Genomic DNA, 60,948 nt, shown 5'->3' on the forward strand with positions numbered 1-60,948 from the left:
TGAGATATGAAATTTCCTTCACCCGAGTTTTGTCTTCACAACAATTTGCTTGAACTACAAGACCCGCATATGTTTTATCTATTTTAAAGAGGATTATAGGTGTCAGTAAAAACCTAATAAAACTCTTCAATTTTAGAACCACATTTCAATGTGCAAATCCTTTTACCTTATAATGTGAACGTGTTTATTATAAAAGGATCAGGTCGTTTGACATCCACTTTTCCCTCATTTACTTTGATCATCAATACGTGGTATTATTTCTGACACTTTCAAATATTGTTCCTCGACATGAAACACTCGATTCATTCTATAATTCTGCTGGAAATCAAATTAACTCATACAAATCGGATATTGTGATAAAAAGATTTTTGGACAGAAATGTTTCTTTATGACCGTAATGATGGCAAGAAAATCCATATTAACAAAATAAAATCTCGCATATTGGCGTTGAATGCTCTAAAAGATATTTAACTACATTAAGGACTGGAATAAACGCTAGCAATGTGTCATAAACAGCTAGGTTCATCATGTCATATAAGCAGGGTTATATGGAATTCCATTACGATATATGTCAGGTTTATTAGAAAAAGCAATTTTAGAAGGTGTGGATATAGAAAATATAGTTTTTCCTGTGTTATCATATCTTAGCCTTGCTCTTTTTTAGCTTCCCTTGAATATTTATTCATTCATAAAAGCAAATTTGACACAGACAGTTCTGCAAGCAAAGCTCATTTGTTTGTTAGTCAACGTTTAAAGCATTTAAGAGTCCGAGTCCATTCTAATGAACTTGAAAAAACTGCTTGTGAAGAACATCTTTCTTACATGTAATAGGCGATTGAAGAAATTTTTATTGAAGTTAGATATGACATAGAGATAAAAAGACATTATTTTGAAAACATCCAGTGACACTCGTTTGGTAAGTGATAGAGTCCGCTTGCTAGCTTACTTATGGATAGCGTCAGATTTGTAATTTGGGGTCACTGGTTCGATCCTACGGCGACCCAGAATTGGTCCATGCTAATTGATCTCGCGCATTATGTCTAATAATTATTTGTCTATTATACAGCAGAATCATAAAATCAAGATGAAGTAATGTAATATCCTGAAAATACATTCTGACGTCATATATAACATCTGGTGAAAATACTTTATTTTCCTTTTTTGGAAATAGAATGGACACGATTGTATAAAACTATAAAATAAAGTGTGACGTGTGTAACTTAATGATTAAAAAATGTATCCTAACTTGTTATAAATACATTTCAACCTCAATAGATCACAAAGACCAATTACAAATCAAAGGGCTGCAAGCTCTGTGGTATTTTCTGATCTTTGCAATCTAAATCGTATGGCTATCTGTATGTATTTTCCTGTATAAGTTTATTTTTATATACTATAATTCATCTTACGCAGCGACTGCGTTTAGATTTTTTTCTATAACAGTTTGAGATTGATATATATGGATTTTTGCATGACTAGAGTTGCATCAAAAAATCATTTTTCATTTTTTATGACAGCCACACTTTATCCTTGCATATCGTGGCTATTTCCTTTAAAAAGACACTTAAAAAAAGTTGCCTCGACTAGGATTTTGAACATTAGGCCTCTCACACCCTAAACGAGCGCGCTACCGCCGCACCACGGTGAAGTAATACGTATGTAGCTTGAATAAAAACAAATACATAGTAATTCTAAATTGAGAATTTCCATTTCGTGTTTGTAATCCTTATTAATTTCGAGGTATTTTGTCCACGATAAACCTGTTGTTTAACACTGATGAAAATAGTTTATAATTTAGCGAAAATCTTCTCGCCAAAACAGTCCGACATGTATATATTCCACTACTCGACAGGTACTACGCTCTGGAGTATTCGGTAATCGACATAGCTAAAATAGCATTTTCATTGATTAAGCTTTACGGAACTAGCCGAACATTTTTCATTGGGTAAAAAAGATATTCATCCGCAAAATTTGTGATAGTAACCTCATATTTCTATTGACTAATCTAAACTTTTAATGCACTGTAATTCGTTTAATGCCTACATTAAAAATTATTCTTTCTTTTAAATTGCTGGTTTTTAAGCAGTTTTGAGTGAGAACTACTTTGCGTTGTTAGGTCTGTTAGGAAATTTTGTGTTAGACCGTGGATGTTAGCTTTGTATTTACTGATCTTGCGATCAGAAAATTCAAAAACAGCTTCAATTCTTCAACCCTGGCTTAACAATAGATGAACCCTATGTACAGCAACACCTCGCTTGAACAACCAACATCTGTGTATCCAAAGAGTGCTGCATTTCAGAATTTTTACTGTAAGTGTACTCTTATCTACATGATTGCTAATCGTTACACCGTTTAGCATAACTTTCGTATTGGACTTGCCTTTTATTTGAAATTTCCAGTGGTACATTATTGTGTTAAATATATTTTAAATATTGTAATGTTAAACATGGGCAACCAGTTCAGACTGTTATGACATGACATTTATACTGTTGACAAGGAAAAAACATAACAGTTTCATTCATTTGAAGTGTTATTACCTTCTTCTTTTTTTGGAATTTGTCACTTTATAACGCTGCACGTTAGTAAGTATTTTGTAAGGTCGAATTTCAACGGATAATCGTGACGTAATCTGCTATAAAAATAATAAATTGATTATTTTCATTTTTTTCTCCTCAAATAAATGATTTTCGATGTATTTTATACATGTTAAAAAAGATTTCTGAAAGTGTAGATGGTCGTTATTTAAACGTTTATTTGGAACCGATTATACTTGACACACTAGTCAAAATCTTTATAACCAATAATATAAACAAGAAGTTTGAAATTCAAATACAGATACTATTTCTTTTAAAGGCACTTTGTAGTTACAATGACTAATAAGATAAGAGTGGCAAAATTAATCCAAAATTAAACAGATTGTTTATAAATCTCAAGTTTTACAACCAAAAAGTCTATAGATAAACTATGCAGTCTTATTTCTACAATATTTGATGAAAGAAACCTAAAAGATTGACGTTTCGAGAATAATTCTTAGAATATAGTAAAGTACATCGACAACCTTGACCTTTACTGTTGCCCCAATCAATAACGAACAATTTTAACCGAATTACTCATCACCACTTTTCTCAGAACGGGCTACTTTTATACAAATCTGCGTATGAATCCGTTTCCTTACATAATTCCATAGTTTTTATATAGTATTCTATTATACATGAAGTGACAGATGGGTTATCGTATATAGATATCAATACACACCAACTGATCTGACGGTCTCGTTTCTAATTGACTGATGACGTTACATAAATAGCAACATGTAGATGTATCGAAACTGTCATTTCTAGACAAACATACTGTAATACTGTAAAAAACAACTTATAAAAAATAGGTTTTGACAACTTTATTTTTTGACTTGCTCTATAACAAGATTAAATTTTACTTTGAAAATAAATGGCCTTGCGTAGAAAATGTTGCTGGTTATGTAAAAACTGCAATTTACATGACAAGAACACAGGTTTTCTAGGCCATCAAATTGATTTAAGTTACCTTAAAGTACTTTTTCCTGACACAGCCTATGTACAACAGGTTATATACCCAAACGTTACAGATCTCTATGGTAATATTGTGAATAATAACTTTAATTGTAGGAAATGAATAAGCCAGAATGGGAAAGATTTAAACAAATCTATTTTATGTCAAAAGTCAAAGGTTTATACATAAAAATTTTTTTAAAAAAGCAAAAAAAATGGTCGTATAACGCTCATACATTTTCAACTTGTTGATGATTTATGAAAGAAAGAAATTAAAACAATTTAAAGCTCAAAAACAAACCTTTTCTTGAAAGCTGTGCATAACATTTACTATGCTAACAGTTTAAAAAGACTTGCCCATCTTTCTGCACAAAAACATTTACCATTTTTAAGGAACATTTCAAAATATATACTGAATGAATATCGAACATTTCAAACCATGATCTTGCTCTTCAATGGCTGATTTTGGCAAAATATATTTTAAATGGCAACAAAAATCAAAACATCTCTTACTAATTTGAGTGAAAATAGTAGAAGTAGTCTGAGTTGGTAGAGCTGCGGACTGGTATATCATGTTTGAGCCTCGGCCAGGCTACACATGTTTCTTTTCTATTACGACAAATTGATGAATATTTTTGTTTATCATGTGATATTTGTACTCAGTAAAATGCATCATTTTCAATAAAAAAGATTGGAAAAAGGCTTCTAAATTTAAAGTAAAACATAAAAGTTCCAAAAAAACTTCTTGTGTTTGTATATATTTTGTACGTATTTGTTTTGGAACAGCAGTGTACATGTATCAAATAGCATGTAGTGAAAAGAAAGAAACAAAATCAAAAACTAAAAAAAACAAAACAACAACAACAAAAAAAACAGATCAATTTGTAATTTAGAGATTTTTAACAACGGAATATTTGCATTTTTATATTTCACAAAGCGAAAATTATCTTATTTCTACCAGAAATATTTTTTCTTATTTAAAGAATATCGTCTGCATTTTTCGCACGTGAAATGAAAAAATACAATATTTATCTAATTAATAGATCATTCATAATATTATTCTCCAGAAAATCTGTTCAGGAAATTGCAAACATGTGTGCATGAATAATTTGTAAATTGTACAAAATTGCTAAAAATTAATTTTTTAAAGATTTTTAATATGGTTTTTGAATTCAAAGCCGTCTCGTTATGGAAGAAATAATTTTATGGGATTTAAAATTTAAATTATTTCCTGATTTATCTGATTCGAATTTTAAAAATTAACAAACATGAAAGGCTTTTGATTATTCCAAGGGGCCCCTTTTTAAAATCACAATATTTTTACATTTCAAAAAACATGTATGAATATTATTATAAAAAAAATTGCAAAACATTTTTACTTTGTTGTTTTTTAAGAAGTAATACTATTTTAAAAAAGGTTTTATTGGTTGGTTTATTGGCTAAAAAATCGCCGGGGTTCGGGTTTTTATTTATATTTTAATTTTAAAACAGACTACTATATAACATGTGGTGTTCATGGGGAATTAAAAAATTTACATAAAAAAATTGTTATACATTTCTTATTTCGTCAAAATTTTGTGTTCAATTTGCGCGAAAGCTACATTGAATTTTTTTTAAAGTAAAAGAAAACCAACAACTACATTTCATTAAATAGAAAAAAAAGACTAAAATTGTTTAACCAGTTAAGGATTGTTTTTGTTTATGAACTTTCACTTATCCGGATTATTAAATAGTAAAAAAGCTGAAATTATTTAATGAATTTAGCATTGTTTTTTTTTAATAAAATTTCACTTATTCGGCTTCTCTATGCCAATAATTTTAAAATTTATGAATTCTTAAGAACCAACTTTTAGACAGATTTGAATGTGACATTATCAAGTTTCTCCTAATAATAAATGAAAATTTTGCGTCACATTAAAACTGCAGGATATAAAATCTTAATTTCATAAAATTGACAGATATTTTCCGGAGAATATAAAATGCACATTTGCTACAAAATATGCTTGAAATAAATGCAAAATTATTCGTACTGTCGGAATGTAATAATAAAATATGTTATGACATTTTGTTTATATGTCAAACATCACGTGCAATATTTTATACATATAATTATTTTTGTGACAATTTTCTCTTTTTTTACATATACATTATGAAACAATATAACAAAGATGAAGCTATCATTCTTACAAATCAACACATAAACTTGTAAAAATGCCGTTTTGTAAAATTGATTGAGCATTTATTCAGAACGATTACATTTAACATGATGATGATTCTTTAATGTTTATAACAATTTAAATATTTTTTTTTGTACTCTTGATAGGAACAATTTGACTATATCTAGGTAAACATGATAACTAAAAGTACAAAACAAAAATTGAACAAAAAATAAAAAGAAAAAAAGAAGCAAACACAATACTAGTAACAAAGTATTTAGAAACGCGAAAAGTACAAAAGCAAGATTTAACTGATTTTCAAATGATGCTTTTAACACGAATGTATGTTTTAGAACCTACCTTTCATTTTAAATTGTTAGCATTTTACAAGGTTTTAAAGCACTACATTAAAAATTTAAACTCCTTTACAATAAACGAGCCCCTTTGAAAGGAGTAGAAAAAAATAATAGCCTTCAATTAAATCCACGCAAAATCCAACTCAACTTTAAAAAAATGAAAATGGAACGTTACACAAAAAAAACTAAAATAATTTCATCGGGCCCGGGGGAAAAATAAAATAAAAGAATGGGTCCTTTTTAAATAGTAAAATCTATAGTACGAAAAAAATACCGATGTACTCAAAAATTTTTTAAAAACAATTTTTTTTAAAACTTTTATTTAATTTAGCGCTATTTTTAAAATCAGTCAGTTAAGATACGCTCTAGTCGCGTGGCCTTTTTCATTGATAATATAAATAACCAATCAGGGATCGTGTAACAAAAAATCAATACCATCACTAGACTCCATCCTAAAAACGGTTTTTGAAGTTCCGATAGGTCAGTTCTTGGTGTATTGATATATTGGCAAATGTAGAAGTAATTGAATCACACGAAAGAATTAATTTCGTAAAATTATCTCGGCCTTTTAACGAAATGATTTTCCTTGCACTTGAAACTTAGAATTGTGAACACTATAACGCTTTATTCTCAGAACGAATGCTCTGAAAATAGTCTTAATGATAACTCTCCGGCAATCGCACCACTTTAAGATACTTAGCACTTTATTAATTGACATTAAGGGTTATATTTCCATGTGATTACCAAGTATTTGTTGAGTTAACTAATCTAAACCTCTGCTACTAAAAGATATTAAGTTAATGAATTTGTCGGAAGTTTTGTGCCGATTCTTCATTCCTGTCGATGGCAGAACTATTTGAGGAAATCAGATGCTATACAGTAGATCAAAATATTTGTATACTTTGTGGATCAAAATATTTGGCACTTGTATGAACTAGAGAACAAAAAATAAACACATGCGCATTGAACACACAGAGATTCGACACATTGTTGGGATAGTGTAAAACGTAATTTAAAACAAAAACTGTATATATATAATATATATGAAGTATGTATACATGTATATACACTGTATCGAGTCGCTGTGATTGAACATGTATCATATCAAATTCATCTTAATCAATTTCCTTTTCCATGCCTTTTTATGGCAATCATTGCAACAAAGCTATAAAGGAATCTTTTCTATCTTTGTTTAAAGCTATTTTATATAATTTTCTACCTTTTACTTTAAATTTACTTGGAATTGTCTAAGAACTTCTTCTCTATGTCTATGTAAGACTATTCATTTTTTTGCCCTATGCAGTTTGCGCATGTGCGGGGAAATACTACTTCCGGTCGATTTTTCATAGCAACGGACCGCGTCGTAAAAAGGTCTATATCGAAGCATTTAGAATTTTTTTTTAACGTTACAATGAAACATATACTGTGATTTTTCCTTATTATTTTTCCTCATGACTTCCTTCGTTTTCTTTGTGACATCCCCATAACGTATTTCTTTATGTACACGTGTTATATAAAGTGTTATATACCGACACATTTGCTCTTTGCTGAGTGTCTTATAATAAATGAAAAATTAAAAAAAGTTGTAAACGGATTGTTTGGAATAAATAAGTCATGTAATAAAACGAATCTGATATGATGATGTTTGCAATTAACATACTACTTATTTTGACGAAGACGTATCTAAATATATCATGAAGAAAAACTTCATCTGAATACACCTAATTCTTAAAATTTACTTCATTTTTGGATCTTTAGATTTCAGTCAATAACAATACCATCCACACTGAAATCGATGGTAAAAGAGGCGACTTTGACTTCGAAATAGTAAATAACCCAGATTTTAATTAGATGTACCAAGTATTAAATCTCTTATGGGGTATATGTATCTCAATTCATAAGAACCGCTAGAACGTGAAGCCATGCAAACGATTTTAACGAACGTACTATATTTTTTACTGGCAAGCTTCTCAAACAGGACAATCGCTATCATAAATTACGGAAATATTTCATTAAATTTTATAACCATAATTTCGATTAAATTTCCAAATTTTATACCGATTAGACATCTCCTTTGAGACTAGGGAATAGCAAACCTAATTTCTATAGAGATGTGATCTACAAACTTCGTAGGATCTTGGGCCATGTTTTTTTTTTCTGTTGCCTTTTCTAAAATTATTAAAACGTTTTTCGAAAAGGAAATTTTAATCTATTCTCAATTTGGATTCCCCATGTTATTTTTAACCCCTTACAATTGACACTACGCTTTTCCCCTTTTTTGATTTCATATGACGGGCCGTGGGAGACTCTATATGGGGCATTTATTAAAACATTGGACGCAATCCTTTAAATTTGTCTTCGCCTTTTGTCGGGGCCATTTTTTTGAATTTTTTGTGCTCTGTAAAGCATTGAGTATTTTTGTAATTGTGCTGTCACTACTCCTGTGCTCTGGGTAGCGTTTGCCGTTGGCTCTTTTCGCTAATTAAATTTCCTTTGGTGGAATTTCTTTATTTACATGTAAATGTCAGTTTATTCAAAGTCAAATTGTATTATTTCTTTACCTATTGTAAAACATTAGTTTATCAACAATCTAATTGTATTTGTAGGTCTTTACCACATCAGCTTGTGTCAATAAAGAAGTTTATTAAATCGACTCAGGCGTTGGTTATACTAGCTGTATCATGACAACATAGTAATGTTTTTTTTATCCACATAATCATTTCTGTGTTTTACTTATTTCACCTTTTGTAGCCATAACAACTTCATGTATTAGAATTTCGTTTTTCGAGATTCATTTTTATTACACTGTCATGTATGATATGAACATGTTGGGGCTAAAAGTGAGGTTTGGTGCACGCACCAATAACAGTTGGCGTTTTTCTGTTGACAGTTCATAAGATGAATATCTTATTTATTGTAATTTGGTAATTGGGATGACACTTGTTGTGTACTTCATGTTTTGTCGTAAACGGTAAGTGTCACATTCTCCCTAGTCTTTCAAATTTTGGCCCTCATTCTCGGCCAAATTACCCCTTTCCTCTGCACCACTATCCCTGTTCGTTCTTGTTGCTGCGCTCCGACTGGTGCTCCATCCCATCCTTGTGTCTTCTCCTGTTTTTGTTAATCGCCATGCGCTGGACTCCTTGCCTTATGGTCCTGTGTCGCTGGTTTTTGTTGGGAAGCGTTCATTGAATGTTTCTTTCCTTGTTAATCTTTGTTCTTATCTATTTGTTATTATTGAATTAAACTTGTTCTAAAATACGTCGCTTAATAACATCATCCTGACATAATGCACGGAGGAGTTCTTGAGGTCTTCCTCCACAAATAAAGCTGAAATGCCATTGTATTGCCTTTACATGGTATGTGTGTGACTAAACGTCCAACAAAACAAACAAACAATCAAACAAACAAGATTACAAATCAGCTTAATAAATTGATAAGCAAATAAAAGTATAAAGCAAATTAACAATAATCAATATAGGAGGTCAACGGAACGAAATTTGTACAAATCAGGTAAGTTATAGCGATTCAAAATTCAGATCCAATCATCTGTTTATGTCGAGAATTGTGATTTATTTAGATTTAATATCCACATTAAATTTTATGACTGATGTTTACGAATATATCAGGATTGTATTTCAATCTGACCAAATTACTAAACTTTACATTTAGAATGGGGGCGTCCGTGGCCGAGAGGTTAGGGTCGTTGACTTCAAACCACTTGCCCCTCACCGCTGTGGGTTCGAATCCCGAGAGGTACTTTGGATTCTTTTATGTGAGGAAGCTATCCAGCTAGTTTACTTCTAGTCAGGTGCCCGTTCGTGCCTGAAATAATGCACGGAGGGGCACCTGAGGTCTTCCTCGGAACTTCGCCAAATGACCTATATTGTGTCGGTGTGACGTATAACCCATTCAATCAAACAAACAAACAAACAAAAAAAACAAACATTTATAATGTGTCTACTGTTTATATTTTACTTTAAAGATCATACGTAATTATGACCAAAACGTGTTGATAATTTACATACACTGTATTCCAAAACTTAATTAGACAACTTTACTATCAACATGACTATTAAACTTTACCATTTTAATGAGTTTAATGATACATAGCTTTAATATTTTAAAAGCGATAAAATAAAAGCAAATAATAAAAATTTAAACGGTACCGCAAACTAAGATAATCACTGATCTCTCAATCATGACCTTGTTGTTTTTATATTTTAAAGCAGAATGCTTGTATTACAAACTACACCTGCTGAAATTTTGATCACAATTTTGAACAAAAAAAGCAAGTTAAAACCGATAAACCTCTTCTACAGCTGCATGCAAGTTACAGTGCATCTTCTGCAGAGCGGCCTTTGCAGAGCAATTTCTCCTTTTTAACAACAGTATCAAGGCTTCCAAAATTAAAACATAAGAATTAATCCAATCACTCTGGAGCAACACCTGTTCAAAATAAGTAAAGTCCCTAATCTCTCAAAAGAGTGTTTCTCTGCAAAGGCTGTACTGTAGATGCGTTCTTAATATCACATAATTTCACTGATATCAAAGAATACTTTGATACAACTCTCTGGTCCATTGGATCATATAATACAATTTTACCATAACTTGCGGGTAAAGCGTTAGATGCTCGAAATATTTTTTTATGTCTGAGCATTGACTTTTAATAATAAAAACAACAACAAAAACAAACAACAACAAAAACAAAATAATAATAACAATAAAAGCAATTAATATAAAGGTCGCTCTAAGAATACAAATACATATGAAATAGTTGTTTGAAACAAATCAGCGCAGGATCCTAGATTACAAGGGAACTGTTCTATCACTTGGCAACTGGAAAAAATAGCTCATTAATATTAGTATGGGTAATAGTTTGTATAATGACATCGTAATAAAGTGACAGACATAATTCATAAATATATATAACAATGTAATTGAATATGTCGAAATAACTATTCAACATTTGGAAATGTAACTGAAGATACTTAATACAGACACCAAAACCTGGATATAATTGAAGACAATGACAGTATTGAGAGAAAGATAAAAACAAAGTTGATTGCACTGAAACAGTTTATCACTGCATAGAAGATATAATTGAAGACAATGAAATAATTCACAGAAAACATGAAAACCCTGTTGAAAATACTGAATTTGTTCATTATACATGTAAACGTGATGGGATAATTTACTGATTCATGAAAACGTTGTTGAAAATACTTAAATAGTTCATCAATATATGAAATTATAATTGGAGGCAATGAAGTAATTCATTGATTCATGAGAACGTTGTTGAAAATACTGAATCATGAAAATATAATTTATGGCAATGAAAACACTGAAATAGTTATCAATTCATGAAATATGATTTAAGACAATAAATAGTCACTGATTCATGACAACGTTGTTGGAAATACTGAATTACTTGAAGATATAATTTAGGACAATAAAATAAATCACTGATTTAAAAAAAACTGAACTAATTTATCAATACAATTATATCTTCAATATAATTGAAGACAATTAAATAGTTCACTGATTCATAGAAACGTTGTTGAAAATACTGAAATAGTTATCACTACATGAAAATATACTAGTTATATAAGACTAGACGACACGATCAATCACTGGCTCTGTTCTTTCTTCTTGCATCATTACAATCCTGATTGATCACATAACGTTTTTTATAAACTTTCACTGGAGTGTATAGTTTATCACATTGTCCTATACATTGTCTCTTAAATATCAAAATATTGCACATATGGCAAAAAGGCGCATGCTTCTTCTGTAATCCGACTATACTCTGTCCTAAAACTAATTCTGTTTCTGGGCTTATGTGTCACTCAAACCAAATCAACATTTAAAAAGAACAATGGGACCAAACGTGATGCAAATAGATATATTAATATTGGGCCGAGATGACCCGTGCCGAGGTTAGTATAGGGGTCGTGTTGAACTTCTGTATGTCCTTCCCACACCGATGTATTATTATAGATAGATAAATATATTTTATTGACGTCTACATTTAGTACATAGTCGTTTCAACCATACAATTGTATAGCATGTTAAATATACAATGTACTTTCATAATATCAGATGATTTTTTGTGAGCGGTCTTTCCTCTTTTTTCTGTCATAAAGTAGAATTGTGTTCACAACTATGCACGGTATATGTTTTACTTTCCTTTTTAGTGAACACAAGAGACGTTACTCCGACGACTCCAACATTCATTCTCACATCATACTGAATTGTTCATGTCAACTTCTGAATCAGGGTGATGCGTGTGAGAGTAAGTCTAGAATGTGAGTCTACATGTTCTAAAATCATATCACAAAATATCACTACTATACGCATCAACCTCATCATCTCTTTTCGTTACCAAAGTTTTAGAGTAAAAAACAACATTTGCATTGCATTGTACTTGAAATGTGACTAATAATAATCCTTGAATAATATATTAAATTTAGTAAAAAAACTTCATATAAAAATTAGCATAAATATTTATAGTTATGAAACTCTGTTTAAGAAAGAATAGCAAATGTTAACAAACATTGATAGTACTAGTTCAAATCTCAGATTCGACAGAAGTATTCACCACCGTTATGCTATAATTGCTTGTCAAGCATACATAGCTTGTTATGCGCTGGATATCCTTTAACGTCACAGGTGTTATGTAGATGTCTTAAAAGGAATTTCTATTGCTTTCAAATATCCATAGATTGTACAACATTTTGTTTATAAATGTTCCATTCACACATTTTCATTTTTTATCTGAGAATTGAACTCTTCATCTGGTCTTGACCTTGGTCACAGGGACATGAATTTCGCACGATACATCCAGCGTCACAATAGAGACAAAATACTAGTAATGTGGATTTGAAAGCCTTTTTAGGAATGCCTAAGGCAAACTACATTTCTCTATTTTTCAAAGTAACGATATTTAATCAGTTTAATCATAGCCTACATATATGGTGTCAATCATTGTGTGAATATATAAACTCTTAAATGCTTGATTTATATTGAAACACTGTACTAAATCATTAAACTCAATATGATGGTAATTTATAATGTGGTATTGGTAATTGAAGTGTCCATGTATATCTTCCAAAATAACTTTAGGCTAGTTCATTCTTCATTGTGTACTGTTGGCCTAGCATTTGTATTACATGTAATTGAGTGATATTCATCTTATTTTTGTATTCATAATATTTTTGTAGGCACACCTGATGTAATATTAAAATCAAAATTAAACTTATTTTATTAATTCGTTGATACTGTTAATATCTTAATACTTCTGTATTAGATTTATGTTTAGGTGGAATTTGTCAGAAAAGTTGATTTTATATCTAAATAAATACTTTCTATAAATGTACATATCGTGCAAGTAAGATTAACTTGAACATTTATAAGATGTAGGATGACGCATGACATCATAAATCTTTCATGTAAGGTGTTATGTACGGTTGTCTTGAGTTACAATAACCCAATTAAATTTATATGAACAATGTTATAAAAGTGCATTTATTAATCGATAAGCTTATATTTTAACTGGGTCCAATTAATTGTTGAACATTGAAGAAATAGATAAACTCACATATTTTGAATTTTATAGATTGACAAGTTTCAGTTTGTCAAGAATCATGTACACAACTGTTTCAATGCTATCTGGAATTGTTCATCCTCAGTTTACTAAAACTATACGGCAACGGAGCATTTTATCAGATGATGAATTGATGTAATAAATAACGTAAAATATGGGGAAATAACATGCTGATGTGTTGTTTGGTTAGACATTGAGTCGTATAAGATGTAATGATTATAAACAAAGTAAATTATTACAATGATTCATCATAGAAAATATTTGCTGCAATGCGATGAAATGTTCTCATCTCTTGGGCCAATTAAGTCTCACCGAACGAGGATGGTTTTATATTCCAGTTCTTGACAGGGGTCATCTCAATAACCTGACCCGACATATTCTTTATTAATAACTAAAGTAGTCATATTCTATCAATATTTTTGGGCTGAAGATAGTGTCATTGCATTCCTGTGCTTGGCTATCCCAATATAAAATTATCGGCACATCACTGCTGGAAGTATTCATGTCTTGTCGTAAATCTTCAATAACTACAATTACCAATTTAATTGTTACGAAGTAAAGTAACTTCGTTCCGACACAAAAAATAACCCTCATGTATTTCCATCTCATGGATGGGCGTATTAAACATTGCTCTGCAAAATATACGCTCAACCAATATTGCATGTTTGTTATTTTATCGATTGTTTTTACCTTGAATAATGATATAAATCAAAATTTCATAGGGATAGTTTTGAATATGACAACCTTTTTTAAAATTCTTAATATAGAAAGAATATGGGCGTGAGAGAACAAGAATGAAATTAAGTTGACTACGATTGATTTAAATTCATTCTGCAAACGCTTACCGTTAATCGATCCAGTGTTTATCTGACTTTAACTTGTAGTTAATTAATAACCCTAAACAACAGACATGATGATAATTCATTTTTCCTGATAGAAAAGAAATAAGGAAAATTTTGAAAAAAAAAGAAAGACTTTTTGTGTAACTAAGCACGCGAGCGTTCGATGCGAAAATGAAAGAATGCTTTTAAATTGGATCTTAGGGAATCATAATGCAATATAATTTTAGCTTCTCTCAAAATTGGAAAGCTAGATAGAGTTACTGGAATTTTCATCCTAGCCGAAGAAAGTTAATTGAGGTACGGATCAATAGAAACAATTATTCATTAGCCATTATCGGTTCATATTTTAGCCGCAATGATAGACGGGGGTAACTGCATGTTTCACAATGTGGAGGAACATGTTAATACAAGCTGTCAAACACGCTTTTATAATGTAATTGCTCATCTTAAATCTTTATCACTAAAACCTCAAACAATTTTCTATCCTGAAATCACTTGCCCATACGTAAAGTAACTTTATGATGTGATATTGAGATGACGACACTTGTCTTGAAAATGTAAGAAAATCGTATAGTATGTTATATAAATTGTTCTTTTTTATCTCTACTGATACTGTTTAATGATGCTCATTTTGCACGGCAACTATAACCTACAAGTAATTTTTAAGAATAAAGATTTATGTAAAAGTTACAAGTTAATTTCGAATAGAAATGCTTCAATTGTTTTAACATAACATATTTAAATGCCATAAACAAAAATAAGAACATTCTGACAAAATTACTAAACACGTAATTGCAAAATGTTTACTGCATATTCAATACAAGTATTTAACTGAAAATAATTACAAGTTTGTAATAAAAAACAACGAATAGAAAATTTATAAAAGGAAATAAAAACTAAACGTTCATAATTATATTTTAGATACTCGTTGGAGAAGTATCTCAACAATTCAAGTATTTAATTTTGAACACACTTTTGGCCAAAATAAAGATAAAGTTTTCCGAACGGCTTGCCATCCTGTAACAAATTACTTTTTTTCGGATCTGATTTTCTGTCAAAATAACTTTAAAAAAAATCTGCCAACGATCATGAAGAAATATCAGTTTGCTTTTAATATTCAATATTCATTTTTCATAACGGAGCGTATTTGATCAACCAGCGTTTACCGGAATTACGTTGATTTGTAGTACGATGTAGTGGAACCGTCTTGGCGATGTAATTTTGGTGTTTGTTTGTTCAAGGACTTCATTACAGGCCTCATTCGATGATTTATAGGAAGTAGTTTGATTTGTCATATATTCAAATAAATATGACAAGCGTGCGTTCGCTAGTTTCCTTGTGCCGTCTACTAGAGGGGAAATCCCTGACAAATTGAACATAAATACAGTAATTATCTTCTGTAGTTACATCAAGATAATACGTTGTTGTCAGGATTTGGAATTGCTCACATTCATAATAAAACAATATTTGTGCATGAGAGGAACTCAAAATTACTTTATTGCCAGACAAATAAAATATATTCTTACTGTCATAACTGAACTAGGATCATTGGGCCGATATTTGACGTGATGCCTAGAATAGATAAAACCTCCAGTACATGTACATAAATGTATCTTTTATACATTCACAGTGCGCGAGAAATTCATACAGAGATCACAAACGTTTTCTGCGGTTTTGACAACATCACCATAACCATCATTATTGTCAACGTTTATTGTATTAACTGACTCTTAATTCCAAATTATATATTATAAAATAATTGATTTATTATGTAGTTAATGTTGGCACAGATATAGGAAAATAACATAAATGTGACATGGATATATTAATGGTTAGCTTATTTTATAGTCCTCTAACTTGGAATATTCAAATAATTATATGTTTGCTAGTGGAAAGCAAAATATACAAACTATTGAAAATAAGGTGGAGAAAAAAAAAGAAATAATACTGTTAAAATTGTCGGGACTTATTACTAGTACATTATCTTAGTTATCAAATATAATGATAAATCTACTTTGATGTCGTGGTAATGAAAACTAAAGTTTGATACTAAATGTTCGTCTTGTAGAAAACCTTTAAATGGAAAAAGCCGAGCTCGATACACCATATGATTTAAAAATTTATAGATAAAGATATACAAAAGTATCGTATATGCATATTATAAACTAATATATTTTAGGTTAATATAGTTTTCCATCACATGCAGACTGTAAAAAGCACTTTTCAAATTAAATTTAACAAATCTAGATGGGAAAGGCAAAAAATGTTACTCACAATGGCAAATGATCGATATAAAACGCTCAAATGCTGTTAAGATTTTTTTATCCAATTTAAAATTCCGATGAAAACTTAAACAATTTGTAGTTGCTATTAAAATTAAATGTAATGAAATCTGAACAATAGTAATTTGCATTGTTTTGTAACATTAAATAAATCAATGTTACAAATTAGAGATATGATGAAATATGCAAAACGAATCTGCAAAAAGCTCAAAAAGAGGGATTATCGGTTACCTTTTACTTTCTGGAACCGATATTGATAAGACTTTGCCACCAAGATAGAGCCTAGCCTTCCTGAACATCCGTGTGACGTCTGACCAGGCTCTATATGGTCGCTAGCTTAATGCTTTTGTTGTTTTTGTTTTGATAATGAAAAACTTTCAGTTCAGGATAAGACCATTGCAGAAATCGGCATGATTGGGGAGAGATCCAAAGAGCATCAAAAATAGTGTATTGTAACATGTTTCAAAGGAGCCGTATGCACAATGCATAATGTAATAGTATAATTAATGTCAGTCATGGCTTTTCAATGAATGGCCCTTTTTCATTCAACACAAGTGTTTTGTTAATTTTTCCCTAATGCCAAACGAGTTCGATCTAGACTGATTATCATTGATCTGGACAATACATTAATATGTAAGTCAATCGAAATTGCTATGAAAAAGCATGAACAAAGGGAACAAAAGTGAAGCTTTCAATAAAATATAAATATCAAGGAATTAAGCCCATTCTAGTACCTTTTAGACTACTTGTATTTTTTGTAAATATGATAAATGTTCATTGATATGTACGTACGTGTTTGATGCATGACAACAATTCAAGTAGAATTTAGATAGATGTCAGATATAACACATTAAGAAGTTTAATATGTATATTTCTCATGCAATTTTATATTTCAGTAAGTAATTATTTATTCAAACAATGAAAAACACAAATGCATATATGCCATGTTTTAGACCATTAAGTTGGTTCTAAAGTAATAAGCTTAAGGTAATTCAATTACTTTAGTTTTACTGAAAAAAAAACTGAATTGACTTGTTAATTACTGATTATAAATTATCTACCCTTTAGAATTCAAAACCGATCGATATGGCCATTTGTCTGAAGAGATGTCCAGTGTCGTCAAATAGACTAGAGTTTTGAGCAGAATCACTGAAGAAATTCTAAAGCTATACCAGAGGAAAGCTAGACCTGCTGGCATTCACATCTAATAAATTTAACACCACCATGAGTTTTATGACTCTATCCAAATGAGTTTCACAGTTTGCAGAACAATTCCATGAATACTGAATACAACCGCATGTCTCCAGATATAAATTATTACCCTTAAATAAAACAAAACTCAAGCCGAAAAAGAAGGAACGGTAATAGTACATCATAAAAATTATGTCTGGCTTGCCAAAAATAATGGGGTATTTATTGTTCCTCCATCGTGTAAGGAATCAACGTATATTTGTTTCATTCGTGCTGTTGTATTCGTCGAATATTATGTAATGTGCATCCAGACAAAAGAAGGAATGTCTTTGAAAAGGTGAACTAAAATAAAATTGTTAAAGCTGGCCAAAAATGTTGAAAACTTGTTAAAAATGATTACAATATCACAGTCAAAGTAATAGCATCTTACCACACAAAAATATTACACCAGAAATAAGAAATGCTTTTCTTGTCGCTGATTGTGCAATAGAGATGTCCCGTTTTGAATTTTGGAACTGTATGATTGTACCTTTCTAATTAAGCAAGCAAAATAGAGTTTTGTCTGAATGCAAGAAGTATGTTTAATGGCCAGAATGTAACTTCGCTTTGATTTTATTAATTAGTCTAGTTGAAGAATTGGGCGACTGAATCCGCTTTTAACAGATAAATAGATAGACAGGTACCTTCCTAATTGAGCATACAAAGTAAAGAGTTTGGTTCGAACGCAAGATGTAAACTTCATAATCGCTAATGGTAAGTGCGTTTTTAATTTTTTATTTTATTCTTATACTTCAATCTATAGTAAAGAGATTTCCTCGTTTTGAAAATAACCAGCTATTCTTTATATACAAGGTGTTAATCATCAATATGTGGGACCTCCGTTAAAATTCTTTTCCAAAAGACTAATTGTGAGTTTTGTTGAAGAATTTTTTGAATTAGTAAAACGAAACATTTTAAAGTATGTGAGTACTTGTGACATTTATATATACCTTTTCAAGAACGCTTCTGCAGCTTTTGTCTCGAACATCATTTAACTTGGAACATTGACTGTCAATATCATGCTTTTGATCATTTTAGCAAATATTTAGAAATTAGAAATACCTATTTACTAAATTGGTATAATTCCGGAACTGAATTACATAACTTTTATGAATTACTTTCATCAAATGGTAATTTTGTAATTAAGAAAATTTCTACTTATATTTACCAACTCATGATCTCTTATAGCACAGTAGTAATTAAATGTAATACTAGTAAGAATTTGTCAAAACTTGTAAACGACACAATCTAATAATGTCAAACATCCCATTTTGTATTGTATGTACATTGTATATTTTGGGTCGGTGGCCTTTATTTACTGCATCTTTTGACTTGAATTGAATTGACATTGTTTTTTGGTTTACGAGATAGATGCAAGGATTTGACTCATAGTTGTAGTTGTCTTTCTTCCTTCTGAATGGATGGTGCTGGTTATAATAAATGGATACATAGAAAATAATATTTTTAATTTTTATACGTGCTCAATTTTCCCAATTGTCTTTGTAACATTCATTAGTTAATTTTTTGTGTAATTATAATCTGTGTTTTTGATGTTATCTTATCGGATTTTCAAAATAGTTGTTCTGTTTGAATTTGAGATAAACTTATTTTAACATGTACACATAACTTTGAAAGATATTTCAGATGTTGATACAAATTATGATATTGTTTGGTGAATGTATAAAAGAAAGATTTACAAAGAGGTATTGTTTTGCCTAAAAAAAGATTGAGAATGTTCTTTTTACATCCTTCTTTTGGTTGTAATCATTGTACTGATATTGAAAAATTTTTTTTTTTAGATCTTTAAATACTGAACTGCTGGAAACATGGAAGACACTTCAAAAGTTGTTTTATATTAAGTAGAAAATATTTTTTGTCAGATAAATAAAACATTAGAAGAAATAGAACAGCTCCTAGTTTTCAATTTGTAGAAGACAACTTTTGATTGAATATATTTAGAAAGGCTAAATCCTGTGCTAAAGTAATTGTTGAGGTAAATAATAACTTTAACATCTTTTCTTCTGATATTCGCATAACAAAGATGAGAAGACAGAATATAGCCACAAGTACGTGCCGGCCAGTAAGATCAAGACAGCATATGATTAGATATAAGAATGGAACCAAATTGGACAACAGCATGCAACGGCATAGAGGAACAATTAGTTGGAGGGAAGGGAAAATAACTTCAAGCAATGAAAGAAACAATACCAGTAGCATACAAAAGAAGTTTAAAGATAAAAAATTAATACGTACACCGTTTCTTTGCAACGGCAGTGTTTACACATTGGTAAGATCTATTTTGTTTAAGCGATGAAGTTTAGGATTTTCAATAGATACATTTATTGGAATATTTTCAGATTTTTTGTTGTAAATTATTTTGTTAATTTTTTGATCAATAATGAATGAAACATAACAACTTTAGGTTTGTAGTCGTAGCTTTCAATGAATATTGTAAAGAAAGATACTTTTACTGAACTTGGACTGACATGAGGATATGTTCAACAATGCTCATCATTTAACTTTACCTAAATTTTGTTGTTAACTTGTTCAAATTATGTTGGGTCCTTGCTTTAAATGTTGGAGGCGGTGTTATAGATTGTGTGTCTTTTTTCATTATCTCTGAGAAACTAACAGACAAAGTCTTCAATTTTCATGTTCTTTTTATTATTATTTATTGGTTGTCATTGTTAGTTTAATTATAATGACGTTGGTGGTGATATTGATGATGATGATGTGCTTATTATTATGATTATCATTATAATCATAGTTTGTTCTTTTCGTGCATCTCTTTTCTGATTTTGTTTTTAAATACTATTCTCGCATGATAATTTTTGATACAGACCTAAAGAGTACTGTTAACCACATTGTTCAAGAAAATATCTTATATTATTTCATACATTTTTTGTAATTGTCTGAGTGATTTTTCAACTGTGAATATCTTAATTTTGAGCGCAAACAAAGACTTTTCATGTCCAAAGATGAATTTATGATCGGTAGAATATGATTTCAATTTGTTTCCCCATGACAGAAAAGGTAAACTAGATAAGTTAATGAACAATAATTTTAAAGCTACATAGCTCATATTTTGCGTATTTTATTAAAAGAGAATATTAGCAACATATGGCAGTTACCCGCTCTTTAAGTATTATATAAGAAGCGGAAGTTTACTTTTTACTTATATAAATAATGTTACAAAACATTAGGTAAGCCTACTTGTTATTTCCAATTGCCAACATTATTTAAATGTTATTTGATCTTATTATGTTAAAACCAGATGCATTCGTCTATTTTATGTCTTGTTTTAATAAAAACTTGTAACAGTTTCTATGATTTTATTATTTTATTTTCATTTATGAAACAGTTGTTTCGTATATTGTCTTTCGTTTCAGTACATATGTGTACTTTGTTTATTGTCCTTATTTGCAAAAAAAAATCAATACAAAATATGTAAGCGCTTTGGGTTTGTTATTTTTTAAATATCAAGCGGGGCTCTTTTTGTGATTAAATGTCATTTCAAGTTGACTTGTTAGAGTTTAATTTTAGAAATAAATGAACGAATGAATGAATGAATGAATGAACGAACGAACGAACGAACGAACGAACGAACGAACGAACGAACGAATGAATGAAAATAGTATACAAAAATGTAAAAGAAGACAGAAAATCTCAACATTTTCATGGAATCACTGGTAAGAAGACTTGGAAGGTCTGAATGATTAATGATCGAAAATAAATCGACGGATTTCCGTCTTTTTGTTTCCAATTTAAACAGAATGCTTAAGACATCAATCGGGAGATGGGTACAATGCTTACGGACTAGACAATGAAAGATGCAATATTTGTACTTATATAAATTGTTTTATCCATGGCCAGAAGTAAACTTTTTAATATATGCTATTTGTAGCAATCAAGAATAGTCATTTCAGTTGAAAATAAATGTTAAACTTTATATTAACAGATTTTAACATAAAGAAATATTATATAAGAAATATTTGTGATACAAAGATTAAAACGTCCGAAATTGCGTTTTCCTAATGTCGTTAAGCACAGTATTCAGTACAATATTTATTTATAAGTCACAAAACATTCACTTCAATGGTAATGTCAAGCTCGGGTAGTTAGCTAGCAAAACGCTCATCTTATCTTTCACAAAATGAACGTTGGTTTGGAACATTTCCAAGAGACAAAATAATAGTAAAAATGAGCATTTACAAAATGATGGAATATACCAGACCTTCTTTTTGAATGTTGATATGGAACATTTATCAGGTACAAAATGGTATGTTTTTTCTCTGTAGATTGAATGTTTATTCGGAGCATTTATGAGCGGAATAACGATATGGAACATTTATCAGGTACAAAATGATATGGTTTACTCTCTGTAGATTGAATGTTTATTCGGAGAATTTATCAGCGGCATAACGATATGGGGCATTCCCTTTATTGAATGTTGATAATTATAGAGCATTTATCATGGAAAAATGATATGGGACATTCCGTTTTATCACATTCATTTGAATGTTGATATGGAACATTTATCAGGAAAAAAATAATATGGGACTTTCTCTTTATATTGAATGTCGGTCAAGAATATAAATCAGGGTCAATATGAGGCACGACTCTTGAAATTGAATATCGTCTGGAATATTAATCAGTGAAAATATAATACGCGACATTTACTGTTAATATAATGTCTGAAATATTCAAATCGAAAGCCAATGTGAGACATTAAAGCTCCGCATTCTTTTTTTAAAATTGAATTTCGATTTTGGCGTATTAACAATACAATATAAAGCGCAATACCAGGTAATTTTAAGATGTTTTGGTCAGCTTTGAACGTGTAGGGTGGCATGATTGTTATTGACATCAAATTAAAGTATCTTTTGTTCGAAAAGTAAACTACCTGTTATACACTTTTTTATGTATGGAGCTTATTTTAATGGAAATCAAAATGAATAAAATGGCTGAAATTTTGTAGTTTTGGTCCATTTTTACCCAAATAATTTGTTAAATATTTTCAAAGAAAATGCCCGAAATAAGACCAAAAATGTCTGGAAAATGATTTTTTTTAATTCTTAAAGACATTATGAATTATGAGTGTATATGAAACATGATAATTACGTGAGGTTATATAAAAAATGACAACAATCACGCAATACTATAAAAATGATGAAAAACATGATGAATTATGAAAAATGATAATAAACACGATGTAGCATGAAATATGATAATAAAAACATGAGGTTGTATGAAAAAATGATAATAAACAAGAGCTAGTATGAAAAATGAAAAAAATATGTGGTATCATGAAATATGACGATGAAACTCTCTATTACAAAGAAGAAAGGTTTTCTTTAAACAAGATCGGTGTAGATGTGGGCTATTTGTGCGCAGTTTTCATTAAAAGAAAATTGAATCCTTGAAATCAGAACATTCAATCTTCCGTTTTGAAAGAGTGTCGTGATTTAGTTGGCACGGTATACCGTGTCACACAGGAAATCTGTAATTGAAGATCGTATCGAGAGAGAGCGGCGAAATATAACGCGAGATCACGTTTAATGAGATTTGTATTTGAATACTTGAATGCTGTGTCCGAGTGATTTGAGGAATGCAAGATCGATTCGGTTTCTGATTGAAGTGAAACAAAAGAAAGCCCGTTAGATGGAACGATATCTAAGATGTCTTGTAACTATTTAAATAGAATATATTCTCGGTACATCTAACTAGAAAGTTTCTATTATTTTCAGCTAATGACAAGAAAACGTTGAGAATTGTTAGACAATACATGTATATAGACAATTACAGCTTAAGACAGTAGCTAGGACAATCATAGAGGGCTTTTTTTAACTCGGATAAAAAATCATTTACTCATAACGTTTCTGAAATCTGAAGTGAAAATGAAAAAAATCAATCAATTTTTAAGAAAACAAATCTATTAAAAGTATAATTGTCTTTTAGACAAACTATATCAGTCAGATTTTTCTAGATTATTTGATTTCTACAAATGATGTCGCCACAATCTTTATATAGATATTATTTTCACAAAAAGCGAATTGTCTGATCTTATATATTCTATAATTCATGCAATACATAGCAATGACACCTGGTCTGTTTGAATACCAGTTCCCGTGCATTTTACATGCGCCTGACTGTATGTTATAATAGTCAATACTATGTGATGAATTTTCAAAGTTTTGTATATTTTTCTTTTGAGATGATTTAAATAGTGCTGTGCGGACACAGTTATGGCTTCAAAAACTTTTATAACCGCCTTTAACATAGTAAAGAGAGGTCACACGTGTGCCTTTTTATTTTGATTAAATTTGGTAATGGTCCTGATACCTTTAATGTCTTACATACTGTTTATGCTCAAATTTGATGTTTTAATGCTGGTCATTTGCTTATTAAAAAATTATGTATCGTTTAATCGTTATGTGATTCATTAATGATCAAGGCATTAGGATAAACCATAGTGACGGAATTTTCGTGTATATCTATCTTCCACTAATGTCAAACCCCTCGATGGTGACGTAGACATGTCTGCGCGTCAAAATCGCTAGAATGTTAAAAAGAGTTGTTTAAAAGGGGATAAAAGAATATTAAAAATGTTAAAAACATGGGGCTGGAAAACTAGGATGAGAAATGTTCAATGCAAGCCATGACTGCACTGAACTGCTCTATGGTAGGTAGTAGGGCAACTGCAGGGTGTAAGTGGTGCCAGTGGTATACTGTCATAGGAAAGAAAGATAATTTATAATAGTCTGAAGTTGCTGTGAATATCCTACAACACAGGGGATTACCATGGCGTGATGTTTGGGAGAGGAGTGCCATATATATTCTTCTATGGGGATAGCAACCAGACCATGGTGAATCTTATAGAAAATGAGTAGCCTAGCATCTTTACGTCTGAGTTCCAGTCTACGAAGCTTAAGGGAGTGGAGCATATCCGTGACGCTAGAGGTCTGACCATAATCAAGCTTGATCCATCGGGCCGCTCATCTTTGGACATTTTCAATTTCATCTATTTGTATTTTGGTGTGGGAAACCATACTTCGGAACCATATTCAAGCTGGGGTCTGACTAACGTCTGGTAAGCAATGGACTTCATTGATTGGGATGTCCCCTATATTTTTCTTCGTAGGAATCCTAAGGTTCTGTTTGCTTTCGTGAATGTTCTGTTTATGTGGGCATCCCATGTAAGGTTTTCTGATATATCCACGCCTAGGTATTTAGCTGAGGTAACCGATTCTAATTGGATTCATGAGGGTAGTATTGTGTTGGGACAGGATGTTTTCTTTTTGTGACGTGGATAACTTGACACTTAGAGGGGTTAAATTCCATATCCCTCTCCAACACCCACTTTTCTAACCGATTAAAGTAATTTTGGAGAGTGACTGATTGGTTTGCAAATGTCAGAGCAATGTATATTGCAGTATCATCTGCAAACAAGCGGAACTGGGAATTATGTTTTGTGGGAGGTCATTTATATAAGCGGCAAAAAGAGGAGGGTTCTAGAACTGGGCCTTGGGGGACACCTGTAGATACTGGGATGGGGTTAGAGCAGCTGCCATTTAGCACAACAGACTGAATTTTCTAGAAAACTTCTGACCTATCTTAAAGTTTGACCTCTGATTCCATAGTTATGTATTTTCAGCAGTACTTTCTCATGACTGACATTGTCGAAAGCCTTACTGATAACTAAAAGAATCAGATCTACTTGCTTTTTTCTTCTCATATACTAAGGTCATTTACCAGCATAACAAGTTGCGTAACACATGACCTTTTTTGGGGGAAAGGATATTATGGTTGGTGAAGTGTTTAACAATCGAAGAGGAAACTTTGTGCTCCATAACCTTACACAAAACACATGTTAAGGAAATTGACATATAATTGGCAGTGACTGACCTATTACTTTTCTTGAAGATTGGGGCTACATCTGCAGATTTCCATTGGGATGGCAATGAGCCTTCATCGGTGGAATTTTGGAAAAAAACCTTTAGGAATCGAGAGAGCTCTTTAGAAAGTGTGTTGGTAATTATTGGTTTTATTTTATCCGGACCACAGGCCTTATGATGGTTCAGGTTATTGAGAAGTTTCTCAATCCCTTGTCGTGACGCTTTCGCTTTAATTTCAACAACTGCGCAGTCATTTAGGTGGAATTTTATTTGGCACTTCTAAAGGTATGCAGTGTACAGCTGACAATACTTCTGCGTGCGTAAAACACAGCTTGTTTGACATTTTGACAGAATTGTGTTGCTTCAAGCACTGAAAATGAAAACGAGACTAGATGGAGTACGATTTGTATTTGATAGATATTTTTGACTCTGACAATGAAATCTGTATTTTGGCATCTGTAGACAATTTATGATTTACACCTGTAACAAAGACATGTATCATTATCTAATGATAAGATTAAAAAATCGTTTCACGTACATTCTCAGCTTTAGAATCTACGAATGTGGTAAATGAGGTCAAAGAACACATCTTCGAAGACCAAGACGGGGAACAACTCTTGAAGATCCACTAGATTAGTGAACCGTACCATGGTCGCATGGCCACCTTGAAAACTAGGAGGAGTGAACTTGTTTGTCCGATACCCATGTCTGTGGCACCTATCAGAAACTAAATAAATCTTCTCTATATTTAGATGATTTATTTAGTCATTTCATATACTAGGGAAACGTGTTTATTTTATTTATTTATTTTTTTTTTTTTGGAAAAAAATCATTATTAAATTATTTTCATTAAAGTGGATTAAATTTGCCACAGGGTCAAATATTTCTGGTACTCAGGACGTACAGAAACCTACTTTGGGCGTATTTCCTAGAAATTCAGTTGATTTTTATTAAATAAATGTAACGTCTTAACTCGTAAGAGAATGACTGCACATGTAAGAATTTATCTGGCAGTAAATTTCAGTCAGTTGAAGGTGGCCAGTATATTGGAAGAAGAAGAAGCGGGACAGGAAACAGCATACAATGTATCTAATATTCACGACGTTATTTCAAAAATTTATTCTCCATAATTCAACATTTATGAAATCATGTGAGGTTTTATTGTAAGTATGTTTTTTGTTGTTGTTGTTGATGTTTTGATTTGTTCTACTTTTTATTATTTATTTATTTTATTATTATTATTATTCACGGTGCATAATAATCGTCGCATTACGCCACATTCTGTTCAGCATTACGCCTAACTTTTTCTTTTCTGTACACACATTACTGCAAAAAAGAGATTCCCGCTTTTTGATGATCATGTGACCCAGTCGTTGGACAAAATGGCGGAAGGAACAGTTGAGAAAAATATAAACTTTTTCAGATTTATTTTACAAAAACTACCGAAACAGCAAGAATTGCAAAAAATTAAAGCTTTCAGATATTGTATAAAATCGAATTACTTTTTCTGCCATTTTAATGACAACCATTTAATCGTCAGCAGTTTCCAAAATGCGGAAGCCAAAATTGTAGAAGATCTCGAACATGTTGAAGGGTAATTTATATTATCATGTTGTGATTTGCGACAATACTAACGTAAAATTCAGACAATATTTTTTCATTAATATTTGGTGTTTTCCATTGAGACTCATTTAATTGTTGTTTTTATGTGTTTTCCCAATTGCACCAGTGTTGATTGTGGAATTCAAACAAGCACCTCACTGCTTGTACGCTTGTAAACATAAAAGGGCAACAGCACACTCGGCTTCCTTCGACGCAACCTGCGCATCAGCAATGAACAGGTCAAGAGCACAGCCTACATGTCACTCGTGCGACCAGGCCTTGAATATTGCTCCACCATCTGGAACCCTTATACCAAGGACCTTACACGCAAGCTCGAGATGGTCCAGAGGAGAGCTGCAAGATATGTGACGAACCGTTACCACAACACAAGCAGCGTATCCTCAATGATCCAACACTTGGAGTGGGAGACATTAGAGTCACGACGGACCAAAGCCCAGCTGAACCATGATGTTCAAGATCACCAATGACCTTGTGGACATACCAGTCAGCGATTATCTCACCCCTGCCCCGAGCCGCACTAGAAGTGACCACTCCAAGAAGTTCCATCTACCATCAACATCTACATCGTACTACAAGAACACCTTCTTCCCTCGTACAGCCACGATATGGAACAGCTTACCTGCCTCCGTTGCAGAGGCCCCTGACTTGGTATCCTTCAAGCAGGGGCTATCAGCCCTCACATTCTAAGTCGCCTTAGGGGCCCAGCTACAAGTACCCACTAGTGATATCCAAGGCTGTGCCGGCAGCGGCCACCGTAACCGGAGAGGTTTGGGTTGAAGAGGCGAAATAAAGCTGGCCATACTTTTTGTCTAGATCTCTACCTTTGTACTATCCAACCTCTTCTTACTTTCTATCATTTCTTGTATATTTCTTTTTCTTGACCTAGCACCACCCGTCGCGTCATAATCAAGTGTGATTGCGCCGACGTACAATGTAGATGTTTTGATGCTCTACCCATGCAGCATTCTTCCTTGGTAAAGGGTCACCTTGGCTGTAATCCAACTCAGCACATGTCAACTTCAGAGGGATCAGCTTAGCTTACAAGTAAAGATCTGTTGATATATATATATTACTATATTGTCCGTAATTGTCTGTTGTTACAACAAATATAGTTACACAATGTATCCCTGAAGGATAACAAAAAATCATGATGTTTTGACCCTAATCCTGATATCAGTGATTGAATTTCTGATATTTGTGTTTTAGTTAAAAAATAAATGTTAATGTAAAAAACAAACACATTTACACCATCTGTCTATAAAATGTAAACCACCCAAAAAGTAATTTAGTCTATTCTGTTATTACCAGTGATATAATATGGGCAGAGCTGACTTGCGCTGAGTTTGTATAAGGCCGAGATGACCTGGGTGCCAAGTTAGTTTAACGACCAAGCTTTACCTTATTCCTCTTCCTTTGTGCTTTTAAACCAGTGAAATATACAATGTATGCAAAATCATCATGCCATCTTGTAGGGACAGCAGATGGTAAATTTAATTTAAAGCTTCTAATCCTGAATACCCACACTGCATGTTGAACATGTCAGCTAGCTGATATAATCTATACTAATGTCCAAGATAGAAATTCATAAGACATTGTAAATATGTAAATTTTCTTTTCTCCTCCAGATTTGCCCTACAAACTGATGTGGAAAGTTTTAAAACTGGTAAAATTGCTACCATAAATAAGGATGGGGAGCTACTGGTGTATGAATACCAAGGAGACAAATATGTTTTACAAGAGAAATTGGATTTAAGATCTGCCTTAACTAAAGGTATATAACTTTTCTTTAAGAAGGCATTGCTTCTTTTCCAAAACTTTTAAAATGGTATATATTTTTGTTTTCAGTCTACTTGAATATTTTTTGTATAAATTTATATATATGTTGTAAACCAATATGGACTTATTGAGAACTGATACTGATAAAAACTGTTTATAAAATGTATCCAAATTATTTGCAAACTGTCATAATGGTTAACATGGCTTTTTCTTTCAGTAAACATCACTGAGTTTGAGGCATTAGAATTGACATCATTCAAAAGAGAGATAATTACAGTATATATAAACAAGAGTTATCTGGTACAGTGTTCCATTAAGGATCATCAGTGTGATGTACTTTCTAACATTACACTACCTGAGACTATAAGTGATGTCAACAAATATGTGATTATTGGTGGGGTCTGTACAGTTCTGGATATACATGCTTCTATGTTATGTATCCTTTTATCACAATATATTTATCACAATTAGACATAACAGTATGTCCAATTTAAATACATGTTAAAATCACATTTACATGATAGGTAATTACACAATGATTGAAAAAATGAAAACTATTTTAGAAGACTATTTTTCTAAAGTGATACTTAGATTTATAATTTTGAATTTAGATTTATAATCATGAAATTTCTTCATGATGTAATCAAATGTTTAATTGATAAATGATTACTTTCCTTAGCCTGTGTGACAGTATTTTACAGTATTGATACAGGGAAAGAGATATCAAAGATTGATATTAGACAACTAGATATATCATCAATACAAGCATGGACTATGTCCGATCAATTTAAATACCTCGCCCTGGTCCTCCAGTCTGGAGATATACACCTTGTAGATCTTCACTCATATTGTACAACTTCTCCACAACAAGGGAGACAACCAACAGAACAATAATTGCCCATCATATCTTAACACATGCCCAGTACGGAGATATTCCTTGAGGGAGAGAAGTTATTATCTATGCATTCAAGTCACAAGAGTAAATCAAATTCATTGCACCTCAACCATCCACTCTTACATTACTAAAGAAAACAGTATAAACATACGGGATTCCGATCTTCAAGCAAGGATAGACGCAGATAATATTCAGTCATATGTTAGTGTTATACATACAGCAGAAAGTGTACACGGATACAGTGTAGATGATATTTACATAGATGAGAAGATGATCTATGTTGTGTATTGTTACAATAACACATATGTATTGTGTCACATTGAACTTTCTTCACATACATGGAACATGTTCAGGTATTGTATTACTAAAACAGTTACTATTATTGTTATAATTAATATTTTTAAATTAATTAATGACAGTTTTTGGTCATTAAAAAAATATACATGTATGTTTACTTAAGGCATGCAGCAATAATGGTCAAACCCGCATTGGGATATATAAATGAATTGCAACACATATTCCTTTCCATTGATTGTTATGTAAAACAAAATAGAACTTAAGCTACTGTTTATTATAGAAAAGTTTAAAGCTCCTGAGACTATTGATAACCCATATCTTGATATATTTGGAAGGTTAAGGTCATAACACTTTTAAGTCTTTATCAAACAATAAAAAATAAGGGTGTTTGTACATTTCAGGGTTGCAGTGCTTAAAATAATCAAAACACAGGATTGTTTTACTTTATAATAATTGTTAAACATTTTGATCAAATATATAGAAGAAAATATATTGCAATACGAGAGACCTGTACATATTGGCCGATGCTGCTTCACAATATACTCGTACCTGTATATCATTGCATGTTTATTGTTACACCAGTAATGCATGTATATACACATTTAGTTATGTGACTGTATGGGCATAGTTTACTTATTCTATTATTAGTTTACAGGTTACAGCTTTATTTTTACAGCACAGATTTCAGTATCTTTTGTTTATACTTCAGGTTAAATGAGGGTGAGAAGATAGTTTTGTCAAGAGATGCAAGTTTACCACATCTAGTTATAACAGACCATCATCTTACAGGGATCATTATGAGGACAGAAATGGATCAGGAACAGTTTGTTTAATGAGGGTATTTGTGATGTTGAAGTAAGATTTTAAATATAAGTTTTAATAAGATTCGTTGTATCTATGACATACATGTGTTAATAAGGAACATGCATTTATGAGGTACATCTTTGAGGTACATATGTTAAATGTGGTACAAATATTAATGTGTTACATACATGTATGTTAAATGTTTTACATATTATAATGTGGTACATTGGTACACATGTTAATGTGTTGCACATATTACACATAGATGTGTTATATTGGTGTGATATTGTTAAAAGAGAATGTTTGCTATTGTTTAACTTTTGATGTTTCATTTTTGTTTTTACAGTTAATGTGTAATATTGTTTACCGTTAATTTATGGTTCTATTTTCAGTTGATGATATATGGTGGAGCATCATTAGTGGATACAGTATGTCAGTTAAACAGTTGGGGGCGTTCCTCTATGCCAATACATACACTTGAAGTGGGTCTCAAACATCGCCAGCTAGATACTGTTACATTCTTCTTGAAGAGTAAAGAAAAAAGTATGCTATGTTGTAGTTCACAATACCAAAGTTACAGATAGATATCATTAAGTCATTTTTTGCCTGCAAATTCGTTTTTCTCATTAGTTTGTCAAACTTTTTCTTGAATGTCTGGTTTGTTTGTACAGTTTTCAACACTATGAATTATTCAAGGTTTTTGTTATAAATTGAAGTTTATATTCAAACACATCATAATTTTGGAGCATGGCCTATGCTTAAACATGAATAATTCCTTCAATTTTCTTTTGACATTAATTCATGCATTTTACAGAAGGTTGCTTCAAAAGTTAATTTTGAAGTGTCAAATGATATACAATCTTTCTTCGCAATATATCTTAGATAAAAATTGTTTTGAACTAAAATCAGTTTATTGAAGAAAATTTGTTAAATTACTTTGTAGAATGAATGTTGACATTTTTACATATCTTTTACAGTTTTTACATCAACACATTCAGCATTTGTAAAACATAAGGGTGGTGTGAACGCCCCTACAGGAGAGTCTTTCATGAGTCACCTAGATGTCGTGCAGCAGTTAGAACCGGCTGTTACTGTGATACTCGACACTGTACGAGGCACGGTCGGGGATAACCATTCTCATTCATTTGGGAAGGATGTTCTAGATAGCTGCATCGACTTCCTGTACGAACTCCTCCTTGATAGTTTATCTGTTTCCGTGTCAGTGACATCAGAGAGAGAAAATACAGACTTACAACATGCCACAGGTATAGTCAATGTTTACATGCTTTTACACACTTTTATCACATGCCACCTATGCGACTCTGTAAAAATCGTATGACACACACTACATTGTATATTTTGACATGACGTCACTGGCATTATACAAACATAGTGTTGAAGGGTGCTAATTTTGGCATTACGTTATTGTTTTAATTGAACAATGGTTCTTATTTAGGTATGTGATAAATAGAATATAATATTCATTAAACATACACTCAGTCAATATCCTCTATTTCTTAAATTGGATCTAAAAAGTAAATCAATTCTTTTAGAACCCTCTCATTATAGTATGCTTCCCATTAATGTAAGAAAATAAAGAGAAAAATAGATGGTTGTGTTGATATTGGTCAGTCAGTATTTGTTGACCAGAACATATCTGTGTAACATTTAAAGAACTTTAGACTTACTTTGATCAAACTTTGTAGGATGATTTTTGGTCATTTCAAAGGTGTACACAAAATTCAGAGGATCTTCAAACAGAAAATGCTTTTGCTCATATACTAGACATACATGTATATTGCAGCTACATGACTTTTTTGAAACCTGCTATTAACAAAAAAACCCAAAACAATGTGTTCTTTCCAGAGATTCACACAATTTTTTATCAACTAAGTCTACAGCATGGGAGTATTTTGTTCTTAAATTTTAACAACTCTCTTCTTAACTATGGTTGACTTACAAGTTACATATGAAGATTGTACAATAACATAGTGTATTAAAATATACTTGGCAGTTTTGGGAAATAAATTCTTCTTTGTGTGTGAGGTATTTTTATATTTTGGTTGGGTTTTATGTCACACCAACCAGCTTTACTGGTGGAGGACAACCTCAGGTACCCCATCATGCATTTTTTAGGAACAATCGAGCACCTGAGTAGAACCACCGACATTCTGTTAGCAAGACTGTGATGATGAAACATATTTAAAAGTTATAACTAAATTAAGATAACATTTTACAGAGAAACTATTAGAGTACATAGAGAGGACAAGAGAATGTATAAGAATGTTTGAGGGCAGAAGTTTGATGAGTCGCAGTGAGAGTATGTCCCTCACCAGCGCGTCACCGGCATCGCCAACTTCACCAACCTCACTGACCACAACAACTTCTGATAGTCTTACACAAAATAACCAGTCACTGTTCACACAATGGGACCAAATGGACATAGAGGTATATTTGAGTGTTTCATATTTTGTTAATAGAGAAGAAATATCTTACTGTGTCCTACTCACCCTGGCATCAGCCTTAATATCCTATAAGATTCTTTCTAATTAATATGAGGAAGTCAAAGGCTGGGGTCATGAAGCTGGCCCTGGCTTTGGCTTGCCCAGCTATAGACTACATGTGCATATTTAAAAGGAAATAAAATGCAAATGTAAAAACAGTTAAAAAATATATAGATTTCTATAATTTTCAGTGAAATGTTAAGTGTCATTTATAGTTGCTGTCATTTTGAATGGAACGCAGTGATGACCAGTGGGGTATTCTGATTACTGAACAACCGCAACTGTTTGGCTTAAGATTAATCATTGAGGTGTTCTGATTGAAAATGGAAGTGATGCATGAAATTATGAATGACACCTTGAAAATGAAGAATGTAAAATGAGAAAATGAAAGAATTTTTTTTTTGTCTGACTTCCCTGATGTTGTGTTGAAACTCTTCATGTGTCTTCTAGGTCAAGATAAATAAAACAATTTTTGTAGATGATTTAACTAGCATGCTTTGTTATTGAATTTGAACTGTTAACAATAATGATTGTGAACTTGTGAAAATTCCTAGTACACATATAGTACTTGCATGCATATGATAAAGGCTGCTGCTAAGATGTGGATATTTCTACAATAGTTTCTTGTTTATACAGGGAAGTCAAACGCCGGGACCACATAGCAGGCTTCGGCTTGCCTGGCTATAGTATAGACATGTACATGTGTATTTAAAAAGAAATCAAATGAAAAAAAAAAAAACAATTAAAAGTTATATAGATTTCTATACCTACCAGTGAAATTTTCAGTGTCTGCCATTTTTAATGTAACTCAATTATAATCAGCTGGTATTCCTATAACGGAACAAACAAACCTTTTCAGCTTAAGTATAATCGTCGTGGTGTTTCGAATGAGAATGGAAGTGGTGCATGAAATATCCGAATTAAACCTTTAAAAAAAAAATTAAAATGAACAATTTTTTTTATCCGACTTCCCTGTTCATATGCTTGCCTGCTTTAATATTAGTTTCAGAAAATGTATTTAAGATAGTGTATTATTATTTACAGACAGTAATTGAGGATGGAGTGATGAAGAACGTACTTCCTGACTTACAACAATATCTCCTCCAGGAGAAAGAGTACTCAAGGGGAAGTTATCAGCAGATAAAGTCAACTTGTGTTTCCCTAGCAACCAATTATATTAAATATGGCAACATGGGCAAGGCGAAGGAGATACTCATGAAACTTGTAACTATCATACATATGTTTACATGTAGTAAAATCTGAAATATTTTAAATTCTTGGAAACATTATTGTATAATATGCATTTATTTTAGAAAATTTATAACATGAGAGCATTAGGGTGTATAATCCAGGGGTCACTAGTTCAATCCTTGGGTAAAATGAAAATTCTCTGCCACAATTGATTTCATTTTACTGACATAACTTATTTTAAATTAGAATTTCAACTCTGACAATATCATTATGATTTCTCCATTTGTTATGTATAATCTGTATAGAATAAAACAGACCCAACAACAACAACATATATTGAAATCAAGAATTACAAGATTTTATATTAATACGATGTAAGGTATTAGATCTTGAACTATTTTACTTTTGTGTTTCAGGGCCTAAATGTTTCAGAAGAACTGTGGAAAATGGCTCTTTACACATTAGACATTAACATTTGTAACTCTATCACTGAAGAGCTCCTCAAATCTTCTAAACTGAATGAAGAACAGGTTGCTATGGTAACATTCTTCAAACAACTCAATGAGATTTATCCCTGTAGAAATTTTGAAGCTATACAGAAATCTCATCACCATGTTAAAGACAGGTACGATTAATAAAGACACCATGTTAAAGATAATTGAAATTAAAATGACACCATTGTCTAGACTGGTAGGAATTTTAACATAACACTAATGTTTATCACTTATCTGGCTAAATGTTTTAAATGAAATTGTCTATCTTTCAATATAGACAAAAATCATCACTTTTACGGAAAATTACAAAATAAGTACTGATTGAACAGTAAACAGTTCAGACCATGATCAGACGGCACTGATATATTGGCTGATCTTGCTCTGCACTGTTTGAATTGGCAAAATCAGTTGCTGCTTACAAGCTAAGGGTTAAGATATGTGGAATAACAATGAAAAGTGTAAATGAAAATGAGTTATGACTCGGAAATATGTTTTAAGTTAAATTGTGTAAATTTTATTCTAAATATCTTAACTCTTCATCTGGAACCAAAAGAGAACAGCCTGTACCACAAGTATAGAGCACAGCAGACCTGGACACCCATGCATTCTGATGAGACTGTATTGTTGGCTATTTAACTTTGAATCTTCAACTGATATCCCTAAATTGATAATAGATATTTCCTAAAATAGAAGCTGGGCAAGTCCATTTAAGATATTTAGCAGGTCAAGACTTTATATTACAGTGATAGTCATGAAGTTGTTCGTTTAAAGAGCCTGATTAATCAGACAAGTACATATGACCTGACAGAATCGTGTGGAAACTTGACATCACATGTACGTGACGATTTGAGTGATGAGAACTATAACGAGGTGATGTTAGCCTGGGTGAAACATTGGTCACCATCCACCAGAGATCTCGTACTGCTAGATGTCCTTCTTCATCAACCAGGTATATCTTTAGTTTAGTTTATACAAATTTATTTAAGTTCGATTGTGTTGGAAGCTATAAGCTTATTGAAACATTCTCGAATTTGTTCCTTTGATATATCTTTATCACGTTATCTATATATTTCGCCATATTAAGACTGATAATGATTCTTCAATATTATTATACAGCAGAATCACTTTGAGATAAACGGCAAATCACAGCATTTCTTGACAGCAACCGTGAATGTAGATTATATTAACGTCACATTACCCAATGAAAAGCAACATAACAAACAGGTTTATAAATGGGACTTTTTACATACAGGATTTAGCAGCCAATAAAACATGAGAAAAATATACAGAATTCCAAGTCTAGTTAGAAAATCTAGCAGTGAAAGGGTAACTTATGTTTGTTGATATACAATAATCATTCTTGTTTTTAGGTTCAAACATAGAGAGATTTAGTAAAGAGGTGATATGGGATTATTTCCTATCAAGAAATAGGGATGATGTGTTAGTTGCCTGGATACATAAAAGTTTCTCTGAAGACAAACATCTTAGTACTGGTCACAAGGAGGATAAATGGCCCGTATCACACTTGCCGAAATTAACAGCGGACTTTGTCAACAAAACAGACAAGTGTACTGGAAGAGTAAGGGAGATAATTCTTACAGCATTTGCTAGGTACCGTTATTTTACATGAACTTACTTCATATTTTCATTTTACATGAACTTACTTCATATTTTCATTTTACATGAACTTACTTCATACATGTATTTTCATTTTACATGAACTTACTTCATGTTTTTATTGCACGTGAATTAAATTCATAAATTCATTGTACATGAACTTAATTCATATTTTCATTTCACATGAACCTACTTCATATTTTCATTGTACATGAACTTACTTCATATTTTCATTGTACATGAACTTACTTCATATTTTCATTATACACGAACTTACTTCATATTTTCATTTTACATGAACATACTTTATATTTTCATTCATCTGTTTTTGTATATGGAAGGTATAGTGCAAAACTGTTGTAACTTATATTACACGAAGAAGGTATAACAATTGTTTTGCAGAAAGCCATTAAATTACACTGTATGTTGAACAGTACAACAATGTGACTTACTTTTACACCAGGACTGGTCTGATGTCATATATTAAAGTATTGTCTGAACATCAAATACTGATCATATTAAGTACATAAACATAATCTTATGATGAATAGAATGGGAAAGGTAGAAGTTTATAATTTTGTACCTTTGTTGTCAATTATTTATTTCAGGTACGGGTTGTTTACCCAGGAGGCTTCGTCCAGCTTCCAGGTACTGTTGAAACGGTTGAATGGGATAGGCGGACCATTACAGTTACTCCACCCACTTGAGACATGTGGTGCCAATGCTCTTCAACAGTTCCATGCTGACATTATACAATATTGTATACAACATAATCTGCAGTACTTTCTCTGGCTATATGTACATTTTCACCGGTAAGTTACATTGAATTCATGGACAGAAGAACAATATTAAAATTTCTTGCTAGTAAGACAGTAAATTGTTGCTAACAAAAAGTTTTTTGTTGTTTTTAGAATGCAACATTGTTTGTCTTTTTAGAACTAAGGTTGAAAGTCATCATTCATATTTCCTTTTTGCTTCATACTTTGGGCTAAACTTAAAAATCTGTCCGCAGTTATTTTTAACATTATGATTTTACCCTGTATTATTTCTTAAATATTTATGTTTCTCTACAAAAATAACTCCGATTACTGCTAGGGTTAGTATAATGGATTATGATTAAAGGGTTATTGGTTACCATTAAGATTTTAATACATGGATTTTGCTGCAGACAGATTTCAAAAGTGCTTCATACTTTGACCCAGTTTGACAATTCAGAGAGTGGGGGATTTGTATTTTTATGTCTGTTTGTTTTGTCTGTCTAAGGAAATTTCTGAAAACTTTACCTTTGTTTTAAATTATTTGTAACAGATTTTAAGAACGTACAATCACATTTCAGAACTTTATTAAAAATATATTGGGTGGGGAGAGGGGGTTAAAAGGGGTTTTGTTTGTAATATTTTAAGAAGAAAATCATAATATTTTGAGGACATCATTATGATATTGTTAATTGTTGATATTGTTTTATATATAATATTATAGTTTGGATGTGGAATGGTTGACACATGTATGTGATAGCTACACCAACAATTGGCTGACATTATTTCTCAAATTTATTTCTATCACCAAATCAGACCTGTGTAAGTATTTTATAAATCAGTAACTATGTTGTCATGATAATTTAACCTTTAGCTATCATCTATGCATGCCACTCTTGTGGCTGAGGGGTTGCCTTAAAAGGTTGAGGCATCAGAATTGCATCCACAGTTTATCCCTGTGTGATCGTAGGGTTCGAATTACTTGAGTCTCTTAGCTCCAGCAGGTGAGGTGGTTTTGACCCCTGGTGTTGCTTTAAGTTTGTAACACCTGACGTTGGCCAAAATCATCTTTCCCATTTTGGCGCCATATGACATAAATTGTGTTGAAGCGCCAAAACCAAACAAAGCACCTACCCATGTGGCCATTGTATACCAAGATCAGTCAGCACGCCATCTAGTCATGGTCGGCTCTGTTTGCTATTCAGTCAGTACATATTTTGAAAGTTTTCCCTCAAGATGATGAATGGTTTTGTCCAGATTTAAAAATGGGCAAGTCCATTTAAGATAATTAGCTTGATGTGGGTTAATACATAAAAGCAGTTATTATATTTAATACATGCATCTTGTTTGGTTATCATGATGTTATATGGAAGTGTGTAAAATTTGTGATAATTTGCAGTTTGTTTGAATTTTTTTTTATCAAAGGTTCAACGCACTTACTGTTGAACAGTAGTCAAAATTTTAACAGAGTTTAATGTACATTGTATCTTGAACTTTCAGTTGGGCAGTGTATGTTTGAGGGCAGTTTAACCAATTCTGTTGCTGTATGGGGTGAGGAGAGTGGTAGTGTGGGGCAACTTCTACAGTCCGGCCACACCCTGGCAGCACTGGCAATACTTATGTACTCTCATCATAAGCTACAACAGGTTCAAGTCTTTCATTTTGTTCTATACTTAATCATTTTAAGCTTGACTATTTGAAGAATGGGGAGAGCTATTGTATTTCCCCAGCATTGCCATCGTGGTCACACTTTGGTTAAGTTTTTGCGTGTAAGATATATCACCAAATATAATGAAGGGAATAGGTTAAAACTTCACACACTTGTTCTCTGTGGTGTTCTAACATGATGGGCACATGTCCCATAACTCTGAGTTATCTTTTTACAGAGTAATGCCCCTTTTCTTAATGTCAAGCACAGAAAATAGTTAGAGGTGCTGTTTCAATTTGATAATTTTTTATAGAAATAAGATATAGAAATTTGAAAGATATAAAGTCTATAATTTTTGTTTATTATATAACAGAGTCTAATGAACTTTGCAGATTAACATCTTAAATATTAATTATTGATAACATGATACATTGAGCCATATCCTTCAAGTTAGATTATTTCTAGATAAACGTTCCGCGATGTAGAATTTTTAAGCTTTTTATTACCAAATGAAAGATTGGTTGTAGGTTGTTCTACAGAGGTAACTGCCTCTGCTGAAAAAAAATGTACACTCAAGACATACCAGTACAGCTATTTAAAATGTTAAGGTCAATCGTGTATAAAATATTTAATGGGTTACATTGTTTACACTTGACGAGACTCAAAAAAGTTATATCATGCAAAGTGTCGTGTAAAATTTGTAACATATACTGAAAATTGTATTGTACATACAATATAGTTTTAGATACCATTTTACTACACTATGTACAGATTAAACCATCTTTACCTATTTACACTGTATATGATTGTTATTTTAACATTATTATTTATAGGTAACATTTGTGACACAACAGCTTGAAGCGTTTGATGGTTTATCATCAGAAATTGTAGAGAGTGCTCTACAAAGTTACCCTAAACTACAGGTGACACTGTTTCCTGCCAGTGTTACAGATCTACCTCATACAGATGTTTCTGTGTATCAATTGCTGGTCGGAAATGCACCTTTTGATCCAGCTAAATTATTCGGGTGGCAGACCACTAATACCTTAGCTGGAGAAGGTATGCATTGTTTATGGTTGTTTTATCGGTTTCATTTAATGTAATTTTAATCCAGAAAGAGGCATCCTTGGCCAAGTGGTAAAAGTGGTTGATTTCAAACCTTCTGTCCCTCACTACTATGGGTTTCAATCCTGAGAGGGACTTTGAATTTTTTTATGTAAGTAAGCTTCTATCAAGCTAGCTTATGAAATGTTGATGGAATATCTGAAATAATGCAGTGTTGGCATTACTTAAAACCCAAGAAAAACAACAAAATGTTTACAGAATATGTAATGTTGAATCAGTCTAATATCTGGATTATTAAAGAAGCTACTATTTTTTCACATGCTTTCTTGAAACAAAATTCAGATCTCAAATAATCTCATGCTACTTTATAATTTATGCAAAGCAGCGCTGATGCAATCTATTTAGAATACAGTAGGTGTGTAAATGAGTGTTTGAATTAATTACAGATTCGGTGCTGGAGATGCCATATTTCTCACACCCAGAGCTCGTCAAACGGTACGGCTATAGTGAACATTTGAAATACATCTACTATCTGAAACAAGCTAGACCTAGCTTTGCTTTTATTACCTTCCTGGCTGAAGAGTTCAAACATGGAGGCTCAAATTTACCAGCAAAAAGGTAATCTTTTATATTTGTGTGAAAAATATGTACAGACAGATTTTTAGCTAAAGAAAGTTAAATTAAAGTTTTTAAAAAAGAAAAAAAAATGTAGTACAAATCAATAATTAATTGACAAGCATGCATCTGCTACTCTTATTTTCTATAGACATCTTAAAGATATCGTTACTAAGACCCAAGAGAATGTTAACTGAACACTAGAAATTTAGGATATCACCATGGTGATGATACTTTATGGTGATGATATGTTATATTGACCATAATTGTTGAAACGATATTGTGAGAAAAATATTTTATTTTGACCATGCAATAAAAAAATATGCAATTGATAAATATATTTGCCATTTTCAAAGTGAAAGAAGGATTTCCCACTCCTCATGAATGAGCCATTCACCTCTGGATTATTCTGGAGCAATTTACGATATCCATGTATAGATCCCCTTTCTTAGCATCCATGATGGTTTATGGAGTCAAGTAAACTTTGTTTAGATTAGGACAAAAAGGTCATCTGGGTATCTGTTAGAAATGACGCATTTAACTGATCATTTCTCAGTACTTTATGCAGATTTTTTTTTAAAAAGGTAGACAATAAAAAAAAATCATTTTCTACTTTGAACAAAATGTGTTTAGTTATAATGACTCTGATTAACATATTATTTGTGTTGTTTTTTTCCAGACTCGCTGTATCTATAGGAACATCACTGTGGATTGGTGTAAAACATTTCCACAACTCTCAGATATCATCATCTTGTGTGATGTTTCAGGAGTTATTGGGACATGATAGTATCATGTTGAGGCTATATATAGATGTAGGGTGTAAGATTCTAGCTTACAGGAACCAGGCGGTTACTGGTACCATGGATAAAAGACGGGAACAAGTCAGGAGAAATGAACAAGATGTTGGTAAGAAGTTTGTTTTTATGTATAATGATATTGTTTAGGAAAACATGAGTAACAAATAAACAAATGTAAAGGGAGGGATTTTTTAAAGAACTCCACTGAGGTCCAAAAGCCTGAAAAAACATTGAGTTTTAATTTCTTACTTGGGCACTTAAAATTGAAAGATATTCAAAGGAAAAAAAAAGTGCAATATACTCAGAATTAAATTGAAATAAGTGTTGTTGTGCTATTCTTAGCCTGACTAGAGTTTGGTTTATGTGCTTTTCATTTTTGGGGCTTTTTCACAAATAAAATAATTTTTCTGGGATAAGTGCTGCACAAATAATCTAACAATTTGTACACAAGTTGTCTGTAAAGATGATTAAATGATACATAAATATCGAATATATATTTCCAGTCCTGTCATGTAAAAAAAACTCTCAGTGTAGTCCGTTTAAGGTATTTTGTGCAATACTCTTTCCTTGACAATGTGTAAACTAAACTATAAATAAGTCCAGTACAGACCACAATTACCTACATTAAAGGACATGACATAAAAAAACAACAAAACATTTTGTCTAGATCTCAGCAAACTTAATGCATGTGAAGGAGAATTGGGTGGTAAGTTGATGTGGTTCTAGAGTAAAACTGATTTGTCACCTGACATTTACTAATGTATGCTCTAAATTTTAGTGGAGATGTTGTTAGACTGTATACAGATGGGTCGCCAGTTTTCATCAACAGTCCTGGAAGCCTTAGAAGCTGCCACTCTAGCTGCTATAACACGAGAGAAACTTAAACTGTATTCGTATGTATAGTTTGAATGTACATGTATATCATTTTAGCTGTGAAACTGTTTTAGCTGTTTAGTTTATACAAATAGTTTGATTGTGTTGGAAGCTATAAGCTTATTGAAACACTCTTGAATCTGTTCCTGGGATCAACCAGTACTAAGCAATGAATGTAAAAGTTCTTGCTCAAGGAAACAATGGCTTGCCCCTGACTTGGTCTGAACCCATGCGGCCAGCGACTTAGGTTACTAGACTGATGTGTTAACCACTCTTATTTCTTCACTTGGAATGTAACCACTTTTCTTTGTAAAATAATGTTTTGTAAATAATCTTTCGTCACAAACAATCTTTTACCTGTATTAAAAAATTGCCAGCAGAAGGCATTACTTTCCTATGTACTTAAAATGAATCATTTTTGGAAAAAATAATCAAAACATTATGATGTTTAGAATGGTAATATTAATTGATACAGTGATAGAGGGCTAAGTTCTCTTTCATTTTTATATTGATGTAAAATAGATGGTAGTGGTGGCTAAGTAGATAATGTGTCAGCCTTTCAACCAAGGAATCCTGATTTTGAGCTATACTGGGGATCACAACCATATTTCCACATATGACAGCTGTACTGGTTAGAAGTTGTTTAAATATGCTTCAAGCTTTCATGATAATTAAGCTAAAATAAATATGTTTAACTTCAAGAGAATATTTTTAACATTACTAGGTATGAAGCAAGCAAGTTTTGGACTCTGGTGGTACTATTTTGTCACTTACACCAGCTTCCGTACACAACAGTATTCCTGGAGTCGTGTGCCGAGGCCAAGCAATGGTTACCATTTGTATGGTTCGCACAGATATATCAGTACCCTAAAGAGCAGGTATAATTTAAATGCATTTAGTGTTAAAGTGATTATCTCCCCTTCCTTTTTGGTGAAAACTTAATGATTCCAGTAAAGTTTTACATTCAATATCCTTTTTTGTATGAGAAAAATTTACAAATAAACATGATATTTTATTGACAACATGTTTGTAAACTTGTCTTATGGCTGCCTTTTCTGATTTACATTTTTAAAAAAAAAAAAAAAAAAAAAAAGATTGCAAAAAAAACATTGTTTTTTGTTTCAGTTACAAAATTTGCTACACAAATTTGAATCCAGTAATCTGCAGGAACATTTACGTTACATCCTGGTTAATGCGGAAGTTAGAACAACGCAGGCAGAAGTAAAGAAAGTACAGGCTAAACATCGGTCAGAGAGAGTCGCTAAAGATATGAGGTCAAATCTGTACTCTAGAATTGGACTAGTTAAAGGTGCTGATTCAGGTGAGATGTTCGTCTAGGTAGGAAAAAAAACTGTTTGGTCTAAATGAATATGGTCTTTTTACCCCACATATCTTAAATGGACTTGTCCATCTTTCAAAATGATCTCAACCATTCATTGTTTTTAGGTAAGTTTCAAAATATGTACTGATTGAATAACAAACATTATGATTATTACAACAGCAAAGATTAAGCCTTAAACATTTAAGGAATGATAATTTAAAGAATATAAACCATACAAAAGTTCGATTGATAACTAACTTCACTAAAAATATTATACTGAGAAATACTATGCCTGATAAGTTCATCTGCAAGCATTTTAAGTTATATTGACTGATGAACTGTAAACTTTGGCTCAAACACCACCCTCTAAATTGTCTATGTGTACAGAGGGTCTCTCAGAAAAGGATAAATTTATATTAGATGTTGTTGTCTGCAGAGAGAAGTGTTTAGTACTTGTATTAGAGAGAATGGTATATACAATGTGTCTATATTACAGATATGTCTAGTACATCTGATGATGAACATGATGATGGGAAGATGACAGGCAAAAATGATGACATACAAGACGAGAATATAGGTGACTAGTCTTACCATATTTACTTTCAGTATTTCTCACTTATAAGTCTATATTGATAAAAAAATACGATTGCATTTCTCACTTATAAGACATACTGCTAAATTAATTCAGCCCACTGGTGCCTGGAATAATGCTTAGAGGGAGCACCTGAGGTCTCCCTTCACCAGTAAAGTTGGAAAGTTGCCATATGACCTTTAACATGTTTAATGTGACAGTATGACTTAAAACCCAACCAACAACCAACAAAAAATATCATCCACTTGTAAATGAAGTGTATTGATCATTTGAATGCACATGTGTTTGTTTAATTCTTTGTATATAAATGTATATAAAAAAATTGATTCAGAATCCTCTAGTCTCGAAAAAAACAAACTATGTTTTTTTTTTAACAGAGGTGAATGTAAACAGTGCCCCAGCTGATGTATTTGGTGTAGTGTTTGCTGCTCAAGCCACCAAACAGCCTGCCAAGTCCTTGCTACTTTATGCTGTCACACTGAGGAACACTTTGTTTGCTGAACTAGCCGCAAGTTTAGAGGTCAGTCACATTTCATTATTCAAAAACTTATAATTATAAGAATTTAAAAATTTTAGTGGAAATGAATATATCTTTTTAGAAATAGCCAAGTAAGCCTTGGGGGAAATAAGCGGGAAAGGTTGATGTCAAATTTTAAAGATTAATGGGTCTTGACCTAAAAACTTGTTACATATTAGACCTGAAAGTTTACATTAATTGGCAATTGATCTCATACATTAAGTCTAATGGTCATTTGTCTCTCACTGCTGATATAGACATAATGTGGGATTAGTAGTTGGTCACCTGCAGAGAAATTGATAATTACTGGTTAGTTATTCAAAAAAGATGGTTAGATGGACAGACTGCCATAATGTTAAAATTGACGTAAAATACCAAACAAACAAATCATTGACAAATTGTTCCAGTTCATATGATGAAATATTTGCATGAGGAGAAAAAAAATGAAGATGTTAAATGAAAATCAGCTATTGAATTACATTGTATATGCCTTTATGCTAATAAGCCTTAGAAATTTCAGTAACATTCAGTAAGTTTTGTTTTTACAAGTGTATTGTAAAATACGCACTTTTGATATGTGACGTGACAAATTCTTCAATTTTTTTTTATAAAGATTGTGTTATTTTTATTCATTAAGGGTGCTTCAGTGTTGGTATGTCTGTGTAGTTGGTTGGTAGCCATGATGGATGTCACTGAGCATGCTCAGTTCCTGGAGAATTATGGGAAATCACCATGGAGATACACTATACATACACTAGACGCCATATTGGATCTTTACATTAGTAAAAAATGGGGATCTCTACTTGTCACAGGATTTGATATATTTCAACAGGTATACAAGGGTTGAGTAATTTTACTCTAAAATGGCAAATATTCATGAAAATTTTGTTAAATTTTCAACAAAAAAATGCATAATGATAATTGCCAAAAGGATTTTATATTTAACAAAATTGATACCATGGTAACTGTAGGCTTGATATAAAGTATGGGTTTTTCTCCCTAATTTAGAGTCACTTTAAACTTATAATAAGGCCTTTTATCTTATGCTTTTAAATGATATACATTGTACTTCAATAAAGCAGTGGGATATTAGTCATTTCACATTGTTTTAAACCGGTTGAAGTTGAGTATAAAATTTTTGTTCCAATTTCATACATTTAAAGGTAAAGCATAGGAGAACACACAGTGCATAGAATGTAAACATGATTTCATATGCAGTAAAAAATTTCAATTTTTTATACATTTATAATTTTGTCCTTGGTTGAAAAGGTGCAAGAATAAAATCTGTTATTGTTCTATAGATTTTCTTATGATTTCGTTGGTTAATTTCATGATATCATTGTACCATCAGAATATTCTAAACCATGTGATAATGTTTTTTCAGAGTTCACCACTCCTACCATTCCTGCAGTTTTATACAGAATTTAGTGAGAAACAAAATTACTGTAACTGTCGTCTGCTGCTAGAAGAGTTTAAAGAATCTGTGTTTCAGGTATTGACTTATAATTTAACCTTTGACCTCTTCCAATAACTTACATGTATACATATTTAACCCTTTCCCCCATGAGCATATTGTGAAAAATGGCCGTTTTCACTGAAAAGCCTCCTGTTACAAGTTCAAACTGCTATGAAACTATGAAAAATGCTTCAATACTAATCAAACTTGGCACAAATGTTGACTGGACCATTGCCTTTGTAACGACATGCTCAGTCTTACATTTCCTGTTACCATGGCAACGAGGGGACATCTCAAAATTGCCAAAAATCACTATTTTGCCTCGATTTTTTTCCATCAAAATTTATTTCAAACTGCTGCAACTTCTCAAGGGATTGAGAGAGAGTCAAAGGCTTGTCAGTGTTGGTTACACGTTACATTATGATCGACCTGGGGTCATTTTTAGCCTCTCACAAGTCAAAAATTTTCTTGGCGATGAGGGGGACTTTTAAGCAACATTTCTCAAACGAAAGCTTAGGTTTGGGGCCCAAATAGGACATTTTTTCACTATTTGAGGCCTAAAAAAGGGGGGGGGGTCGAAAGTGCGTTGTTTCGCGTATATATGAGGTAAAGGGTTAAGAGAATTTATTTGGAACAATTATCTAACAAATTTCAATGTGTTGGTGTGATCTAAAAAAAAGGAATATCTTTTTCCATGACTCAAGCAGCAAGAAAGATACAAAATCATGCATTTTGGGAATTTACTGTCTTACTGCATTTTGAAACAGGCCTGTTTTAAAGAGGGGGAATTCTTATTATTCTAATGTATAAAATTATGTAAAATCATTGCCTTTTGTTAATTATAATTTGCATCTAGGTAACACAGATGGATTTTGAATGTATAACCATTAATTTATGTTTTTTGAGCTTTCAAAGAATTTTCCTTCAGTTAGCTATGTTTATGATCAGTGAAGTTACATTAAAGCAGCATAGTTGGAGATTAATTCATTTTTTTTTTGGTAAAAGTTTAATTAGTGCTTTAATTTATTGATTTTATAGTTTAATCATGAGAAGAGTGTACGAGTGTTAGAATGTATTGGAGACAGTGATTGGTTAGAGAAGACAACTTATCGTATCATACAGTACATGTTGACATCAACACCAAGTGTACATAAAGTCACACAGTTACTGAAGATTCTGGATAGTGAGAGTATCACTTTAGTGTTTAAACAAGTTGGTAAGTTGTTTATTTTATTATTCAAATCATTTCATTTCATTATTATCTTTAACCATTAACCTGCAGGGGTCAAAAGTACTTGATTTGGCAAGTGTAAGATAAAACAGTCACATACTTGAATTATGAATTCTGCTTCTGATTCATGTTATGTCATGACAAACGAACAAAAACTTGTTATCAGCAATTATCTCAAAACAAAGTTATTGATAAGTTTTCTATCTATCTTATATGTGTTTATATTTGATAGATCCGGACTTTCGTCGTCAGAGTCAGTTACTACAGTGTATAGAGGACACAGAGATAGAACAAGTTAATTTTACATCCCTTCTTGTACCGTCAACTACGGAACAATTTGAGAAAGAATGTTTAGTTATCATAGATCAGTTGATTAACAAACAGAAGTTTCACGAGGGCAGAAAGTTTGCTAAAATTGCCGGGATAGGCTGTGACCATGTCACAATACAACAGGTGAGTTACTATCACAACAGTGAGTTACCCTCAGAACAGTGAGTTACCCTCAGAACAGTGAGTTACCCTCAGAACAGTGAGTTACCCTCAGAACAGTGAGTTACCCACACAACAAAAACCTCATAAGCACCATGAAATACTATAATTCACCTCATACTCGTATTGTTTATTTAAGAAATATATGAAGACTTGATAAAAGAAATTATGTTAATGTTCATTTGTCATTTAAAAGTTCATTCATGTGTTGAAGCTATGTGGAAAGTTTTCCAAATATTATTGTTGCACATCTTTTACTGCCAGAACTGTTTCATGATGGTGCATAAATGCCTTGATATGACAATAATTATGGTGAGGGCTATCAGACCAATTTGTATAAAACCCAACCAACAAAAAAACCCAGCCAGTTGTTTATGCTTCCATAATATACATGAATTTAAACACTGGCTGCTGAAATACAGTAGATGGAAATATCTGGCTGCAGGTTAATTGTTTATGATGGTACCAACACAACCAGGAGTAATGAAAACTAATATTTTGTTAGCAATTGTCTCTTTAAGTATTAAGAATTATCAACTTGTTTATGGTGGTTGCAGAATGATAACATTCAAAGTATGTGGTTCATGACATTTTCCAGCACTGGTGCAACCACTAGAAAATCTAGCCTGATTTGCAAGAATAGATTTTGTAAATTTTTTTAATGTCATTTGCATGATGCATTGAAAGTATTAATGTTAACATTATGTTGAAGGTAAACTTTTTAATAATGTTGAAGGTAAACTTATGTTAACATAATGTTGAAGGTAAAACAAGAGAAGGATAGACTATGTAGCACTGATCTATGGCAGTCTAGACAAGCCAGGTTCAAGTTTTATAAGGACTGTACCATCAAGTTTAAAAAACACAAGATACTTCCAGAAACAGTTGCTGAATTCTTCAAGGTAATATTTCAATGATTATAATTCTATATGCTTGACTTTTCACTCTTCTTTGTCATATTTTTAAAAAGATAAATACAAATTTGAAATTTCAAGTTTTATTGATTAATGGATTATTAATTAAAAGCTTTTTAAAGAGTAATTTTGAATGTCATCAGTACATAATGCATACAGAAATATTGAAATAGTTAAATATATCAAATTACCTCCCTTGTGTTGACGAGTGATTTTGTGTAACAATATAAGTTATACATGTTTTGATAAATTATTCATCAAATTTGAAATCAGAATTTGTGTAAGAAAAACCAAAAACAATATAGTTGCAATTTTTTACGCCACAGTAAAAATTACGCCACAGTTGGGACTGAAATTGGGCTTATTTAACGCGTGAAGTCAAAAATGAAGTAAAAAATATGATTTTTCCTCATCAACCTTAAGTAGAATTTAATAATGTTTTGGTTTAAAATTCAGTACTTTCAAAAGTACTTGAGTGAGGTGTCAGTGGCCGAGTAGTTAAGGTAGTTGACTTCAAACCATTTGTCCCACCCACTGCTGTGGGTTCTAATTCCAACAGGGACTTTGGATTCTTTCATATGAGGAAGCTATCCAGCTAGCTTACAGAGAATCATTGGTTCTACTGAGATGCCCGCTTGTGCCTGAAATAATGCATGGAAGGGCACCTGAGGTCTTTCTTAACCAGTATAGCTGGAGAGTTCCCCTATGACCTACATATATACTGTGTTGGTGTGATGTAAAAACCAACCAAGAAAGTGTGTGGGGGGGAGGGGGTAAGTACTTGATATTAACTTATTTTAATCTGAAGTAGAGGTAAACACTCCCCTTAATGCTGAAATAAAATAGTGCAATTGTAGTTATTCCTTTCATGATAATATTACTATCGCGGTGTCTTTTCCTGTCAGACTGAGGTTGAGAAGATAGAATCAGCGTCAGAGAAGGCGAGTGTATATGATTTATGTCTACAGTGTATGGAACAGCTCGGGAACACGTGCGATACAGAAAGTTGGTCACAAATCTATCGTATGATTTGGTTAAATAGGATACAGGACAAACTTAGTAGCACCACAGTAAGCTCATTGAATAGTAATTGCCTCCATTTGAAAACAACCCCTTTAACATCATATATTCTTATTTGAATTGACATTATTTAATTTTTAAAGATTTCAGTTTTTGCCTCTGGAAATAATAATAAGAAAACTATGAAAATCTGATATTCCTTACCTATTCATACTTGTCTTTGACATCTCAAGGGCAGTTCAGATTTCTTTTTTTAAAAAACAACATAAACATCTTTTGACCTAATTTTTAAAATGATGTTAAAGGTTTGTTTTGAGATGCCAGCCATCGATAATATACTCACACTTACTGAAAAGTAATATATATACATTGTAAAAAAACTTTAAAAAAAAAAGCTAAATCTTTTCATCTTTACCACTTGCCATCAAGGCTGAGGGTTCCAACCCTATTAAAGACTTTGTCTTATTTCATGTAAGAAAGCTTTCCAGCCTTGAAATGTTTTACTCGGGCCCCAGCTTGTGCCTAAAATAATGTATTTCCCTATCTTAATTTCTGTGACTTGTTCTAACATGGTTGTTTGTTCCTCTCATATTTAAAAAGATTCTGTTTTTGAAATAATTAAATAGCCAAACCTGTATTTGAAAATAGTTCAGTTGTATTAATGAAATTTATAATTGATTTTTAAGGTCACTACTATGATAGACAGTAAACCTGACTTGTTTTCGGAGGGGAACGTCAATGATAAAGAATCTACTGGTGTGAAGACGGACCTTATGTTCTGTGGGAAAATGCCTTCATCTTCAGATGTGCCAGATAATTTATCAACACAGGTAATTGATTGAAATTTAATTGCCCTTATATTGCTGATATATAAATAGCAATGATAACCAGTTTAGAGCCAGGCCAGTTTGTACCCCAATGTAGTTTGCCCTAGCTATATGTATATACTGGCTGACCAAATCATTAATTTTGATTTCATAATAGACTGTTTCAGAATGGAAATTGGACAGGTTAATTAAGAAAATTCATGAAGTTAATGATAAAACTGTATCATATATTCATACTTTATATAAATATATTTTGGAAACTGCTGGCCTCAGTTATAATTTTGATGTGTTTGATTTTGGCTACAAATTACTATCCAAAACATTGTTATATTTTAGGATATTAAATCAAAATGAGGTGTGAGGTGCAAGTTAGAGTCTGTTGTAATGAAAAGATACAAACTTTAACACTAAGCAACTGTTTCTGCTCATGCAAGCAGTGTAGACCAAGAACATGGTCTGCACATATCACTTTTCAGTCAGTCCATATTTCGATATTTTCCCTAAAGATTATAAATGGCTTTGTCCAATTTGACAGTCTGTTTAAGGTATTCAGTGTGAATTGCTTTACAAAAGATTCAATCAGATTTCAAAGCTTTATTATCTTTGTTCAGGAATTACAAAAATTATCTTGAAAAAACAGAAGTAATTCGACTTGCACTAAATTTGTTTGTTAGTTTGTCACTCTTCCTCTAATAATTATCTTTTTGGATAAGGAATTGGAGGTTGTGTAGATAAGGAATGTGGGAAAGAGGAGGGGAAGTTGAGATACTGTGGCTAATTTAAAATATGAGACTAAGCAACTGTTTCTTAATTTATAATATGTGATTATAGAGTGTACATGTAAGTTTATGAAATATTCAGTGACATTATTTTATATACAGGAAGTGAAAGCAATACAAGAACTTGCCGGAGAACTGTTTCATGCTGGGAAAGTAGCAGAAAGTTGTAGATTACTGACAGAATTCAATGTTTATCTACAAGACCTTGCCATAGTTCTGGTTAGTATGAAGTTAAACATATATATCATCATAATTATCAGGGCTGATTGATAAATTTGTGGATATTTGATCTGAAGAATTTATTTGTTTATCAAATCACTTGAAAAACTTGTCTTCACTTCATGCCAGTGGGTGTATTGTTTGTAATTTTAGCATTTCTGATTCGAAATTTAATGGAATGTTCATATGTGTTTACTAGTAACATCCCAACATGTTATGCTGATAGTAATTAAAGAACCGGGAGAAATGAGATCACACTATTTACAGTATTTATTTTTTGTAATTTATTTCTATTGTGCAGACATGTATAAGACTGAGTGTTGGGAGTTTATCACTTGATACAATGTCACCTGAAATACTACACCTGCTGAGGTCACGACCCGGGGACATTCACAGACAGTCAATAGCTGCACCTGTTGCTCTTCTTAGAAACTCCAGCAGTAAGTTCATCTGTGAAAAAGTTCTTCTCTTGTCTTTACCTTTTAACTGCTAAAACCAAAAGTGTTTTAGCCTTTGCAACAAGTAGAGTGCCAACCCCTTACATTGATTGTTGAAATGAGGGTTGATTATCTTGGTTTTGAGTTACCCGCTCTTGATCATGAATGTGTTTGCTATTTTAAGTAACTTCAGGTTTTCAGTCTGCATCTTTGTATTTATAAAATATGTAGTGAACATCCTTAGTAAAATATGTAATTATGTTATTAACAAATATTCTCTAGAAAATCTGTATTTCTTTCGCTTTTTTTGACATACATGTATAGTAACATTTTGATTTACTTTTTTTTTGTAAATTGAAAAGAAGTGATTTCTTGAGATAGGAGTCTGTAGATGGTCTTCATACTGCATATCCAGTGTAAACAATTATAATTTTCATATATATATATATATACCTGGAGTATGTACAGGAATGTTATATATTAAATAACTTTTTACTCTAGGTCGTGTAACTCGTCAATATTAATGTCATAATACACGGCAATTGCTTTCGTTGATTTAAATAAAAAATAATTCCTAGATTTATACCAGCCACCTTTACAGATAATATAAACATTTTGATTGACCAATGAAAAATGTTGTTACATACATGTAGTATTTTGATATAACAATGTACATGCATGATGATTACAGCTATCAGTTTGATGAGTAATATACAGCCTGTGATAGATTCTGTTTCCATGGAGAATGAAGCTAAAATATCCGCCATGGAATGTCTGCTTAATCATCTACAAAATGGCCGACCAACATGTATACGTATCATCACCGCCTTTAAAATAGCTGCTGTAAGTATCTGTCCTCATTATTCTATGTACACATGAACAGTGGTGCTTGGTCTGAGCTTTGTAAAACATCTGCAATAGGGTGGTGGCCTTTGATATTTAAGTACTTAATATTTCTGTAACTTTGTATGAATGAATTACTTTCACTGACTTATTTTACTGGTATTGACTGTTGCATTTCTATTTAAAATTATTTACATGTATATCCATCCAAGTTTAAGTCAGTGATAAAGAAAATAACATTTAGATTAATCTTCAGTTTTTACCTCGACTATTCACAGAAAAACCAAGCTAATGTAGTCACCCATTTGTCGGCGTCCCTGTGATTACCTAACATGATTGGCACAAATCCCATAACTCTTATTTGCTTTTTTGCATAATTATGCCCCTTTTTCAACTTAGAAATTCTTCGTTAAGTTTTTGCGTGTAAGCTGGTATCACCATAACTACTGAAGGGATTGCATTGAAACTTCACACACTTGTTCTCTGTGATTGTTTAACATGATTGGCCAAGTCCCATAACTCTGATTTGCTTTTTTGCATATTTATGCCGCTTTTTTGACTTAGAAATTCTTGGTTATATTTTTGCCTGTAAGCTGGTATCTCCATAACTACTGAAGTTTTTTTGCCTTTTTTTTGTGACAATTTTATGCATTCATAAAAATCAAGCAGTGATTTACTCAATAAGACATCTTAATAACAAGCCTTTGTACCTTTTCGGACAATTTTATGTATTCATTTAGGTAAGCATTATTATACTCAATGAAGCACCCTTGTGACAACTTTTTCAAATAGTTGAGCGTCGCTGTCCTTCGACAGTTCTTGTTATATTTATCATTTTTGTGCTACTTATGCAAATGAGCACATGTTTGAATAACTGTGATATGAGCTGAGGGACAAGACTCTTGCGGCAAGTACTAGACATAAAGGATCTTACATTATATGTTACTTCGTGTAGACTTGCATTTAACTAAGCTAGGGTAGGTTCATAAAAAATTTAAGAAGGTTAAATATTCAATATTATTTGTATGAAATAATGGTTTTCTTTGAAAACAAATTGAAATTCCAGAAAGATATACATAAATCATATATTTATTACAGGTTCTTTACATCGGCTATGATGATGTAATAAGTAGTGAAGATTTTTTCATCCTTAAGTCTCTACTAAAAACTAACTGTTCAGCTAAATTCAGATTGTCAGCTGATTTCCTGGCAACAAGTAGTTTATCAGCCCAGCAGGTATGAAACATTTGGTTTATATCAGTATTTAGTTACAGTTAGCAAATTATACAATTGCTGGTTAAAGCAGCATGCCTCCAGATTCATGCTAATTTTCATGAAAATTTTGAAAATGTATTTAAAAGTAAAATATTGAAAAGTGAACAAAGAAAGTAATTTACACATTGCAAATGGCACTTACAATCCATCTAAATTACCAAAAATATGTTAAAATATGCAAAAATAGCACTGATTTCAGGTAGACAAAACATAGAGCAATGCATAATCAAATATGTTTAAATATGAATTTCTTTTCTGTCTTCAAGTACATTAAAACTTGTATAATTATAGATTTTATATTTAAAGATTCATTGTTTTAATATTACAGGTTGCTGGGTTTCTATCTGATGCCATTCTCCAGTCATATAAAGTAAGTATTGGAGACACAGAAGGCAATCAGGAGTTATTTTTTGATCCCAGTGAAAACTTTGCTGACTTTCATCAGATTGTGCGTCTGTGTCAGGAACCGTCGTTGCTTGGTAACAGATTGTTAGACAGTGTTGCCTCGTTGTCAGGAAATCTAGAACAACTAAATGATAAAGGTTAGGCATCTTTTATACAGTTTTACACAATAATTTTTACCATGGATTTGATTTGTATATGTTTTTTCTTGTATAAGTTTCATTTCATTTGCTGTTGAAAATTTGTTAGTGAGTCATTAAGTCATAAACTTAAGGTACCAAACTCCTATAATGTGCAAACAAAATGGCTTATACTATCTGGGAATAAGTGGTGACTGAAAAATCATTCTGTGACATATTTTGCAGAGGAAATAGTTAATTTACAACACATTTACTTTTCATCAATATAATAAAGGAGTTTCACTGAGGTCCAAAGGCCTAAAATATAAAATTTGAAATTTTTGGGACACTTAAAAAGGTTTGTCATACAGAAAATAATAAACAATTATACTTAGAATTAAATTGAAAAATAATTTAGTGTGTAATATTTAACCTGATTTGAGCCAAAAGCATTTAAATGCTTTTCATCTTGGAGTCATTGTGCATAATTTAAGTGATTATTCTTGCAAAATGGATTGAGCAAATGATTTTAAATTTTGCACTGAGAAATTTTGTACAAGGAATGTCATAGTTGAAATTTTGAAATTGATCAACTGACAGTATAGTCTTCTAGACTTAGCAGTAGTGCAGTCTGACCTGTTTTGTTTGGCAAAGTCAATTCATTATTACAACTGAAATTGTAAGAATACACAATACCCTTAGTCTGTGGAATTTCCTTAAAGGGCTTGTCCAGCTACTGTCAATTATCAATACCAAGATGAAATAAGTTATTCAGCCAAGAGTATAGATCCGGTCAGACTGCATTAATGTACAGGCTGGCCTGGCTGTATATTTTTGGCAAAGGCTGATCACATTCATTTCCAGATGGTTAATGGTTATATACAATTTTGTTACAGTGTTGACATTACAAACAGAGCTGTTGATACTGGCTCATGAGTGTTATACAGCATCTTGTGACATGGAGGGTATATCTAACATTCTACGTGCTGCAAGAATATTGACATTACATCTACAGGCAGCTGGGGAACATCAACTTATGGTAGGCAGTACTTTATGTGTTTTAGGGTTAGGGAGGGCAGCAAACTTAATTCAAATAACAAAAATTGCTGGCTGTCAGAGTTATTAAATTATTACAGGCCCCTACCCACATAGCTCAATAGGGAGAAATAGGTTTATTGTTCCAGGGGTTGCTAGCTCGATTCTTGGGCAAGGTGAACTTTCTCTGTGGTAACTGATCTCAGACTTTAAGTATTATAGTCATTTGTCTCTTACCGGTGATTCAGAAATCATGTGGGATAGGAGAATCTTGTTTCTATGGTAAAGAACGTTCATTACTATTATCACAAAAATATTGCTGTTTAAATTCTCTATATACTCTTAGGACAAGACTACGGCATGTGATATTGACAAACTCATTCATTACACATCAAATATGATAAAGTTTTCACCTTTTAATAAAGTTGTAATTTAAATTTTATCAATAAATAGTCTATTTTTAAAGCTTAATTGCCTCTTTCTGAGGCTATGTTCTTATATCAGAAAAAATGAAAGTTCATTTAGATGACTCATTTTTTTGTAAATAACATTATTCACATTTATAATCATAGTGTCAAGTTAATGTGAAATTAATGTGACATCACATTGCAAAGTTATTACACTTTTAAATCTATTATTGTTTTCATTAAATGGCTTTGTTATACTCCTGCCTTGTGGTTTATGTAATGATATTATTTATTTTACAGACACGTTTATTGACTGGTGTAGGAAGATATAACGAGATGACATATATATTTGACGCCTTACAACAAAACCATCAATTTGAATTGCTGCTTGGTAAAGGCAAGGAAAAGGTAACAGTGTATTAACATTCTGTTGCCATGGCATCCTTTTTTGGCATTAAACCTACCACAGAAAGCTAACAAACCGTACACATGTGTAAATGTTGATTGAGATTAAGATTTTGTTAACCTTGGTTTTAATTTTTTATACCAGGCAAATTTTAACAGATTCATTACCTATAATGTACTATTAATAATAAAAATTGAATGAGAGTTGTCTTCTTATAAGGAGATTGAAATATATGCTCGTTGAGTAATTGACAGATACCAAAATACAACTGGATAATGCTTCCTAAGTAATTGACAGGAATTTACCAAAGTACAATTAGAACTTCTACAGTAATGGACAGAAATTTATCAAAATACAATTGGGAACTGCTCCAAAAGCTTACACAAACATTTATTGGGATGGAAGCAAAGATAATGTCTAGTTAGCAAAAACTTTTATATATAGAATATCTGTTACAGGAAACAAAATTGAAGACGGCCATTTTAGATTACTTGAAGAGATATCACCCCAGCGATACAGACACCTACACTATGGTAGCCTTGAAGTTCATGATGTATCGTGAAATTGCCCAGCTCCTCGAAGATAATGCCAACAAAGCTCTTGATAAATTAAAAGGCAAACCATTAGGTAGACATATGTATACCTATCATAGCAATATTTTAGTGTTTTGAAGTATTTTAAGTTTAAAGTTCATCATTTTTGAAGATAAATAAGATTAGTGTTCACTTTTTTTTCTGATGCAAATATAATTGGTTTGTGAGACTATGTAAGTTGGCGTCTTTTGTGATATAAACAGATTGATACCAGATTTTTGCCATAAGAAATTAAGATCTCAAAGATAGTTTCCATCTTCTTGCATACATGTACCTTTATTACTCAACATCATATATTTTCATCTAAGTTGTAACATTCTCTTTACTTCCAGAAAATACAAATGAATGTCAGGGGACATTACAGAAAATTGCGCAATATCTGTCGGAGGCGGCAGAGAGTTACATCAAGGACAGCTGTGTACGTCATGCTCAAGATTGTGTTCGTAAAGCTCGCCTCGTGGCCCTTCAGATGAAATATCTCCAATCAAATCAACAATTTATCAATCTAACTACAAAGGGGGCAAGTCTTCTGATAGCTGATCATCCTGTATTTACTGAGGTAATAACCTGATTTTGTGTAATTGATTTGCCGTTTTTGAATTTGGAACAGTCCATTCAAAGTTTGAAGGGCTTTTAGTAAAGAAATTCAAAAATCAAGGTACCAGCAGTATAGTATAAAGCTTGGTCATACAGCGCAGATGTGCAGGCTTGCTTGGCTTTATACTGGTTGCAAAGCCAGATCACTTTTTGTTCCTGCAGAATTTGTACAGTATTCCAAATACTTGCTAATGCAACTTAACTATTTGTTTCTTCTGAAACACATATACAGCATACTTTTATTACTAATTATAAGCAGTTTATGATGATGATTTATCAATATCTTGCAGGCTTACATTATAAGTGAAGCATACAAGCAGAAAGGCAACTGGCCGCAAGCTTTGTGTAACAATGTGATCAAACTTGGCAATATGAAATACCTACAGGACTTTAGATCTCATATTAGAATTACACCTTCACTTGTAGAGGATGCAGTAGACAGGTATGTTCTCCATACAGTAAAATAACTAAAGATGTGGATGGGTGGCAAGATATTTCTGTTCCTGGACAAATCTTCATGTGTGCAAAAATTGGCCCAAAATACGAATCATCCCCTTTTTTTGCAAGACACTTGAGTCCATTTGTAATATTGAAAAATACAATATTCATATTATTGCTATGCCTTAAGTTGGGGGGATATATAGTTGCCCTTGTCTTTTTGTTCTTCTGCCATCTATCGGTAGACTCACAATAAGTGGCCTATGGGAGAATCAGTGTCAAATGGACACATTTCTGTTCAAATAAAATTGTCTATACATGTTATTTAAATGATTTTATAATATTTATATAAAGTAAATAAATAAAGTAATATCAGCAATGAAGGCTGATTTTACATGCAATTAATTATATTCAGTTTGGTCGTCATCAAACTGTTTTCCATTCTGTCCTGTGTTGTTTTAAAAAAATTTAAAAATATTTATGTTCTTATTGTTCTAAATTGTTCACCAATTGTTGATTTTATGTCTGTTTTTTTTTGCTACCTATTTTTAAGTAATGTTTATGTTCTATTTTGGTTATCATTTCATTATTCAGATCTTTTCTTTTTTTTCTGACAAAAGCATTTTGTAAGTCAATGTTTTTGAAGATATACTAGTACATGTATCGACCCTTTCATATAAGCGATTAGTGGCAAGGAAGAGTTACATCCCTTACCCGATGGATTAAACTATACAGACTGTTTCGACTGTAAGCTCATCAAAAGTTTTAATATAAAATACAGATGATTGAATAATGAATATAACATGCAAAAATTGTTTTACACATGCATAAAATCCATATCAAGATACTATACAAATGTTTCAGATTAATACTTTAACTATGATTATATTTCTGTTAAACAGATACCAACAGTGTGCTGATAAAACAGCACAACAAGCCCCTGCCAACATAAAGAAATTACTACAGTTTTGTAAAGATATAAAAGTGAAGTACCGTATAGCAAAACAGTTGTCCCTCCGTGATGTGGTTCTTACCCTAGAGAAAGGCGACGCCAAAAATTATATTCTAGACTTTACATCAGGACAGTGATGTGCTTGTATGTAATTCAACTGATGATTCTATAGTTAATCTAGTTACTAATCACAAGACATTTTGACACCATGTGACCAATTTGAATATATTTCATTATTTATATGCAAATGCATTCACATGTCCTGTATTTTTGTAGTTCTGAGGTTTAGTGGTCCAATGTGAAACTAACAACCAAAATAAAGTTTACATGTAAAGATTCCAAATAAAGCAGTTCATCAAACTTGATAAGCCATCTACTGCAAAAGCAGTATTATTGGTTTGGCAGTAAATTTCATTGTTTTCGTATACAGGTCAATCTATAAAATCATGATCATATGAAATTTCATTTTGTCTGATGTAACATTATTTTGCATTACATGTAACTTTTTTTTGGTGTAAAATTAAAATCTTAAGAACCTGCGAAAATATCCTGTGATAAAATCACTAAATTTCATGCCCACGAAATTAAGTGAAATTACAGTAACTTGTTCATTTACATTCCTGATGAAAGCTGTCCTATAGATATCTCTTTTATAGCTCTTCATTATCACACAAGCCAACTAGCTGCATTTCACAACAAAATGGTTTTGTCTGTTCTAAATATGTTATTAAATTTCATGTCATGGTTAAAATGATATTAAACTTACAAGTTTTTGAAGTTGCTTGAATCACTATATTGTATATTAAAGTGCAATATTTATTGAGAATTTCTATTCTTTTGTTATATTTTCTACTTATATCATTGTTGACATTGTATTTATTGCCAAAAAAAAAAATACAAATAAATATAATTTGATATATAGAATGGTTTTACAATCGTTTTCCTTCTTATTCTTTGACTTATGCACTAATTGTATGCTTTTTTGTGACAATTTCCATATACATAAAATGTAAGGAAATAATAATTTGTATGTAACCCTTTACCTGCTATGTTTCTATAATGGCTCTGTCCAGGTTTGAATTTGAAACAGTCCATTCAAAATTCAAGGGATTTCAATATCAAAATAAAAAATTGAGCTGTCAACAGTATAGAGCCTGGTCAGACTGCATGGATGTACAAGCTGGCCTGGCTCTATACTGGTGACAAAGGCTGTTCACATTTTGTTCCAGCA

At 31.9% G+C, this 60,948-nt stretch overlaps 2 protein-coding genes across 2 annotated transcripts; both read left to right on the plus strand.

Annotated features, from left to right (window-relative positions):
* The first annotated feature begins 27,272 nt into the window (after window positions 1–27,272).
* On the plus strand, window positions 27,273–30,224 carry LOC132716295 (uncharacterized). The gene is made up of 4 exons (XM_060699541.1): window positions 27,273–27,488; window positions 29,143–29,288; window positions 29,511–29,729; window positions 29,985–30,224. Exons 1-4 carry the CDS (start codon window positions 27,277–27,279, stop codon window positions 30,185–30,187), a joined length of 780 nt encoding a protein of 259 aa, XP_060555524.1. The 5' UTR covers window positions 27,273–27,276; the 3' UTR covers window positions 30,188–30,224.
* Window positions 30,225–31,684: 1,460 nt separating this feature from the next.
* LOC132716286 (spatacsin-like) lies at window positions 31,685–60,646 on the plus strand. The gene is made up of 36 exons (XM_060699527.1): window positions 31,685–31,832; window positions 32,267–32,554; window positions 33,529–33,737; window positions 34,838–35,017; window positions 35,401–35,609; window positions 36,222–36,427; window positions 36,849–37,089; window positions 37,704–37,907; window positions 38,575–38,672; window positions 39,351–39,496; window positions 40,332–40,557; window positions 41,010–41,181; window positions 41,858–42,084; window positions 42,754–42,868; window positions 43,573–43,726; window positions 43,974–44,169; window positions 44,666–44,746; window positions 45,139–45,281; window positions 45,916–46,110; window positions 46,663–46,770; window positions 47,773–47,950; window positions 48,198–48,418; window positions 49,219–49,356; window positions 50,274–50,438; window positions 51,075–51,218; window positions 52,097–52,213; window positions 52,515–52,653; window positions 53,342–53,493; window positions 54,592–54,729; window positions 55,097–55,310; window positions 56,186–56,328; window positions 57,032–57,139; window positions 57,596–57,764; window positions 58,063–58,289; window positions 58,618–58,769; window positions 59,668–60,646. Exons 1-36 carry the CDS (start codon window positions 31,685–31,687, stop codon window positions 59,852–59,854), a joined length of 6,138 nt encoding a protein of 2,045 aa, XP_060555510.1. The 3' UTR covers window positions 59,855–60,646.
* The last annotated feature ends 302 nt before the right edge of the window (window positions 60,647–60,948 follow it).

Source organism: Ruditapes philippinarum, unplaced genomic scaffold (assembly GCF_026571515.1).
Source record: "Ruditapes philippinarum isolate M1 unplaced genomic scaffold, ASM2657151v2 ctg154_1_1_1_1, whole genome shotgun sequence".
Classification (NCBI taxonomy): Eukaryota; Metazoa; Mollusca; class Bivalvia; order Venerida; family Veneridae; genus Ruditapes; species Ruditapes philippinarum.

Bases quoted from the DNA above. Each gene is read 5' to 3' on its own strand.
- LOC132716295 (XM_060699541.1), top strand. From the start codon at position 27,277: ATGGCGGAAGGAACAGTTGAGAAAAATATAAACTTTTTCAGATTTATT. The intron at 29,289-29,510 runs GTATATAACTTT...TTTTTCTTTCAG, and splicing joins AAGATCTGCCTTAACTAAAG to TAAACATCACTGAGTTTGAG. The intron at 29,730-29,984 runs GTATCCTTTTAT...CCTGTGTGACAG, and splicing joins TATACATGCTTCTATGTTAT to TATTTTACAGTATTGATACA.
- LOC132716286 (XM_060699527.1), top strand. From the start codon at position 31,685: ATGATATATGGTGGAGCATCATTAGTGGATACAGTATGTCAGTTAAAC. The intron at 45,282-45,915 runs GTCAGTCACATT...TTATTCATTAAG, and splicing joins AACTAGCCGCAAGTTTAGAG to GGTGCTTCAGTGTTGGTATG. The intron at 53,494-54,591 runs GTAAGTATCTGT...TATTTATTACAG, and splicing joins CCGCCTTTAAAATAGCTGCT to GTTCTTTACATCGGCTATGA.